General features: G+C 43.7%; 3 protein-coding genes across 5 annotated transcripts in view; all 3 read right to left on the bottom strand.

Moving 5' to 3' along the window:
* Nucleotides 1-27321: 27321 nt before the first annotated feature.
* Nucleotides 27322-37425, bottom strand: LOC111964951 (uncharacterized). The gene is made up of 9 exons (XM_023988882.3): nt 37224-37425; nt 37062-37098; nt 35695-36912; nt 35578-35619; nt 35335-35435; nt 29121-29182; nt 28753-28919; nt 28257-28484; nt 27322-27990 (listed from the first exon to the last, which is right to left on the bottom strand). Exons 1-9 carry the CDS (start codon nt 37308-37310, stop codon nt 27581-27583), a joined length of 2352 nt encoding a protein of 783 aa, XP_023844650.1. The 5' UTR covers nt 37311-37425; the 3' UTR covers nt 27322-27580.
* A 455-nt stretch (nt 37426-37880) lies between these two features.
* On the bottom strand, nt 37881-51883 carry LOC111959039 (N-acetyllactosaminide beta-1,3-N-acetylglucosaminyltransferase 2). Of its 3 annotated transcripts, none has more exons than XM_070435904.1 (3): nt 51826-51883; nt 41725-41863; nt 37881-40924 (listed from the first exon to the last, which is right to left on the bottom strand). In XM_070435904.1, exon 3 carries the CDS (start codon nt 40898-40900, stop codon nt 39695-39697), a length of 1206 nt encoding a protein of 401 aa, XP_070292005.1. In that variant the 5' UTR covers nt 40901-40924; nt 41725-41863; nt 51826-51883; the 3' UTR covers nt 37881-39694. The 3 variants fall into 3 exon arrangements, with proteins under 3 accessions (XP_070292005.1, XP_023836258.1, XP_023836337.1); XM_023980490.3 differs by lacking the exon at nt 51826-51883 and adding an exon at nt 51519-51819; XM_023980569.3 differs by lacking the exon at nt 51826-51883 and adding an exon at nt 42384-42715.
* A 5589-nt stretch (nt 51884-57472) lies between these two features.
* LOC111958957 (COMM domain-containing protein 1) overlaps nt 57473-68240 on the bottom strand; it is a 25047-nt gene continuing 14279 nt past the window's right edge. Inside the window, exon 3 of the mRNA XM_023980378.3 lies at nt 57473-57643. Within this exon, the coding sequence (XP_023836146.1) occupies nt 57536-57643 (108 nt within the window). The 3' untranslated portion in view covers nt 57473-57535. The remainder of the gene's footprint in view (nt 57644-68240) is intronic.

Raw genomic sequence — 68240 nt, 5'->3', positions numbered from 1 at the left:
AAAAAGAGAGGAGATAGGTCATCTGCAGCAGGTGAACATTAGAAAATACCTCGTGGTCTCAGAGGTAGCAGAGGAGAAGACCAAAGGCCAGGTGTCAATTTTGTTTTCAAACGTTTCTTCCCACGAAAACGACAAGAAAATGCTGTGCTCAAAACGTAGCGCAGCGCAAAAAGGAGTGGCGTGCCACACTTCAAAGGGTTTCTCACTACCGCCCTATCTCCCATTCCCCTCTCTCTGACATCGACGGTCGCTGTCAACTTTGACAAGTCACCATTCTGGCCATTAAGTTAGGGTGGAGTTGGGGCGTCTGTCCTGTGGTGAGCTGCGTCTGAGTGTGTGTGGGGGAGGGTTGTCGTCGGGAAAATCAAAACGGAGCCCCAATTAAACTAATTCTAACATGCCAGTGGACACGGGAGGAGGCTCACCTGGACTCATCCCTTCCTCCCTCCCTCCCCTTGCTTGCCACAGCTTTTGCCTCCCTGACCTCCCAGGCCTATTGCCCTACGTGCCTAAAGCCTTTTGGGAATCTTGGCGCTCCGGATGTGCTAACAGCTCTTCAGCACCGAGGGCAAAATTCCCACTCGGGGCCAAGTCTCCACGTGATTCCAGTCTCCATCTTTAATGAGACAATTTCGAAATCAAAGGCGCTACTGGGACCAAGCGGCGTGCGGAAACAGTTCTACTTTCGTTTTCCAGCTGCGAACAACCCGCCGGGACAAGACGGCGAGATCGTCCAACTACCTTCAAAAAAGTGACGAGAATCGAGATACGGGTCCATCCGTCACTTAACCAACGGTCCCTAATTACCTATTTCTCAGAGCATGGGGTCCCTGACATGATGCGGGGTCTAGGCCTTTGGTGTCCGTATAGATTAATTGAGCCCACCTACGAGGACGCGGCTGCAGAAAAGTACAAAACAATTACGTTATTGCGCCAAGCTATCAAAAGGCTGCTCGGAGAAACAACTAGAGCCATATATGGATGAGAGAGGGATGGGGGGGGGGGGGGGGGGGAATGAGAAATTTGTGTATTCACATCAAAAGGGCAAGGCGGGAGTCCGGTTGAGGACAATGGCCACAATTTATCCAACATGGCACATGACAAGCACATGCAGGCAACCCCCTCACTGCTTGAATACACAAGAGGGCCAGGGCTGCTCTGGAGAGAGGGGCCTTTGACCAGTATTGTTCTTTTGTGCCTGGCTGTCTCAACATCATTGGACCATACCGAACATACAGTACTCTTTTTATGGAGTAACTTGCAGTTTGAACTACAGGATAGTAGACTACATGCCTACTATGGCTAACCACAATGATTGCCCAAAAATGTGATTGAATTGAGATACTGTCCTGTGTGTGGCTCATTGCAGTTTTTCAGAGTCAATTGTAGAGAGCACTTTTTCCTAATGGTAATCTTTGAAATATTGCAGAAACCTGGTTACACGTCACCCGCAATGTTGTTATTTTCTGATCTAAGGCCCTGACATTTCACCTCCTTGCACAAATATCAATCACACATTCATTTACAGTAATAAACACTGAGTATCGCCCTGCAGGCCGTGCTTAGTCCTAAAGAGCTAACACTTCAATGGAATAATGTGGCGTATGAGAACATATGGGTCCTCATAATGAGGGGGTCATATGTTCAAACCAGCGATTTCCACGGATAATGTCAACACGCTATTAATGGCATGTTGCTTTGAAGCCTTATCAAGGCTTGGATTAGAGGATGGTTGTATATTGAGATAGCGCGTCTAAGCCTGGTGAAAGAGAGAGCAGACGCGCGAGAGAAAAGCTGAGGGTGATTCGTGACGCTCTCCCCTCGGGAGCCTAGGCATTCTGCAGTGTAATCCTTTGTTATGCATACAAGAACGTCTACTGTGGCTCTGGCTTCTAAAAACGAAAACGTGTAGCCTCACGCACATGCACCGTAAAATCACACGCACGTAACGCACATACCATGCTATAGGCTTGCCACACACACACACAACACACACACACACACACACCACACACCACACAACAACACAACACACACACACCACACACACATCACACACAGACACAACACACCACACACACACACACACACCCACACACACACATCACACACAAAACACCGACATCAAGCAATAAGATACTAGTGCACATTAATAATAGATGCGGGAGGCAGAGAGGTAATTGACCAAAAAAATGTATCTTGATCATAAATAGGCACGAATGCTCTCATCTCCCTCTGTCACTGATATGAGAAGCTTACATAAACAGCTTAGGGATATCAAAGCATCCATTTTAAAAGCTGTCTTGGCTACCATGCCCCCTGTTGGTCACCCAACAGGTCATTATGTTAGAGGTGACAAAATGTCAAGAGAGAAATGAATGCGAGGCGGTCCAGCTATCGCCTGTACAGTGACGACTCATAATTTCTGAAGATGGGGCATGCGAGGGAAAGTGACTTGGGGGCTAGGGAGACATAATGAGAGAAAGGTCCAATAGAACAGGTATCGTCTCGGGGTCAGTTTCCCGAGCCAGTATTGAGTCTATCCTGGATTAATCTAGACATTATTCCTCAACGTCTGTTTTCTACTAATAGAAGGTACTGATATGGCGCGCATACAGTGGCTAAGTGGACAGGTCGCCTTTCGAGGAAAATGAAACCACGAAGAGGACGTTCAATCTGTAGTTAAATTAGCTCAATAGATGATCCAAGTAAATCTATCATACCTTGGACATCGGGAATCAACCAATGCAATGCTCGAAGGAAGCGAGCCCACGAGGAACCCTAAACTCACCAGTTTAAGGGGGTGCCGGAAGTTTCAAGCAGAAAATGGTATGACAGGTATACTGTTTCCTCTTCCTTTGGAAATCCACCCCTTACTATGTTGCTGGGAAGGGGTTTGAAGGACGACCCTGAAGGTTACATCCTTGACAGACAAACATATGACCTAAAGTTTAAGTTCACCTTAATGCTTGGTGGTAAGATTCGAACATATTCGATCGCACGCTTTTTTAAAGCTCAGATATGTAGGATTATTCTCTTTAAACATTTGTACACACACACATCGATACAATGCTTGCCATCTCCTAATTCATTGCAGTACATCGGTGGTACATCGTTCATTAAATGGAAACCATATTTGAATTGTAAATGTATTCTATCTACAATTATTTCATTTGTTGTATTTAATTACTTAATACTTTCCACACGTAACCTGGAGAAGAGAACCTCATCATGTAGTGTTTATGGATCACTGGGCCGTTTGGCCTTATTAATCTGCTATTGAATTCTTGGGAAATTCATTATTTTTTAATTGAAGGAGCGCTTCCACAATCCAATTTTTAAGAGCGTCAGCACTCCTCGGCCCACAACGTGATTGTTATGTTTAAGGCCTACATTTTTCCCAACGACACAGTGTGCATAGCAGCAACTCAACTCAGGTTTGATGCACATTATGATATCTTAAATTAAACAATAGTGCTGAAATAGCTTTATATGCTGTGCACCAATTTACCACATACAGCAAATGAAGTAATCAAAAGCCTCAAAGACAATACCTTTGGTATAATGTAATGGACAAACACAGGCAAAACGTTTCTTTAAGGAGCCTTATGTAAAGCGGGCAAAAGTCATCGCCCTGCAAATGTCATGTAAGTATGACAGCTTAAAGGAGGTATAGGCCTGAAACCAAACCATTATGGAGCAATCAATCAAAACCCGTATAGCTGTCCTTCTACATTCACTCACAAGACAAAAACTGATTCAAGGCAAGTTTAAGTTCGGGTCTCTGGTCTTCTGCACCAGAGAGAGAAATGAGATATCGAGAAAGAGCATTGGTTTAATTTAATTAAAATGTGATATGATGAGGCACGTTCAATCCTGAGGAGGATAAAGCGTCTTTGGGTTAAAGGTGCTGGTGTGGTATGTTCCTCTGGATGATCTCCTGGCCTGAGGAGCCTGGATTGAATCCTTTGGTGGTGGGTTGTCAGAAGAGGCCTGCCTCCCTGGGCTTAAGGGCCACAAACCTGTGTGTGCGTCGGGGCAGATAAAAGCCCAGATTAAGCTAAAGTTACTCCGTCTCTCTCTCCGCAAATGTTCATTAAAAACCTCAACAGCAACATGCCGGGACAAAGCGCCTTTTGGGCCGTCCTAATAACGGCCATTAGCTTTGAGACATAAACATGAAGGATTGATTTCTCGGAAGGGGGAAAAAGATGGAGGGTCCAATGGGACTGCCCTCCTCAAGCGTCCTTTTCATCGAGAGATTAAACAATACAATTTGTTTTCCCTTTTTCGCCATTTTGTACACTCCTCCTCTTTTGCAGATTCCAAAAAACAAGCCGTAACAGTAATCCCTGCAGATGAAACTAAAGGAACCCACCAAAAAGGAAACGATTACCCAAGGCTTTGTTAAAGCGTTCCTATACGATGTGCGGTGGGTATTGGGGTGATTTTCTAAAGCACTTAACCAGGAACCTGTGTAAGCAAGCAAGCAAGCAAGCACACCACACACACAGAGAGAGACGACACTAAACACACACAGACCAGAAAGCTGCTCTTTCTTCTGTATCTACTTCTTACACTAACTTCTGTTTACTGAAAACAGACGTTAGAAAATATGAAGACCGCAGAAATAAAACCCACGACACTGAAGTCAAGAAGTGGATCAGCAACGGGGGGACTTAAGCCGAAAACTTGTGTTGAATGACAAGAAGTGCCAACGTCAATCCTGACCTGCCCTGCTTCTCTCCATTCTGCACAAGGAGAACAAAACCCACTGTGTTGAAGGGCTCTTTCATTCCCTAAGCCTGGAATTTCTCTTTGTTAGAGTAGCAGCGTGGTTTTAGCTGAGTATAGGTCGAGGAAAGGAGGATTTATCTCATATATTTTCTTCATTCTTTCTTCCCACCCTTCGTCCGGAGTGGTTTGTCGGAACATCGTTTTTCCTGTATCAGTCTGCGCTCCAGAGAGGTGGTTTAGAGGTGAAAATGAAGCTCAATTATTCCTCCAACTAAAAACCCACAATCTGTAGCCTATACAGTGGAAACGCACAACACAAAGAACTAAAAACCACACACCACATTTCTGTAGTAGCAGTGGAAGAATTTCTTTCCCACGATTAATGCTACCTCTGTTTGGACCAGGGGCATCCCTCAAAACTTCCAAGATCACTTACCACAAGAACAAAAGGGGAAGAAGAAAACTGTTAACAGTCAAGCTTCAAACCTGAGGATTACTCTCCTAATGTGCACAGATGGCAGCAGCCGAACCTTTTCGACTCCACCGGGGAGGCCTGGCTTCTGACATCGTTTAAGGCAACGATGGACATCTGCAAATGAAAATAACAACCAGAAACAGGCGCCCACTTTTCTACTACCGGATAGGACCCCAAAAGGTTTCTGTTGCGATTGAGATCCAGGACTCGATCCAAAAACCAGTTTTGACAAAGCTTTTAGTATACTGCAATCACAGCACAGTACAAAGCGATGTGTGAAACCGACACAAAAGCAACCCAATGAGAGCAGGTGGTGATTTGAGGACATGGAGGGGAAGAATCACATATTCAAGGGATCAGTTATCATCGTTTGTCTGATATCAAAGATCAATATCCGCCAAATGCTTAATGCTAAGAAGAAATAAGATTCCGTTCAGACTGATTCAGAAGGGCAGGGGGCGTCAAACACATTCCCATTCATTCCTTGGCTCTAGCTCAGCTGTGAAGAAAGGTAAGGCTTAAGCACAATGCTAAACGATCCTGAGTGTGTGATGGGCAGATCTTTTACTAACGCAATACACACCCATGTTCGTGACATCTTGTAAACCTATGGATCGATAGGAGTGGCGGCAAATAAATCAGATAAGGATATTAGGTTGCGATGCTATCGCCGCAAATTGAACGGATTAATGATTGGGGCAATAATTCAATGTATATCTTCAATAAGGGATTAGCAGGAATTTTGAAAATATACTCTTTTTTTTTTTTGCATCTCAAGAAGACATGTTCTCTGACTGTTTTCTTTTCTCCTATCATTCCACTTAGAGCCAGGTCTGTCTTTTTTTGCACAACATTTAAATACACACACACACACACACACACACACACACACACACACACACACACACACACACACACACACACTCAGCCCTCGTAAGCGTTGCCTTCAGGCGGCGGAGGCATCAACACTCTAGCCACGTTCAGAGGAGGTTGCATCTGCCGCTCCCCTCGCCCGACGTTGGGAAGGCTTCTTCTGCCTTAATCCTCTTTGACTTTATTCATGGAAAGGTCATCTCTGATTCTCCAAATGGAGGAGGCGATGGCTGCAGCCGCTCTCCAGACATGCCAGAGAAACCATGGTTGCGCCTGGGAGAGAGAGCGGGATGACAGGGGGACACTGCTGGTTGTGCTTTTTGGATGGGTTTGTGGTTTAAGGTTGTGCCATAAAGTGGCCAGGAATTCAAAGGGGCCAATTTTGGAACGAAACAGTGTGGTATCATTAGCGATTCAGAAAGGGCCATCTTGCTGGAATGGCATTGTCAAAATGGCTGACTATACAGTATGGTATAGGGGCAAAGCCAAGCATAACCAAGGAGAGAGAGACAGAAGCAGAGTAAAAGTGCAAAAGAGGAGGGTGAAAAAGAAAAGGTCACTTCTAACCAGAGACAAAGTACTAATTAAGAGGAACCAGTCCAGTGCGTTCACATGGAGACCATTAAAAAGCCCTCATCTGTCATAAGGGACCTTGTGTCAGGACTTCAGAAGCGCAGTCAATTGTATGGAAACACCACCATCGTTCCACTTGAAGAGTTTCGACCAAGCTCTCTACTGTAGGACGTAGAGAGAGAGAGATTAGCTTCAAGGCCAATAAGACCCAAGTGCCAAAAGAATGCTGACTGTTTCAGATGACGCAAGAATATTTGTTTTGCTGAAATGTTACAGGTCTTTAAAGCAATGGCGAGCGAAAACAGGTTCAGGATTGTTGGTGTATTGTTTTCTAGTGCAGCTACAGCATGATAACACTCACAGAGGCGTCCATTTCCTACAATGATATCCAATGACATCTCTTTGTCAAAGAAACGGTTCCCATTTCCAACAAAACAACATTTTCCTTCTCTTTTTTCTTCAAAGCACGCCGCTCTGTTAATCGGCAGTTGGTGTAATTTGTCCTCGCCAAGATCTTTCCATAAACACGTGGCGTTCCCTGTTTGCCCGTTTTATTTGCTTGCATTGTTGTGTTTTTGTTCTCTCCAACTCCTCGTCCCTGCCTGCTTGATTGTTTGCGGTTTAATCGCAGCTTATTCCTGGGCCTTGTTTCCTTTCCTTGTGTTTTCATTTCATCCTCCCCGTCTCTGAGGGCTTGTTTTCTGTTCGTGCCATGGCTCTTTTCATGTGTCCCTCGCCGGCAGAAATCAACGCTTAGATACACAGCAGGGAAGAACAAAACAAATAGACAAACACAGCCACAGAACAGATGCAAAGTGACTCTGAAAATGTCTTCCGTCTCTGATATGACATTGGAACGAACCAGAGGAGGGAGAAGCGAGCCGATGGTACGGTTGTGTCTCATGAATATGGTACAGTACAAAGAGTACGGTTCTGAATGACAGTCTACGTTGCATATACATGCATACTGTACATGTATAGGTACATAGACAGATGGTAGGCTCACTCGTAGGGTTGCAGTAGTACATCTTCATAGTAGTATACCTCCATTACTCTATTCTATCAGTTACCAGGTTACCACCTGAACTAAACAATACTACTGTGGTCGTTCCAGGCCCCGATGCGCAGAAGGGACTCCTGGGGGGCTGCACTGCCTGACGCGGACACAGACAGACACGCGGTGGTGTGCATGCCAGACTGTGCCATGTACCTCGCCGCGCTGAACGCCAAAGCGTAGATAACGGACGGAGTCTCGCTGTGGAATTAGGAAAGCCATCCTGATTATAAATCAGAGGAGGCGTGAGAGAGGGGGAGGGGAGGCCAGGTGTGTCAGAGGGAGCTGGTGTTATCACATATTACAGAGTCCAGGCCTAGTGAGGAATAGTGATGGTGGTGATAAAAAAAAGGTATTCCGGTATTCGGCCGTTGCGAAAGCACTTGACATTTCCGTTGACATTTGAGCCCCTTTGAGTCTGCTTGAAATTGCGTTGTTTCATCCCGGCGTAATGCTACACTTTAGAGAACCCATCTTATCTCTGAGATTATACAGCGGTATTATGCAGCGCTAATAGTGCATGTAGATACTTCACAAATGAGACAAAAAAAATGCATCACATCACATATAAGGAGGATTTGGCCCGCCACTAAAGGAATACTTCCGAATATGCAAATACCCCTCGGAAGAATAAGGGCTTAACAGATTTGACTCACTCAAACAATGACATGCGCGCCTCTTTCCCAGGATGCAACTGTCCGTCAGAGAGCGAGATTAGGGCTCTGGGTTGTGACAATGTGTTAAATGAAAGAGGACAACGAGACACCTCTTTCATTACCGGGATATGACTATAAATGTTTCTCCTATTGTTGTATCCAAAGAATGATTAAAGTCCTGCATTGGGAGGAGAGAGAAGAGGGTGTAGCAGGAAAAGGCTGTGCACTGCCCCCTATAGACTATTCTAACTTGCTGCAGCGTCACACATACAGTACTGGTAGGTCTACAGTATGTCATTGGTTCAATCTGGCAAGGAGTCTAAAAGCTGGTCCTCAAGTACCCCTGAGAACTGATTAGGCTATGTTGTTGTTTTTTGGTCTAATTTATCTCCTCATTCATTTCAAGGGAAACTGACCTCAAACAAACTACTGTATCAAGAGATATCAAGTCATAGCTTGAAAATGGTTCTGCAATATTTTGGAAATGGAATGGAAGATCTAGCCAATTCAGTGACCGGGGTTGGGAATAAGATTCAATTTCCACTTATCACTATGAGCCCCAGAGTTGCAGTAGTTACTGAGAACACTATGCCTGTATGTCTACAGTTACATGGTATGTTCAGTAGCAGGTGAGCCATGGGGCACAAAGGCTGAAACACCAACAGATGTCCCTGTATTGATCCACAGCTGGTCCAAGTGCCAGGGAGAGGGGGGGGGCATCACTGTTAAAGGGGATAGAGTTAGTGGTGGTGAGGGGTGCAATGGTTAGAGACCCCCCCCCCTCCAAAACTCTTCTGTCACATCCTTCTCGTCAATGCCCTGGAGCCATTTTGTGAAATGTTACCAGTAAATATCCAGCCTGGATTAGTGAAGACACAAAATACCACAGCCATCTGCCCTACTTACAGCAATTCAAAAGCTTTTGATAGCCGCAGTTGATCAGCTGTGTATACACAGCACATCACAGCTTAGGAAAAATGAAGACTGTTTTGTTGATGCCTTTCGAGCTCAGCCAAGGTAAGGTACTGTAAGTCTATAGAGAGCTGGAACAGGAAGTCACCCCTGGTTGTGTATGGTGGAGCTTGTCTCTAGGGGGGATGGGTGGTCAGACCAGTTCCTCATATCTAGATTCAATCACAGTTGTAAAAGCGGTCCATCCGNGTTGTGTATGGTGGAGCTTGTCTCTAGGGGGGATGGGTGGTCAGACCAGTTCCTCATATCTAGATTCAATCACAGTTGTAAAAGCGGTCCATCCGTAGCCAGAGTCACTGTGCTGTGTAGAGTATTGGACTGACTCTAGCCTTATCAGCTCGGCCAGTCCACCCTCCACCGGCCTGACCAGTTACCACTGGCTCACAGCCCAATCACACTTCAGAGGACTTGGCTAATAGAAAAATAAATTGCAGAGGCCAATTCCAATACATTGTGCCATGAGTAGAAAGGGGGAAAAAACTCCCTCCTGCCTCTGATATAATAGCAACACAACAGTCATATCAGGTTAATACAAATCTAATGGACTATCAGTGGACTCATCCTGTTTAGGAGATGCAAGGTCAGCGGTTTTCTCCAACGGCGGCTCTCCCTCGGGACAAGCAATATGGCCGTTTCCCTATGAACATGCAGGCGTACTCTGGAACACACACATAGCCCTCCTGTCATATTAGTCCCTGTCCAGCTCTGCCCCGCAACAGAGGGGGGAGTAAGGCCCTCTACTCAGCAGTATGCTCACTGAGGTCAGAGAGAGAAGGAAAGAGAGATGTATTACAATCAATAGGCCCACGTTGTAAATTAGACAGGCTATGGAGCAGCAGCAAAGGTGGGATCGATACTTGTGCTCAAAGTTAATACAACTGCCAAATCCCCAAATAACTGTTCCTGTGGGGCAGGTTCTGCTTTGACAGGATGGCTGAACATTGCCTTACTATGGTATGTTTATGTTCAATGATAATCCATGATGAAACAGCAATGTGGGCATTAGAGGGCAGACATGTTGACCACCCAGGCTGAGGCTTGCAGCTGCAGTGTGAGCAGAGGTTCATTAACTAGTCTCTTGACACACCGGACGGGTAAAGTCACTCCATCATTGTGGCGGTGCTCCCTTGTGGACCTAACGGAGCAGATCACTGGCTCCACCACAAACAGAGAGCTACAGAAGTCCACTGTCACTGTGGCCCAGAGCACAAAGACAGGCGTCAGACCCCCACGGAGACGGAGGGAGGCACGTTGTGTTCCATCTAACTGACTCACTGGGAGAGAGTCATCCAGACTGGAAAAGACAACGTCACAGAGGACTACTGTATCTGACTCAAAAGTAAAACAAAACCTTCACAGATGAGTACTGTATCTGACTCAAAAGTAAAACAAAACCTTCACAGAGGAGTACAGTATCTGACTCAAACATTATGACTGGTTGTGTTCATGGCACATACAGACTGGCCCCTGCCTGGGACCTCCAAATCACTAAGACCTCACCTGAATGGAATATCACTAGCTAGGAGGTATAATACCAAGTCTTCAACTTAAAATGGAAAGTTCAGTCTAATTATAAAGATACATAAATCCCACTTTATTTCTTTATAAATTGAATACAAATACAGATGTGAAACAATACCAAGTATGCAACCTGGTGAGGGGCAAAAAAAGGTGAGAACAATTTTGACCCGAAAACTCACGTACTGTGTAGCGGCATACACAAAAATGTGCTTTAAAAATATGAAATAATAAATAACTACTATGCCAACTGTATGCTCTGTCTGGCTGTTAAGGATTAATATTCTGCATTCGACCAGTGTCATTAGCCTAGGCCTACAGATCCCTGCATTACATTGCTGCATCTGTTGACCAGAATCTTATTCCCATTCAATCTGTCTAGTAGTAGGCCTATATGGTACTAAAACATCTGAATGTGTAATGCCAATGACAAAACACTACACTACCACACAACAAACATACTATTACAGTTTGTCTTGATTACTAACACAATGAAAATGCTAGGCACATTTTTGCAGAGTAAACACAACCTCTAGTGGTGTGGGGGCTGTGCTTTGGCAAAGTGGGTGGGGTTATATCCTGCCTGTTTGGCCCTGTCCGGGGGTATCATCGGATGGGGCCACAGTGTCTCCTGACCCCGTCCTGGCTGAGCCTACAGTATTTATGCTGCAGTAGTTTATGTGTCAGAGGGCTAGGGTCAGTCGTTATATCTGGAGTATTTCTCCTGTCTCATCCGGTGGCCTGTGTGAATTTAAGTATGCTCTCTCTAATTCTCTCTTTCTCTCTTTCTTTCTCTCTCTCGGAGGACCTGAGGCCTAGGACCATGCCTCAGGACTACCTGGCATGATAACTCCTTGCTGTCCCAGTGTCATGACGTCGCCTGCTTGGGTATTGCAAACCCCATCCCCTGCCTTTTCCTTTCCTCCTTCAACCCATGCTGTGATCACAGAGAGACGTCGTAAATTCCTGAGAATCTCCTCATGGCCAAACAGTATTAAGAGAGAGGGTAAACTTTCAGGACAAAGGAATTTTCTCCCACCTCACAGAACTTGAGGTACGAACATATTTCATGTTCCTGCAAAAGTATAAAAGATCGGTGGAGAGTCCAGCTATTAACATGCCCATTGGCCACCACGTGGGAAACTCATGAGAGACTGTGGGACTACATTACCATACCGCTGTTTATATAATAACCTCAGATATGAGGTTTACATCTGTTTGTTTGTATAAAATGAATGAGTGAGTATGATACTGTTTGTATAATTGTGTAATATGATTTTGGACTGTTTAATTAAGAAAAATACAAATCCCTTTTTGATTTGAACTAAACCCGAGGACCCGCCCCTGAGCCAGTTGGGTCAGACATCCAAGGACAGCCCCTTCCTGCTATCTGAATAAAAGCCAACTATGAGAAATTACCATTAGACCATGTTTTCTCTCCTGGGGGAACGAAGGTTAAGGTAACATTGCTGAATCTTTAACCATACCACGTGGTTAAACTCTTATACGAATAAGAACAAGTTTTGATATTGACTACTAGTCTGCAGCTAGGAATTCGGTATCATTGAACGCGAAGAAAGACAACCGCCGAAACATCCATTCTATAACGAATGTCACTCTGAACTATCCACAATAACCGAGACAGAAGGAACTCCAACAGAAACRAACTTCACTCCAACAGAAACTAACTTCTCTCCAACGATCAAGACGACACACACCGAGCGTAACTATATATATATTGATTGCAATTGTTCCCGAATGAGTGAYCGTTCATGTGTAAGGATTAGCATGTCAATTGTTATAATTATGGACTCTGTAGTGAATTCTTAGTCGAACGCAATTTTCCCTTTGTCTAACAAGCCGATATGCCGGTTCAGCCCACTAGGGCATATTTCTCCCATCATTTCATGTAACTATTTTTAGGTTTATGTTTATTTGTTTATGCATTTCTGTGAATTAATTAGTTAGTAATAAATAAATGATTTAAGACAATTGATGTATGGATGACTCATAGTGAAGACTGGGTTCGTGCAGATAATCAACAATTTACGACGTTTGGAATGAGACTAACGTGAGGTAAAGTAAATAAATCATTAATRAGAAGACTATTGATCASATATGAAAATATCTGAAAGGTTATATTGGGAAATGATAACTTTGTAATCTAATAACTTTCCCTGGTGCSCTCYAATTCATAGTTAATTAGTTACGTTATTACTCAAGTGATCGCGTAATCCCTAATTACAGGGATCTTTGATAAAAACTATAAGTCTTCAATTTAACGATAGCAAAGACACGACATATATGGTGCCCCGTGTGAGGAATCTAAGATAGAATTAGACTCTGCTGTGTAATTCTATATACCAATTGTGAAAACAGAAATTGTACAAACAGACTACTTTCTATAAAAATTGTGTGTATTCCTATTTGAAGAGGCTACATATCGCCTCCGGTAGCGGTCTTTTAGCGTCAGAGCAGTGAGTGATACATTCCAGATTTAGTCCGTTAGGCCAAACGGTACTATTTCTGTCGGTCAATATTAACTTCTAGAGCCAATAAGGTTAGAAATTAGAAGATATTCGTTCGGTGACCGAGCCCGAGTAATTTGTCGGACCACCACACTAAACCAGTGTGGACTGACTACAGGCATAGTTGTATTTATGTACCGTGTCGCTCCGGTCAACATAACGCTAGCAAAGTATGCCGAAGGGTTTAATGTGAGACGTCACTAGTAAACCTACTCTCTCCATGGTGAGAGGAACCCTTTTGTGCGTGATATTTCTGAACAACATAGGGGAAGCTAGCACGAGGTGGGAAATCCACGAGATGCAAGCTAACATAGAGGGAATTTTTTTTTCACTTTCTGTGTGCTGTTTAAATTCCTCCGCCTCGCGCGACGGAAGTCCCGCCCTTTGTACTTCCGTTTGATTTCAGCATTTCGCATCCTGGTGGTAAAGAACCGCAAGTACATCCCTTAAAAGAGGTGGCGAAATCCAAACGTGGATCACGTTTAAATAATCCAGCAATCTCAATTGCTTGGGTCTCATTCAATTTATTTATTTAAATTGTCGGACACACCTTTCTAGGTTCTTCCAATTAAATGAGACAACTTTAAGCTTTGTAATAGTAACCTAGATGAACCAACTTCCCAGGTAAATTTAAAGTTTAATTCCCAGATAGCCTATACAGGTTTGATTATTCATAAAATTTGATAAATCAGTCAAATTTGCTTCTGCAAAGAATAATCAATCAGTCCCGCCTCCAGCGGGAATCCCATATGGCTTTGGCCTGAGGGGAAAGTGTACCATAGTTGTAAATGTACCTAACATTACCTTTATGATAATCCAGCAATCTCAATTGCTTGGGTATTATTGTCTCATTCAATTTATTTATTTAAATTGTCGCACATACCTTTCTAGGTTCTTCCAATTAAATGAGACATCTTAAACTTTGCAATTGTAACCTAGATGAACCAAGGTGGAGAGAACCGGGAAACTAATGACAAATGCAGAAAATTGAAAAATTCTGCTAGCTATGGAGCTGCGCTTGAAAACTGAACAATTAAATAAAATTGCAAAAACGTATGACGATGAACAAGCACAAGCTCTTCGTTTTCTACAGGAACAAAATCAAATGCTACTGGAACAACTCGATTTATACAAAACTAAATACGATGATGTCCACGCCAAACTAGATAAATCTGAAGAGTTATCTACAAACAGGAGCGCTCAACTTGATAACATGCATGCAGTTATGTTGAACGTTACTCAAAATAACACGGTTCTACTCAAAACGCTGCAGACCAAAGACGATCAGTTAATGAACATAATGACAAAGTTGGATGACAAATCAGCAGAACTCATTGAAGTCGCTGACCAAATGAATGATGAGAGAACTCAGGTGATGAAGATGGAAATATTGATTTCTAAGCAAGCAGCGGAAATCTCATCACTGAATCTCTCGCTCCGTACTCGAGACCTCTATTTGCAAACCATGACAGATAAGTTTGAGACCGAAAGGAGCAAGTGTGACACTCACGTGTCCAAAATCAGTACTCTAAGCGCTCAAGTGGACTCTGCAATGCAGCAGAAAACCACCCTTAGGTACCATCTGGATGAAATCCAGAATGGTCACGCTCTACAGCGCGACTACCAATCCAAGCAACCGGAGCCCTGTACTCACAGGAGTAAAGACGATAGGTTTCAGACCATGCCTCCCTCATGTGTCCCTCAGTCTTCTCCTCTTGGCCATTCGGCACTGAGTAATATTGCACCTCTTGGCCAACAACAACAAGGCTTGGCTTCTTCTCTTGGCCTTTCGGCCCCAATCTCTCCACAGGATGAAGCCAACCCTCTCCGCCCGCTTGGCGCGGAATACCTTGACAAACTCGTCAAGTATTTCCCCACCTTTGACCCCGTTCCAGGTCAGCCAAACGATACTGAGACGTTCCTAACTGACATAGAGGACGCGTTGGATGGCTACCCGAACGCTACAGGTTCTGACAGGGTTTACCTGTTGAAGCGAACGTCAAATAGACACGTGACAAGGTTCATTCGTCTACAACAGCAACACGTGCTAAATGACTACGCTAAACTTGCCACAGCTTTGAAAGTAGAATTCAGTGGTTCTGCGACTCGCAAACACAATAGCTCACTGGCTAACACCGTCAAACAAGCTCGGAACGAACACCCACAAGCTTACTATCATAGGCTTCGTTCAGCTTACTTTGGCCTACTCACTGAAACAGGCATGGAAGACCTGTTACCTTTTAAACAAATGTTCCTGTCGAACATGTAACCTACCTTCATTACCTACTTGGGCCCTGCCGCCCACGTTGGCTTGCCTATCTTACAACTCAGAGAGCTTGCAAGCACAGCTTTTGAGGCATCAAAAGTTCACAACGCTATGAGCCCTGACCACTCGGTTTTGAAGTTTGACCAGGAGCACTCACTCCAGCTAGAGGGTGCATTATCAGGTATTGGAGCGTTGAGAGATGACGCACAACAACAGTTTCTACCACGAAACCATGATTCCAATAACCTCCGCGGTCGAAATAACTGTAAAGTACGTCGCAATCAACATGACTACCGCTACAATCGACCTGTTCGCTACGTTCCTGCACCCAACCCACAAAAAGTGTCAGAGCACAAGGGTAACAAAGGGTTAAAGGACAATCAAAACGTAGACCAATGTTCTCCAGAAGTTCCACTACGGGAAGAACTAAAGTGAGAACAATTTGAGAAAAGGGTAAAAGATAAGTCACAAGGACTAGACGGGGAATTACCGGACACCAGGTCCGCAGGAATTAACACCCATAGCAAGGACGTTAAAGTTCAAATTTCTCCCGCTCTCATTCAAGACCCTATCCAGGGCCCGCTTGATCAAGAAACAAGCCCCCGGGCTTTGTCTATAGACTCTGATACAAAGGTTGCGAAGAAAAAGGTCAAACGCTTCGTTAAAGCCAAGCCCACTCAAAATCTGAAAAGTCGATCTGCTTCCACCTTGAACAGAATTGACACTTCACGTTGTTGCGAACAATCACTCCACTTTGTGGGGAAAATATGTCCACTAACAACGAATCTAAACGCCTACCTGAAACAGTCCTGGAGACTGCTTAACTTGTCATGCCTAATTGATTCGGTGCGACAATATCACTCATCTCTCAAACATTGTTTGATGATCTAAAAAGGGCTTTGAAGCCAACTAAACGTTGGTTAAAGTGGAACGATGCGACACTACACTTCGAGGGTCACTCAGACTACCTCGGCTCTCACATTGAGAGTCATGCTGAAACTACACTTCAAGGACGTATCGCTCATTCACCCTGTGTATGGTACCAGCCTCGAAACTGTACCCCTGCTACTTGGAGCAGAATTGATGGATCGGTTACTCCCATTGATGGATTGGAAAACCAACAGGTATGGTCCACAGGCCACAGTGCCTTCTCCACTGACCACACTGTCTTCCCCTAACGCTAGCTGCAACGCAGTCAGTCACGAGGGATATCTGTCAAAAGCACCCCTTGGGAAAAAGAGGTTTAAAAACATCTTGGGCAGAATCCGATCCAAGGAGATATTACGATACCTCGACACATTCCATCAGCCAACCTGATTGACCATTATTTTCATGATTTCGAGCCGCTGTCTCTGTTATAAGCAACTTCCCTCCTCCGTGCAGTCGTGCAATACGGTAGTTGAGAAGAACTCCTCTTGCCCTTCAGACATTTCCGCAAGCACTGCGGCCGTCTCAGCAAGAAAAACATCGATGCGCAGAGTATACTCTGCTTCCGATGATACACCTTCCGCTTTGTTGGGGACTGTCAACCCTTACAATGACACTAATGGCGTCAGTCCAGCAACTGACCCGATGATTATCACTGGTGAAACACTTTGCGATATCACAGACCGATATCCTCGTCTCAGTTCGCAGGTACTGAAGAGGTTGCCACCGCAGACGCGGTGGTGACTGACATGCCTCGACAGCCACTGAGTGTTTTGAAGCACAAACACCAGGAGATTTGGTTGAAAGGTTACAGCCATTCTCATAACGCGGCCGCTGACAACTCGTACATAGGGTCCGATCTTTTCTTGCGCCCGCTGGTGGGGGGGTCCCGAGACACAAAGGGGGGAATAGTAGCCCAGACCCATGATGAGCCTCATCGAGGCCGGTGGGGGGGTCAAGACTACGGACAACACCGTACGAGGCCGCCAGAGCATAAATCAAATCTAGTTGTAAACTCCCCTATGAGAACATTGAGGAGCAGACAGGCCCTAGACGGGGATTATCTTAGAACACATCTAAAATAGTACTGAGGTGTACCACATTGGTCGTAAAGGAAGTCCAGTGGACTTGTCCACCTCCAAAACAAATGGCAACAATAATCATTCCTTGCCATGTGTAGTTCAACTACATACAACTAGTAAAATGCTCCAATCATGTGTTCCGGTAGTATAATATTTCAGAATAATCGGTAGATAACTGGTCCCTTTGAGCACAGCACCAATACCAGCAACAGTCAGTCTAGCTACAATCAGTAAGAAGGTTAGAGACCTAACCAATCAAATTACCTTGACAATAGCGACATAGGAGTCACTCAGAGTGCAACACAGGAAGGAATCTCCAGTGCACTCTTCCAATGGTTAACACACATGCCACTAATAAATAGAATCCTTCATTCAGGAGGTAAATTATTATTAGATTAAATTATTATTAGAATCATTAACCATGATCACACCACGTACGACTGGTCCAATACTTATAGTACTTCAGTCGTGAGGTTAGCTCCTCCGTGGACAACATAGCTATGAAGTAGACTTCATACCTATCACCACTACAATAGTGGAAGACACAGTGACTTAGAAAAAACTACTACAGACTCCCTCGACAACAATTCTGACTGACCTCCAGGCATTGACCTGAAAATTACCTGACTACGTCAGACTCATTCTGAACAAGTTGTAATCTGCCAGGATATTGGTTTTCTTCCCTTGACATGCTCGCTTGTTTAGCATAAACGCACATGCACAACGGAACATCCAATTAGGATTTATGCTAGGATCACTTAAGGTCCAAGCAAAATACCAGCCTTAGTAAAGTTGAACATTTACTTCTAGGCCTTTGTCTCTACAGCACTCTACAGCACCAGTTTTCTTCCCAGAAGTCCATAGGTCATCCCTGTAGACTGCCCAAAACTAGTGCCTTACAGCTGTAAAGTTTCATATAGTTATCAACTTAGGATAGTGCCTAAGCAACACACCAAGTAGGAAAACCCTAGATATGGCATTAGAGACAATGCCAGGATAGTCATTTTGCCAGAACATTGGACGTATATAGAATACAGTCCAATTAGTGATTTTTGTGTGAGAACTATATTTTGTATCTTTTTTTGTTTATGCTTTCATTCCTTTTCGGTTCAGTTCCTTTGACATTTAGGAAGTGATAGAGCCTAAACAACTTCCCCATACAGCATTCACTTAGTGCCACAACGCCGCTCATTGGGGAATGAATGTAATTATATATATATTTCATGAGTGTGTGTGCGTTGTTAACATCTGCCTAAGTTACTGCTCAGATCTTCCAGTCTGGACGACAACCAGACGACGGGTCTGGAACGGCGACCCCAAATCCGGACACCCACAGCCCATCCTTGTGGCGGCATGCCCATTGTCAGAGAGCCTACCAAGGTAACCACCCAAGGGGGGACCGCAACTGCGATCACCAACCAGGACATCCCTGGCCCTCCCTGGGGTACTTTGCAGCTTCCAGGGAACCTACCAAGGTACATCAAAAGAAGGGACCGAACGGCGATCACCAACCGGACATCAACTGCATCCTTGTGGTGGACTGCTCCGCTTTCAGAGAAGCCTACCAAGTTCAACCACCAGAGGGGACTGCAACGATGATCTACAAACAGGACACCACGTGTTCATGATTTTATGTTGATTTGTAACTTGCAGGACAAACAGAATCCAAACCACCAGGGGGGTATGTCATGACGTCGCCTGCTTGGGTATTGCAAACCCATCCCCCTCTCCCTGCCTTTCCCTTTCCTCCTTCAACCCATGCTGTGATCACAGAGAGACGTCGTAAATTCCTGAGAATCTCCTCATGGCCAAACAGTATTAAGAGAGAGGGTAAACTTTCAGGACAAAGGAATTTTCTCCCACCTCACAGAACTTGAGGTACGAACATATTTCATGTTCCTGCAAAAGTATAAAAGATCGGTGGAGAGTCCAGCTATTAACATGCCCATTGGCCACCACGTGGGAAACTCATGAGAGACTGTGGGACTACATTACCATACCGCTGTTTATAATAATAACCTCAGATATGAGGTTTACATCTGTTTGTTGTATAATGAATGAGTGAGTATGATACTGTTTGTATAATTGTGTAATATGATTTTGGCTGTTTAATTAAGAAAAATACAAATCCCTTTTTGATTTGAACTAAACCCGAGGACCCGCCCCTGAGCCAGTTGGGTCAGACATCCAAGGACAGCCCCTTCCTGCTATCTGAATAAAAGCCAACTATGAGAAATTACCATTAGACCATGTTTTCTCTCCATGGGGAGAACGAAGGTTAAGGTAACATTGCTGAATCTTTAACCATACCACGTGGTTAAACTCTTATACGAATAAGAACAAGTTTTGATATTGACTACTAGTCTGCAGCTAGGAATTCGGTATCATTGAACGCGAAGAAAGACAACCGCCGAAACATCCATTCTATAACGAATGTCACTCTGAACTATCCACATAACCGAGACAGAAGGAACTCCAACAGAAACCAACTTCACTCCAACAGAAACTAACTTCTCTCCAACGATCAAGACGACACACACCGAGCGTAACTATATATATATTGATTGCAATTGTTCCCGAATGAGTGAGCCGTTCATGTGTAAGGATTAGCATGTCAATTGTTATAATTATGGACTCTGTAGTGAATTCTTAGTCGAACGCAATTTTCCCTTTGTCTAACAAGCCGATATGCCGGTTCAGCCCACTAGGGCATATTTCTCCCATCATTTCATGTAACTATTTTTAGGTTTATGTTTATTTGTTTATGCATTTCTGTGAATTAATTAGTTAGTAATAAATAAATGATTTAAGACAATTGATGTATGGATGACTCATAGTGAAGACTGGGTTCGTGCAGATAATCAACAATTTACGACGTTTGGAATGAGACTAACGTGAGGTAAAGTAAATAAATCATTAATCAGAAGACTATTGATCAGATATGAAAATATCTGAAAGGTTATATTGGGAAATTATAACTTTGTAATCTAATAACTTTCCCTGGTGCGCTCAAATTCATAGTTAATTAGTTACGTTATTACTCAAGTGATCGCGTAATCCCTAATTACAGGGATCTTTGATAAAAACTATAAGTCTTCAATTTAACGATAGCAAAGACACGACACCAGTCCACCTGGCCGTGCTGCTGCTCCAGTTTCAACTGTTCTGCCTGCAGCTATGGAACCCTGACCTGTTCACCGGACGTGCTACCTGTCCCAGACCTGCTGTTTTCAACTGTCTAGAGACAGCAGGAGCGGTAGAGATACTCTCAGTGATCGGCTATGAAAAGCCAACTGACATTTACTCCTGAGGTGCTGACTTGTTGCCTCATGACACTCACCTGGACTCCATCATCTCCTTGATTTTCTTCCCTATATCTGTCACTCCCCGTGGTTCTTTCCTCAGGTGTTATTGACTCTGTTTTCATGTTGGTGCGTTGTTTGTGTTTCGTGTTCATTGTTTCTTTTATTTATTAAAACTCTCACTCCCTGAACTTGCTTCCCGACTCTCAGCCCACTCGTTACACTCATTACAAAATCATGGGCATTAATATGGAGTTGGTCCCCCCCCCCCCTTTGCTACTATAACAGCCTCCAATCTTCTGGGAAGGCTTTCTACTAGATGTTGGAACATTGATGCGGGGACTTGCTTTCATTCAGCCACAAGAGCATTAGTGAGGTCGGGCACTGATGTTGGGTGATTAGGCCTGGCTCGCAGTCGGCATTCCAATTCATTCCAAAGGTATTCTATGGGGTTGAGGTCAGGGCTCTGTGCAGGCCAGTCTAGTTCTTCCACCCCGATCTTGACAAACCATTTCTGTATGGACCTCACTTTGTGCACAAGGGCATTGTCATGCTGAAACAGGAAAGGGCCTTCCCCAAACTGTTGCCACAAAGTTGGAAGCACAGAATTGTCTAGAATGTGGACCAAGCACACCCCCATTCTCATCGACAGGACTGCAGTGGAGCAGGTTGAGAGCTTCAAGTTACTTGGTGTCCACATCACCAACAAACTAACATGGTCCAAGCACACCAAGACAGTTGTGAAGAGGGCACGACAAAACCTATTCCCCCTCAGGAGACTGAAAAGATTTGCCATGGGTCCTCAGATCCTCAAAAGATTCTACAGCTGCACCATCGAGAGCATCCTGACTGGTTGCGTCACTGCCTGTATGGCAACTGCTCGGCCTCCGACCGCAAGGCACTACAGAGGGTAGTGCAAACGGGGCCAAGCTTCCTGCCATCCAGGACCTCTATACCAGGCGGTGTCAGAGGAAGACCCTAAAAATTGTCAAAGACACCAGACCATTATACCTCCTCCACCAGATGGTGAAGCGTAATTCATCTCTCCAGAGAACGCGTTTCTGCTGCTCCAGAGTCCAATGGCGACGAGCTTCACACCACTCCAGCCGATGGCTTGGCATTGCACATGGTGATCTTAGGCTTGTGTGCGGCTTCTCGTCCATGGAAACCCATTTCATGAAGCTGCTTCCAGAGGCAGATTGGAACTCCGTAGTGAGTGTTGCAACTGAGAACAGACAAGTTTTACGCGCCATGTGCTTCAGCTCTCTGTCGGTCCAGTTTTGTGAGATTGTGAGGCCTACCACTTTGCGGCTGAGCCTTTGTTGCTCCTAGACTTTTCCACTTCATAATAACAGCACTTACAGTTGACCGGGCAGCTCTAGTGGGGCAGCTCTAGCAGGGCAAAAATTTGACGAACTGACTTGTTGGCAAGGTGGCATCCTATGATGGTGCCACGTTGAAAGTCACTGAGCTGTTCAGTGCAGGCCATTCTACTGCCAATGTTTGTCTATGGAGGTTGAATGGCTGTGTGCATGATTTTATACAACTGTCAGCAACGGGTGTGGCTGAAATAGTCTAATCCACTCATTTGAACGGTTGCCCACATACTTTTAGCCATGTAGTATAGTTCAGCTCTCAGTTCAAATGGAAAAAGGTTAAATAAAGCCTTTTGTTCCTGGATATTTATGCTCTTGAGTGACATGTTTATGAATTGGTCATCTTTGGTAAAATCATTCTAGGAAAAAAGAATACAGCCCATGCAGTGATATGTTTACTTGCCTTTTATGGTGCATACTATAATTCTAGTATCAACACATGGCACAGACATATAAAAGAGGTATAACCATGTTAGGATATATTGCTAATTAGTATTTATAGTAATTGATTGAAATTACTTTTCATTAGATAACAAGTTGTATGTTTTAATGGAGGTAATTGATTTTGTGTCACGTATTTAATGTTTTGTCTTAATACACTTAGCAAATTAAAGGTGTCATTTTGACCTACAGTTTGGGGCTGCGTGTTAATTGTTTAGAAAATAGTGAATTCCGTTTGAACAAATGTGCTCAAGCAATCGAGAAAAACTGTAAATAACACACAACAAGGTAACAGCACATCGAGATGCTTGTGGCATAAGCTAGCAGAGCTAGCTTGAAGTATCAGGCAGAGAGATCTAGCTGGTGGCATTGGCTACTACCATTAGGTCATCCTTTATGCTCGTAAACATTAGCTTTAGTGTGTTGGAGGCATGGCCACTGTATTGCAAGAGGCTTGGATGCAACCCACATATGAACTCGGCAAAAAAGGAAACGTACTCTCACTGTCAACTGCGTTTATTTTCAGCAAACTTAGCATGTGTAAATATTTGTATGAACATAACAAGATTCAACAAACTGAGACATAAACTGAACAAGTTCCACAGACATGTGACTAACAGAAATTGAATAATGTGTCCCTGAACAAAGGGGGGGGGTCAAAATCAAAAGTAACAGTCAGTATCTGGTGTGGCCACCAGCTGCATTAAGTACTGCAGTGCATCTCCTCCTCATGGACAGCACCAGATTTGCCAGTTCTTGCTGTGAGATGTTACCCCACTCTTCCACCAAGGCACCCGCAAGTTCCCGGGCATTTCTGGGGGGAATGGCCCTCGCCCTCACCCTCTGATCCAACAGGTCCCAGATGTGCTCAATGGGATTGAGATCCAGGCTCTTCCCTGGCCATGGCAGAACACTGACATTCCTGTTTTGCAGGAAATCACGCACAGAATGAGCAGTATGGCTGGATGGTCATGTCAGGATGAGCCTGCAGGAAGAGCACCACATGAGGGAGGAGGTTGTCTTCCTTGTAACGCACAGCTTTGAGATTGCCTGCAATGACAATAAGCTCAGTCCGATGATGCTGTGACACACCACCCCAGACCATGACGGACCCTCCACCTCCAAATCGATCCCGCTCCAGAGTACAGGCCTCGGTGTAACGTTCATTCCTTCGTCCATGACAAGGCCCCTGCTCACCCCTGGTGAGACAAAACCGCGACTCGTCAGTGAAGAGCACCTTTTGCCAGTCCTGTCTGGTCCAGCGACGGTGGGTTTGTGCCCATAGGCGACGTTGTTGCCGGTGATGCCTGGTGAGGACCTGCCTTACAACAATCCTACAATCCCTCAGTCCAGCCTCTCTCAGCCTATTGCGGACAGTCTGAGCACTGATGGAGGGATTGTGCGTTCCTGGTGTAACTCGGGCAGTTGTTGTTGCCATCCTGTACCTGTCCCGCAGGTGTGATGTTCGGATTTACCAATCCTGTGCAAGTGTTGTTACACGTGGTCTGCTATTGCAAGGACGATCAGCTGTCTGTCCTGTCTCCCTGTAGCGCTGTCTCAGGCGTCTCACAATACGGCACATGCAATTTATTGCCTTGGCCACATCTGCAGTCCTCATGCCTCCTTGCAGCATGCCTAAGGCACGTTCACGCAGATGAGCAGGGACCCTAGGAATCTTTCTTTTGGTGTTTTTCAGAGTCAGTATAAAGGCCTCTTTAGTGTTCTAAGTGTTCATAACTGTGACCTTAATTGCCTACCGTCTGTAAGCTGTTAGTGTCTTAACGACCGTTCCACAGGTGCATGTTCATGAATTGTTTATGGTTCATTGAACAAGCATGGGAAACAGTGTTTAAACCCTTTACAATGAAGATCTGTGAAGTTACTTGGATTTTTACAAATTATCTTTGAAAGACAGGGTCCTGAAAAAGGGGCGTTTCTTTTTCTGCTGAGTTTAGGTAGTTACATGGCTCCCAGTTCGGGTCTCCACATTGCTACGCTTAAGTGTAATGGCCCTGACCTTCAGCCGTACAGATACCAGTGAGCATCGGACAGAAACATAGCACCGTAACGTCGGCCCAAATCGTAACCAGTACAATATACAGGCGTGTGCATGTAGCATATACCCCTACTATATACCGTAGTCTAGGCCCGTAAAACATACCACTGCAGATGTCATCACTGTCATCGTCATACAAACCCTTCTGTTTGTGCCCCCTGAGGGTCGAGCTCGTGGGTGAATACGTGTAATATCTGAGACCTCTTAATACCATTTTGTGGAACGCCTCAGAGCAGCCAGATCCACCCAAAGCCAAGCAACAGAAAATACATACTTGAGCATAACCACCACACAGAGACGAGATTGCCACTCCCCCATTCTTAACAGAACAGTCTCACACCCACTGTTACAATGCATCTGAGCAGAGGAAGGTGGGGGGATGGAGAGGATTATGGCCAGATGACGCTGCCTGGCAGGCAGGTGAGCTCAGCGTGATTCGGTGGACGGCAGGAGGGGACCAGGCCAGGCCAACCACAGGGAAGGGTGCCCTCCTCGACCCCCGGCTCCGCCAGAGGGCCCACTGTGAGCGGCCGGAGGCGTCACCTCTTCCCACTGCCCTGTGGATCGCTGCCCAGAGCCCGCTGTCCTTGCCAATTCTACCTAGCAGACATGAGAGGCATTCAGAGCAGCAACAAAGAAGTCCCAGGTTCAGGGGCCCTGGCATCTGATTCACAGGGGGGGGGGGGGGGGGGGGGGGGGGGGGGGGGACCAGGGTGGGGTGAGAGAGGGAGGCAGCAGTGGAAGAGCAGATGCTGAGAGCACATCTGGAGAAGTGATCTGTCTGTCCCCCACCTACCAGACCACCACAGACAACATTAAAACACACAGACACACACAATATGGTGGATCAAAGCCTCAGATGAGGACCCCATATCCATTATCAAGCTTGAAATCCATTCCAACCAAAATGTTATCATATATAGCCTATTAGTTTACATTTAGTCTAGCTGTTATGCTGTACATAACTGTCAATGTGTCATAGGCCTAAAGAAAGAGACAGAGATTCTGATAGAACGGCTCGAGTCAGTTTGTTCAAATTGTACTGCCTCAGGGCTGGAGGACTACTGTGGCGGTAAGTCTAGTCTACACATCACAGTGACAGTCTCATTTCATGTCCAGCCCTTGAACACGGACATGAAGGAACGGGACCGGGAATTTTATAAAGGGACATTTACTCCTGAAAAGAACACAGGGTTTGAGCACAAAAGGGCTGAAGAGCAAGTGCCCTGCAATAAAATAAAGTAAGGTCAGCAGACTTCCCATGTGACAGCACACTGCCTTGGATTAGGTGGTGTAAGCCTATTAATGTGGTTTGGACTAGGTGGACCACCCTGTCTCCCCACCCTGCCTGGCCAGCCAAAGATTAGCCTGTTAAACGCACTTCCCGCCTGCATAAAATGCAAACTCTGCTCCTCATCCAATAGCAACAATTCAGATAGGAACCTGTCTGCCCACCCGTAACTTGTTACCTTCTCTACCATTCAAATACACATGGGATTTGTTTCCCTTCAAAAGAGCAGTTCTCTCTTATCATCCATATTGTATTCATTTGTTTGTTTACCTTTATTAGGGCAATGCCATGAGTAAAGGAGAATGTCAAACTTCTCAGCCAGGCATGTGGCAATGTTTTACACTCCAATTACAATCAAAGCACTTTTGAGAGAAAGGTGGACATGTTTTATTGTGGACATTGGTGAATCATGCAAGGAATTTTAGTAGGCCTAGCTACACAATTTGAAATAGTCCTGTCATTCCTGAAATATTAATAATTTGGCTCGGATAACTGGTTAGGCCGCTGAGCAGAGCAGGTAGCCTAATGAAATTCAGTCAGCGACCTTTATCATTATGCAATTTCCTTGCATAGCATTCTGGCAGTGGAACAAATGAAAGAGTAAGGTTTGACACCGTGCCATTTCACCGACAAAACACAATCTACCACCAAGTTTTTTTTCTACAGAGACTGGGGATTAACATTTCTGAGCTCGGGCCACAGATTAGGTGCGCGGGGGTCTAGAATTTCATCATCTTTCAGAGGCACAATGGCTCATTCTTACCGTTTCCTCATCTATTCTCCGACGGTGGGGGTCATTGGTGCGTGCCTCTGCTCCTGTATTTGTTTTACGTTTTCAGTATACCCTTGGTTTTTTAAACATATTTAAGAACCACAGAGCAAAACAAACTTAGTATTTACCCAGTCGAAAACGAAGCTTTTCAGAGACACTTCCTAGCACGCGCTGCCACCTTGTGGGAAAAGCACAACATCGCGTAATAGCGCTGTGACATCGGTATTTTTATTTAAGGTCCGTTTTCTGTGGCCTTTTCCCCTCAAGTAAATCCATTGTATTTTGAGGCATAATGCCAAAACAGCAGATATGCCTGCATATAAAACAAAGAAGCCTACTTTGTTATAGAAATTGTACTTTCCCATTTCAATATTTTTTAAAAATATTTTTTTTAATATATATTCAATGTAGAGCCAAGTTAACATTTATTTAATTGAAGTTACTCTGTTAAATATACTATATACAATGATCCAAAGAATATATCAAGTAGCACATCAAAACTACACACAAAGACAATGTAATACAAAAAGTAATAACAGTCAAGATATTTCATCAAAATAAAGAAAAGGCAAAGATAAACAGAAAAATAATGAACTTAGGAAACAGTGAAGTCAACCTGCCCAGAACGGGGTCTCAATGCTCTCATTGCACATTCAGGACAACCACAGAGCAATCTTCTCTTCAAAGCTGGACACCCTCCCCTGGCTCCATGTACCCATCAAGAGGCAGCAGGGGGCTGAAGCGCAGCAGGGGCAGGTCCACCGAGGGGCAGCAGTCCTTGGGGTGAGCCCAGCCTTCCTTAGGGCGAGCCCAGCCCTCCTTAGGGCGCCGTATGGGTGGGAGCGGAGGGGGCAGCTCCGAGTTGGTGCGGATGGAAGTGTTGTCGTTGCCGTCGTTTTTGTAGTCAGGAGGGGGGATGGGGGGGACGCTCCCGTGGCTGCTGCTCCGACAGTGGACCAGGAAGGCCCCCCGGTGGTGGCGGTGATACAGCACGCCCACGGTACCGAGGAGCAGCAGGATGAGGAAGCTGAGCAGGAAGCACACCACGTAGATGCCTTTGACCATCCCGCTGGACCACACTGAAGTACAGCCTAAGGTCAAAGGTTAGGCAAGGATTAGATGTACACAATTTACCTAGTGCAGTCACCTTCATAACCATGCACCTTTGTCTAACATTCTGTTAGGGTTAAACATTCTGTTACCTAACGAACCCATTTTCAGGGGTTAAATCGGGAATATTAGGGTGGTGGTCTAACTTATCAACTTCAGTGCCACTGATTTTTAACTAACCAATGTCATACTGTATGTTTTCCTTGTACTTCAGAGAACAATAATTCTACCAAAATCTATGGAGTACCAGTGTTACGCTGCTGCTGCTCAGGACTATGCTGATCCACCGTAATCGTCGACTCGTTGTGCCGGTCCGTATCAGCGGCCTTGGTGTCCACGCAAATGGTTCCACCTGAGCCCAGCCTAGACATATCCTTGAACCCGGAGTGGCATCGGCATGAGTAGGAACCAAAGCGGTTCACACACTCAGCGTTGATGTCACACAGCACCAGCTGAGTCACACACTCATTCACATCTGAGAGACAAAGGGTGCATAAGTAACGTTGATTAATGGAGTTATTAAATATGAAAACAAATCACTTCAAATCAAATGATTTAAAGTCAAACAAATACATTTCTCACCTCATTGAGCCCCAAGACACCTAGTTGCAAGCTATACTATATCTATACAACACAATATCTTAAACATCTGCAGTAACCTTTAGTGCCATTTGTAAAGATCAGAGTACAGTGCAAAATAAGCTACAGATTTATATTTGTTTGTAGGAAACTTTGAGACCTACCAGCGGTGGATACAGAGACGATGACACCCTGTGTTGAGCTGTCCCTGGGGCTAACCACCATCTCCAACAGCTCCTGCAGGGCCGGGTGCAGGGTCCTGTGAATCTTCACCCCTTCTGGCCCACCCCCAATATGCAGCCAGAGGATATAAAGCACTCCTGCACTCAACCTGTTGATACAACAAAGCAAAAAAACTGTTAAAAAAGGCATTCAATCCATCAGTTGTATTTCAGCAAAATTCAGCAAAAGTTTTTCGTATTTTTATCAATCAACTGCCAACAACCCATTTTTATGCAGTAAAAATACAAGTATTTGTTTGCAGTCAAGAAAGGCATTTGGAGCTCTTGGTTACAAAATGTAGTAAACCAACCTTTTTATTCTTTTGGAGGATAGGGTTTTGGGTTTGTGGACAATTTCCAACTGCTCATTAACCTGAAAAACAAATTAATAATTGCACCAGTCCAGTCACAGTAAATATTGACCAAAAGCCATATACAGTCTTTACACATTTTGATTTGTTAAAGCCTTAGCTTAAAATGGATTCAATTTAGACTTTTTTGTCATCACTGGCCTACACACAATAACCCATAATGTCAAAGTGGAATGGGTTTGTTTTTCACAAAGAACAGCACCTACAAATAAAATAAAAAGTAATATCCCTTTGAGCATGGAGAAGTGACTAAATTACACTTTGGATGGTGTAACAATACACAGTCACTAGAAAGACACAGGAGTCCTTCCTAACTCAGTGGCCGGAGAGGAAGTTAACCATTCAGGGATTTCACCATGAGGCCAATGTGACGTTAAAACCGTTAGACTTTAATGGCTGTAATAGGAGAAAACAGGATGGATCAACATTGTATACTGACCAAAAAATATAAAAACGCAACAATTTCAAAGATTTTACTGAGTTAATTCATATGGAAATCAGTCAGATGAAATAAATTCATTAGGCCCTTCTACATGGACTGGGAATACAGATATGCATCTGTTGGTCACAGATACCTTAAAAAGGTAGGGGAGTGGATTAGAAAACCAGTCAGTATCTGGTGTGACCATTTGCCTCGTGCAGCGAGACATCTCATTCGCGTAGAGTTGATCAGGCTGTTGATTGTGACCTGTGGAATGTGTCCCGCTCTTCCAATGGCTGTGCAAAGTCGCTAGGGGAACTGGAACACGCTGTCGTACACGTCGATCCAGAGCATCCCAAACATGCTCAACGGGTGACACGTCTGGTGAGTATGCAGGCCATGGAAGACCTGGGCAATTTTCAGCTTCCAGGAATTCTGTACAGATACTTGTGACATGGGGCTGTGCATTATGCTGAAACGTGATGGCCGCAGATGAATGGCACGACAATGGGCATCAAGATCTCGTCACGGTATCTCTGCGCATTCAAATTGTCATCGATAAAAAGCAGTTGCGTTTGTTGTCCGTAGCAAACCACTCCCCGACACCATACACTCTCTGCCATCTGCCCAGTACAGTTCAAAACTGGGATTCACCTGTGAAGAGCACACTTCTTCAGCATGTCAATGGACATTGAAGGTGAGCATTTACCTACTGAAGCCACTTATGACGCCAAATTGCAGTCAGGTCAAGACTCTGGTGAGGAAACGAGCATGCTGCTGAGCTTCCCCCACAACAAATATTGGTTGTGCAAACCCAGTTTCATTCACTGTCCAGATGACTGGTCTCAGAAAATCCCGCAGGTGAAGAAGCCGGATGTGGAGGTCCTGGACTGGCATGGTTACACGTGGTCTGCGGTTGTGAGGCCTGTTGGGGTTAAGCCAAATTCTCTAAAATGACATTGTATGGTAAAAGAAATTAACATTCAATTCTCAGGCAACAGCTCTGGTAGACACTCTCCTTCAAAACTTGAGACCTCTGTGGTATTGTGTGACAACTGCACATTTTAGAGTGGCCTTTTATTGTCCCCAGCACAAGGTGCAACTGTGTAATGATCATGCTGTTTAAATCAGCTTCTTGATAATCCATCCACCTGACAGGTGTGGTGTATCTTGGCAAAGGAAAAATGCTCACCAACAGGGATGTAAACAAATTTGTGCACAACATTTGAGAGAAATAAGCTTTTTGTGCATATGGAACTCTTCAGCTTTATTTCAGCTCATGAAACCAACACTTTACATGTTGCGTTTATATTTTTGTTCAGTATAGTTACTACACAATACTAACAGAGTGAAAAGGAAGCCTGCACAGAATAAAACAATACTTCCTATTTGCAACAAGGCACTAAAGTAATAGTGCAAAAAAGCATTCAACTTTTTGTCCTGAATTCAAAGTTGTGTGTTTGGGGCAAATTCCATACAACACAGTACCACTCCATATTTTCAAGCATAGTGGTGGCTGCATAATGTTATAGGAATTATTGTGATCGTTAAGGGGAGTTTTTCCAGGATAAAAATCCTAGTTCAGTCTTTCCCACCAGACACTGGGAGAAGAATTCACCTTCCAGCAGGACAATAACCCAAAAAGGGCAAATCTACATGAGTTGTTTACCAAAAAGACAGTGAATGTTCCTGAGTGGCTGCATTAGTTGACTAAAATTTGAACTTTCCTACTTGAAAATCTATGGCAAGACCTGAAAATAATGTTGTGTTTTTAAATGGTGTGGAAAGCTCTTAGAGACTTACCCAGAAAGACTGAGCTGTAATTGCAGCCAAAGGTGCTTCTACAAAGTCTCCAGTCATGTGTGGGAATACTCATGTACAGTTAAAGTTGGAAGTTTACATACACTTAGGTTGGAGTCATTCAAACTAGTTTTTCAACCACTTCACAAATTTCTTGTTAACAAACTAGTTTTGGCAAGTCGGTTAAGACATCTACTTTGTGCATGACGCAAGTACATTTTCTAACAATTGTTTACAGACAGATTATTTCACTGTATCACAATTCCAGTTGGTCAGAAGTTTACATACACTAGGTTGACTGTGCCTTTAAACAGCTTGGAAAATTCCAGAAAATTATGTCATGCTGTAGAAGCTTCTGATAGGCTAATTGACATAATTTGAGTCAATTGGAGGTGTACCTGTGGATGTATTTCAAGGCCTACCTTCAAACTCAGTGCCTCTTTGCTTGACATCATGGGAAAATCTAAAGAAAATGCAAGTATAAACACCATGGAACCACACAGCCGTCATACCGCTCAGGAAGGAGAAGCATTCTGTCTCCTAGAGATGAACGTACCTTGGTGCGAAATGTGAAAATCAATCCCAGAACAGCAAAGGACCTTGTGAAAATGCTGGAGGAAACAGGTACAAAAGTATCTCTAACCACAGTAAAACGAGTCCTATATCGACAACCTGAAAGGCCTCTCAGCAAGGAAGAAGCCACTGCTATAAAACCACCACAAAAATGCCAGACTACGGTTTGCAACTGCACACTGGGACAAAGATCGTACTTTTTGGAGAAATATCCTCTGGTCTAACGAAACAAAAATATAACTGTTTGGCAATAATGACCATCGTTATGTTTGGAGGAAAAAGGGGGATACTTGCAAGCCGAAGAACACCATCCCAACCATGAAGCACGTGGGTGGCAGCATCATGTTGTGGGGGTGCTTTGCTGCAGGAGGGACTGGTGCACTTCACAAAATAGATGGCATCATGAGGTAGGAAAATTGTGTGGATATATTGAAGCAACATCTCAAGACATCAGTCAGGAAGTTAAAGCTTGGTTGCAAATGGGTTTTCCAAATGGACAATGACCACAAGCATACTTCCAAAGTCAAAGTATTGGAGTGGCCATCACAAAGCCCTGACCTCAATCCTATAGAAAATGTGTGGGCAGAACTGAAAAAGCGTGTGCGAGCAAGGCGGCCTACAAACCTGACTCAGTTACACCAGCTCTGTCAGGAGGAATGGGCCAAAATTCAGAAGCTTGTGGAAGGCTACCCGAAACGTTTGACCCAAGTTAAACAATTTAAAGGCAATGCTACCAAATACTAATTGAGTATATGTAAACTTCTGACCCACTGGGAACATGATGAAAAGAATAAAACATTCTATTATTCAGACTTTTCCGATTCTTAAAATAAAGTGGTGATCCTAACTGACCTAAGACATGGAATTGTTAACTAGGATTAAATGTCAGGATTGTGAAAAACTGAGTTTAAATGTATTTAGCTAAGGTGTATGTAAACTTATGACTTCAACTGTAAATTAGATATTTTCACTTTGTCATTACGGGGTAGTGTGTAGATGGGTGAGGGAAAAATGTATATTTAATCAATTTTGAATTCAGGCTGTAACAAAATGGTGAATAGGTCAAGGGGTATGAATACCTTCTGAAGGCACTGTAAGATGACATTCATTTATGAAGAAAGTTAGAGAACCACAGCCGGTCATAAATCCCATAAAGCCTAGAGGTCAAACAGGGAAATGTTTCCAAATGTTTCCCCATCATTAATTTCCCCCACAGGGGCCTTTAGGCTTACCCTGGCGTGGCGTTTTGATAACCGTGTAAATCTCTCTAGGACAAGGTGACTTAGGACAGTGCCTTCGGAAAGTATTCAGACCCCTTGACATTTTGTTACAATCCAGCCTTATTCTAAAATTGAATAAATAAAAATTCTCAGCAATCTACACAATAACAAAGAGAACAGATTTATGAACATTTGCAAATTTATAAAAAAAATAACAAATACCTTATTTACATAAGTATTCAGACCCTTTGCTATGAGACTCGAAATTAAGCACAGGTGCATTCTGTTTTACATTGATCATCCTTGAGTTGTTTATACAACTTAAATTGGAGCCCACCTGTGATAAATTCAATTGATTGGACATGATTTGGAAAAGCACACACACACACCTGACTATATAATGTCCTACAGTTTACAGTGCATGTCAGAGCAAAAAAACAAGCCATGAGGTCTAAGGAATTGTCCGTAGAGCTCTGAGACAGGATAGTGTCGAGGCACTGATCTGGGGAAGGGTACCAAAACATGTCTGCAGCAATGAAGGTCCCCAAGAACACACTGGACTCCATCATTCTAAAATGGAAGAAGTTTGGAACCACCAAGACCCTTTCTAGAGCTAGCCGCCCGGCCAAACTGAGCAATCGGGGGGGCCTTGGTCAGGGAGGTGACCAAGAACCTGATGGTCACTCAGAAAGCTCCTCTGTGGCAATGGAAAAACCATCCAGAAGGACAACCATAATCTGCAGCCCTCCACCAAGCAGGCCTAAATGATAGAGTGGCCAGACAGAAGCCACTCCTCATTAAAAGGCACATCACAGCCCGCTTGGAGCTTGCCAAAAGGCACCTAAAGGACTCTCAAACCATGAGAAACAAGATTCTCTGGTCTGATGAAACCAAGATTCAACCTTGTGGCCTGAATGCCAAGCATCACGTCTGGAGGAAACCTGGCACCATCCCTACAGTGAAGCATGGTGGTGGCAGCATCATGCTGTGGGGGTGTTTTTCAGCGGCAGTGACTAGGAGACTAGTCAGGATCGAGGCAAAGATGAACGGTGCAAAGTACAGAGAGATCCTTGATGAAAACCTGCTCCAGAACGCTCAGGACCTGACTGGGGGGAAGGTTCACCTTCCAACAGGACATTAACCCTAAGCACATAGCCAAGGCAACGCAGGAGTGGCTTCGGGATAAGTCTTCATGTCCTTGAGTGGCCCAGCCAGAGCCCGGACTTGAACCAGATCAAACATCTCTGGAGAGACCTGGAAAGAGCTGAGCAGCAACACTCCCCATACAACCTGACAAAGCTTGAGAGCATGGGAGAAACTCCCCAAATACAGGTGTGCCAAGCTTGTAGCGTCATACCCAAGAAGACTCAAGGCTGTAATTGCTGCCAAAGGTGCTTCAACAAAGTACTGAGTAAAGGGTCTGAATACTTATGTAAATGTGATGTTTAACAAATTACAAAATAGCAAACATTTCTAAAAACATGTTTTTTCTTTGTCATTATGGGGTAGTGTGTAGATTGATGAGAATTTTAGAATAAGGCTGTAACCTAACATGTGGAAAAAGTCAAGGGGTCTGAACACTTTCCAAAGGCACTGTATTCGCCTGTATTTACCCCCCCAAAAAACTGAAATACTAATTGGCTACTAATGTGGCCATCATAAAGAACAAATGCCATGATCTGGATGAGACTGTCGAATCGAGGCAAAGGTAAGAATCTCTGTATTACCTCTCATGTTGGCTACATTTCTTTAAAATAGACAGTTTTGGGAACCGTCTTGTGCAAGTTTTAAATTGATACAATACCTGTTAGCAAAGGTGTCAGCTAGAGATGACGTGCAGGAGCTTACAGGGATTTGTAGTTTTGCATGATGTCTACTTTGATGCTTATTAGAATTTTTTAATCTGAGTGTAAATAGAGCCGAATATCTCACCTTGTCTAAGAGAGATTTACATGGATATCAAAATGTCACGCCAAGGTAAGACAAAACGACAGTCCTTATTTTAAGTGTTTCTAAAATCTCCTATGGGAAAAATTCATGGTGGAAAAACAATTGGACCCATTTCCTTGTTTGACTGCTAGGTTTTATGGGTATTATGACACCTCCACTGTCGGGCTCTATTGTACATGAGATAACTCACCAGAGACTTCACAGAGATCAACAGTGATCTCACAAGATGGTCCCAATTCTCCTCTGGCGTCACAAGGAAGTTGACTTCAACAGCCACTTCAAATAGGTAGTCTGAGAAATACAAAAAGGTAGGCATCTACTTTAATAATCATACATAGCTCTATAACTATTGTACAAAGGCTAGTGACTTAACTTTTGTTATAGCCTTGGAATTATATTAAAAATACCTTTTTGAAAAGAAAAAAGAAATCACCTTCTGGTAAGTGTGATACTTCGGTGTGATTTCTGGCTTTCTCTGCAAAGTAAACATGCAAGACAGTTTTCATAAACCAGACAACAAAGTATGCAAATTAAATTGCTGACTACCTACCATAATCTCTGCTGTCGAAAAACGGTTCAACCATGTTTGGGAGATGGTTGAAGGGATCCTGGGTATCAGTGGGTGTATGAGTGTCACTGGATGCTGTAGACCCACCCAGAGTCATTTTCAGCAATTCCTCATTGCCAGACTCCTCACCTTGGTCATCCACCTCTGTTGTGTGTGACACAATGTTAAACTCTGTAGGAGGAATGGAATCTGTAGTTTGAGCATCCACGTTCCTTCGCATAGCAGACGGAGTGCGTGGCGAGGATTTGGGATTCAAAACAGGGGGCTGGTGTGTGGAGGCGTCACTTCCAAGGTGTGCTGTGTGGGTCTGAGTGGCATCCCTCCCTGACGTCCCATGACGAGTGACCACCATGCGGGGAGTGGGAGTCAAGGGCAGATGGGACTCACGGTCCACCACATCTCCACTCAAGTTACCCACTTTCCAGTCTTCCTTTGTCAGGTGGCTCTCGTCTGCTTCAGTCCCCTCTGAGATTCCTCTGTCCCAATCTTCCTCCTCTCTCTGAACAGGAGAAGACTTGAAGAGCCCCTCTCTGACCATTTGCTCCTCTGCTTCCCATGGTGGAAGCTCATTGAACACAGAGGAGGAAGTGAGTTGGTCAAAATAGTCAAACACCACCTCCGGGTTGGTCTGAGCTGGCGGGGTGGGGCTCTCCAGTAAAATGGCCTCCATAGGTTCACCCCTCTTCATGGGAAGAAACTTGGTGAAACTTCCCAGAGAGGGAAAGGGTTCCAGTTCTATCAGTTTTGGTTCAGTCATCAGCTTCCAGTCTTCTTCGGTGGTATCACCATAAGCATTGTACGTGACTGGCGGTACGAACGCCTCGTATCGCCCATAGAAGCCCCTGTGGGGTGGACTGGGTTTTCCTCTGATCAGCTGAACCACGTGGAGGATGTTGGAGAGGGATATGTACTTGGCCTCACGCCAACACTTCTCCAGGATCCTGTGACCCCCCGCGACCCCCAGGGGCTCGTCCAGGTGGATCTGGTCCAGCTTCCCGCTGCATGCGTCTGACTGGGTGAAGTCCTCTAGGTGGAGGAGCACACGTTTACCAGGGTCTACCTGGATGGTCCAGTTGCACCAGAGAGGTGGGTTGGAGCACAGGTAGTCTGGGGAGAAGAACTCGCCGCTCTTGCCGCGCATCACCTGGTGGCAGCTTCGCAGCGCGAAGAAGGCGTTGCCCACATTACCATGACTGTCATCTGAGAAGTTGTGGACAGAGTGTAGAGGACAATCCAGTAATGTCCAAATGTCAGTCATAGGCATAACACCCCCAACACACACACACTTGAGAATTAAACAAAGACCATAGTACAGGGCCCAAAGGCTACATAATAAATATTTGTCTTACCGGGAGGGTTGTAAGCGTCATTCCTAAAGTTATTTATCTAAGGACGTAATAAAAACGTTGAGGTAGCATTAAACCAAGAATGTTAGTCAACAACTTGAAATCTACCTACAATCTCCAGCGAAATGTAGGGAAAATGCTTATAGAAGTCAGTCATCTACTTACCCAGGACAGGTCGCAGTTTGCGGTAAATAAACCATTGGCAAGTAGTAGTGAACGTACAAATATGAACTTTGAATGATTTCGTGACATTTTTGTGTCACGTTGTGTTTACTTTTTCCACTATTTAGCAAGCAGGTCGGCTTCCTACACTGTCCCAGCTATTGTCAATTATTTCCTGCGATGTTTCTTTTCGTTTCCGCTAAAAGTGGACGTAAACAGGTGAAATATATTGCCATTTAGCTAATTAGCACGCCTTGATATTCGGATGCTTCTGGTCTATATGGGGTGTATCCACTAGGTGTCACTGCTACACTGTTGTAGGTAAGATAACTTGACTTCTGCAGCTGTACATCTCAGAAGCAACAAGTATTATGTTGTACTTTTATCTTACCAAGTACTTTATAAATACAAATCTATTTTACAAGAACGACAATTCCATCAATTATTAATGATCTAATGGTAAAGATGTTTATTCTAAACGTTTGATGTTTTGTATACAGTAGTGAACAGATACTTATTTTGGGACACTTTAAGTAGCCTAATGCTGCTGATTGATGATAAAGGTAGAGCAATAGTTTAGCAAAGCTTATCAAGGTATGGCATCTTTAGTGAGTGCTTTATGATTCAGATCAACTTTGAAGCACAAGAGTGATTCCAAGGTTTGATGTTTGAATAGTTTTTTTAATTCACTGTCATAAAAAATGAAAATACTCCAGGTATCCATCACATAAGACACTTTCTGAAAACATAAAAACAAAACAAACATAGGTCAGAAAATGGAGTTGGAAGTACAGACTCAGTTAATTCCATTATAGGCTTGTGGGTCACAGGAGGTTGGTGGCACCTTAATTGGGGAGGACGGGCTCCTGGTAATGGCTGGAGTGGAATCAGTGGAATGGTATCAAACACATGGTTTGATGCCACCCCATTTGCTCCATTCCAGCAATTATTATTGAGCTGTCCTCCCCTCAGCAGCCTCCTCTGTTGTGAGTATACAGAAAGAGCATGAATTTAAAGCTGAGATCTACACAAAGGTGCCACTGGTCGCCCCAGGCACATTTGTTATAGTTTTTGTTTTGTTTATGAAATGGAGAAGAGGAGCTCAATAAGTGTGGTAAAACATTTTTACATACGCCGAGTGTACAAAACATTAAGGATGCATACTCTTTCCATGACACAGACTGACCAGGAGAAAGCTATGATCCCGTTAAATCCACTTCAATCAGTATAGATGGGGAGGGGACGAGACAGGTTAATGAAGGATTTTTAAGCCTTGAGACATGGATTGTTTGTGTCCCATTCAGAGGGCGAATGGGCAAAACAAAAGATTGAAGTGCCTTTGAACTGGGTATGGTAGTAAGTGCCAGGCACACCCGTTTGTGTCTAGAACTGCAACGCTGCTGGGTTTTTCACGCTCAACAGTTTCCTATGTGTATCAAGAATGTTCCACCACCCAAAGGACATCCAGCCAACTTGACACAACTGTGGGAAGCATTGGAGTCAACATGGGCCAGCATCCCTGTGGAACACTTTAAACACCTCGTAGAGTCCATCCCCCGGCGAATTGAAGCTGTTCTGAGGGCAAAAGGTGGTCCAACTCAATATTAGGAAGGTGTCCTTAATGTTTGGTACACTCAGTATACTCTGCTGTCCTATCGTGTGTGTAATGATGTTCAAAAAAACAATGTTTGTTGTTTTAAGTAAATTCTTTGTTGTTATAATATCGCACAAACGGGCGTGGTAGATTCACCGCTACGGTTTCCAGCTTTTAAGAGTTATAATAAACCAGCAATCTTTCAAATAACATAAATAGTTTGTTTCTAGAATCAAGTGCAAAGGAACGTCAGATCCATTGATGGTGTAACCATCTGGAAAAACAGGTTAAGCAGTAGAGAACTTTCTTGTGATATGGATCCCCCCCCCCCCCCAAATCGTAGGTGATTTTCACATGACTGTTATTGTGACAAATTATATTTCTTGCAAATGAAGGACCTCGCATGCAATAGTGCCTGTATAGTACATACAGTAGTAGTACATTTATATTAATGATACTACATTTGCCGAACACTGTCTTGGAAAGTGTACATGAATGGTTGTTCATGTAAAAAATACTTTGGAATGCTTGGGATATATCAGCTGATTCTATTGAAGCTGGAACACACTGACTTGTGACGTGCTTGTCGGACCTAGGAAACTCAAAAATGTTCGACTTGTTAACTGGTTGAACGCGGCATGTGTATAACTACAACTAGTTAGCAAGTCAGACTAGCACGTGAACGCAACATTGCTACCGAACCTCGAGGATTTCCCTTAGAACACATCAAACAAATTTCTCAAAGACCCATTGGATGCATGCCAAATGGCACCCCTATTCCCTATATAGTACACTACTTTAGACCAGGGTGCATAGGTCTCTGGTCAAAAATAGTGCCCTGTGTAGGGAATAGGGTGGAATATGGGATGATGTAGATGTCTCACTGACAGTCCAATTCCGGATCGCTGAGCCAGGCCCAGATTTTGATCATCTCCTGCGGTGTCCTGCTGTGCACGAGCATTAAGCTCTTATACGCGCACGGGTTGCCCCTGTATTTCTCGTCAATGTCAAACGTCCTGAAGCCCTTGTGCTTCTCCGGGACCAAGCCCAGCTTCTGGAGACACATTCCTGTGTAGACATCATCAATAGGATACAGTGCCACCTGCTGGGAGATGTTGTGCAACTGCAGTGCCAGTTCCCCAGAGTACAGGAACCCTCCTCCCCCGGCGTAAGGCGGGTATGGCCCCATAAATACACTCTCTGGGATGAAGTACTTGAGCTTCTTGTCCCGGTGCGGGCCGGCGTTGGTGATTACGTCCCCTATGAACAGATCCCTGGCCCTGATCTCTGGAAGATTGTGGAGGAAGTCTAAGATCCTCCAGGTGTTGACGAAGACGTCGTCATCCCCCTTGAAGACAAAGCGGGCGTCGGGGCAACGCTGGCTGAACCAGTCCAGGAATAGCACCTCTTTGAGGGTGAGGTTGAAGAAGGAGTCTCGGTAGTCCCACTGGAGGAGGTCCCCGTAAAGTCTGGCCTCATGACTGAGCATCCCAAACAGGTTGGGGAAGTGGTCGACTGCCGAGGCATTGCCAAGGAGGAAGACCGTGGCTACAGTCCGATTGGCCAGAACGCCCACCCGCCCCCACGACTCCCGGATGGCCTGCCGCCGGTCGAAGTGAGGCGCCAGGGACTTGACAGCCAACAGGAGGTAGGGTTTGCTCTCGCACACGCGTGGTTGGTCCATGATCATCGGATACGAGCGGCAGCGCATGTGCAGCAGGAAGTCCTGGAAGCGGGGTGGCAGGGAGTTGTAGTCCTTCACCTGGGTGGTGACGCTGTAGTCCGGTTTGCAGGGGTCCGGGGACCTGGTGTCGTTGAGCCAATCAGGTAGCTCCAGGAGGGAGTCATTGGTCAAACCCGGCATGAGGATGGGGTTGTAGATGTAGTCCAGCCTCTGCTGCTCCTTATTCCAAAAGATCTCGCTGGTCATCTGCTTCCTCCAGAACCTCTTGGAGGGAATGCGCAGCTTCCGCTGGTCCCCCTTGTCCTGGCCCAGGTTCCGAGACACGCCCACGAGGATGAAGACGAAGACGTTGAGCATCATCATCACACACAGCACCCTGGTTTTCTTCCGGCAGCCGTGCATCTTGGCTCTCTGCAGTCTCCGGACCTGGACAGGAAGTGATAGAGACAAACAGGAAGTAAGAGACCAAACCCAGAAGTTACAGACTTACAACGTACAGAGTATGAAGCGACCATAACGAGATCGGCAGACTTACAACAAACCTAGACGGCATGGGCCCATTCAGAAACATAGTGAAAGGTAGTTGTGGGCCACAGCTGGTGGCCTACGGTTTTGAGGCAGTAGACTTAAGGAGAAATGTTTGAAGGTAAAGCAGGTTAGAGGGCCTTCTTGTTCAGTGTGTTGTTTGTGTCCGAGCCGGACCCAGCAGCAGCCGCATACCAGCCCGCTTTTCATCCCCTAATCCTCGAGGAATGAGTTGTGCACACTTTTCTTTATCCCTTCTTTATTTCCTTCTCTTCCTCCCTCTCTTTTTACAATGCCCAGACTAGCATCATCATGCTCAACTCTCCTCATGACACCAATTACAGGTGTCAGTGTGTCAGTGTAATCTCAGGCTAAACTGGCCTCCCCACACAAAAGGGCACTGGCATGTAAGGAATCTCTATGGTTGTGCAATGTTAACCGAGTGTAAAATTTGCTACATGGGGTCAAACTGTTCTAAGAAAACAAACAGAGCCTCGGATAGAAGCAGCAAATGCTGTGATTAATCATAAAAAGTACAACAATGGTAATTACTTCATTTAACACGTCTCCTTATATATTTCCAATTTGAAAGTGAGAGTGAACATACAGCTTTGTGTTTCAAGCACCATGATCCAACCCACTGAGACATTGTAACCACTGTTAGTTCCTCCCGCTGTATCACATGATATCTAGCATATTACCTGTGAGTAGCAGGAAATTACTGGTCAGGCTGTTCCTGTGGTCCCGACCCAGACCTTCTTAGCCCATGTGGGTCTCCTGCATGGGAGAAGGGCCCAGAAAGGGGAACTGGAACAGGACTGGTGTTCCTGCAGCAGCCACCTGGATACAAACAACAAAAAACACACAAGCCCACAACATGTCAACAACACTGCTGTTTTTCCTCAGGAAAGGCAAGCTTTTTCTCAAGGGGTTATTATAGGACAGTAGACATGCTTATACACTCCCTACTTTAGCTAAGCCCTACACACAAGTAACTACAAATCCCAACAAAGAACCTGGTTACAACCAAGGTGGTGTTGTAGTTCCTAGAGGTATTGTTGTCGTCAACAACTATCTGGGTGTCACTATTTCTGTTTGCTGTCGATCGTCTACTCGAACCGTCACTGTAGATCATCTACTGAAAGCAATGGAATCCTGTACCTTTGACCTCAAGAGGTTCTTACTTGTGAAAGTAGACGGAGGAATCTTTAGCCTTTTAGGAAATGACGGTTTGCTGATCGGCATGGCACCTCTTTAACAAAACTAGACAGAGAGGTAGGCTACGGTAATTCAAAACATTGCTCTGCTGTGTGCGTGTGTGTGTGTCTGCGTGTGTGTTCAGCAGCAGCATGATACTCACAAGCTGTCAAATCTAAGCAGAGAAGTTGAGCCTTGAATGCCGAGCCACGAACATGACTCCCCCACTCACTTGCAGTAGCAGACTAGTGTGCGTCCCAAACGCCAGCCTATTCCATATATAATGTACTACTTTGACCAGAGCTCTATGGGGCCTGGTCAAAAGTTGTGGACCATATAGGGAACAGGGTGCCATTTGGAATGCAGCTTAGCAGTACAGAGTGCGGCAAGTTCCACTTTTCCTCTGCGCAATCCAACTACGCAAACACTCACATCGGTAGTATATGCAAGCCATGGATAGAGTTTGTCACTGTTGAACACGGTTGGTGAGAGTAGCAGGCCTATACTGTAGATGTGGGAACACTGACATTTCATTCACTGACTGACTGCAGCCATTTTATATTTGATATATATATATATATATATATTTTATATGTGTAACTGTCATTAAGTAGTGATATTGGACTCAATGAAGTAAACTGATGAAGTCAATCCTATTTAACATAAATAATAAACGATCCCATCATAGTCTACTAAATAGTTACATAGTCTATCATAGTTTACTTCATATGGTCAGTCATTAAGCTTTAAGTAATAGTTGAGGGAGACACATGGCGGAGAGGCCACACAGACAGACACATAAAGTTCTGTATTTGAGTGGGGCCATAATTAAACATCAGACAAACGTGTTCGCTGAAGCACAGGTGGCTCAACAAGTGTGGTATCAATAGGACTTAAGCGCACTGAGAAGAAAGTGAGAAGTGATAACTTGAAGACATTAGTGTAGAAATACATACACCCCCCTAAGTATTTATTTGGACAGTGAAGTAAACATTTTCTTTGGACTACAGTGGGGCAAAAAGTATTTAGTCAGCCACCAATTGTGCAAGTTCTCCCACTTAAAAAGATGAGAGAGGCTGTAATTTTCATCATAGGTACACTTCAACTATGACAGACAAAATGAGAAAAAAATCCAGAAACACATTGTAGGATTTTTTATGAATTTATTTGCAAATTATGGTGGAAAATAAGTATTTGGTCAATAACAAAAGTTTATCTCAATACTTTGTTATATACCCTTTTGGCAATGACAGAGGTCAAACGTTTTCTGTAAGTCTTCACAAGGTTTTCACACACTGTTGCTGGTATTTTGGCCCATTCTCCATGCAGATCCCTCTAGAGCAGTGATGTTTTGGGGCTGTTGCTGGGAACACGACTTTCAACTCCCTCCAAAGATTTTCTATGGGTTGAGATCTGGAGACTGGCTAGGCCACTCCAGGACCTGAAATGCTTCTACGAAGCCACTCCTTCGTTGCCCGGCGTGTGTGTTGGGATCATTGTCATGTGAAAGACCAGCCACGTTTCATCTTCAATGCCCTTGCTGATGGAAGGAGGTTTTCACTCAAAATCTCACGATACATGGCCCATTCATTCTTTCTTTACACGGATCAGTCGTCCTGGTCCTTTGCAGAAAAACAGCCCCAAAGCATGATGTTTCCACCCCCATGCTTCACAGTAGTATGGTGTTCTTTGGATGCAACTCAGCATTCTTTGTCCTCCAAAAACGACGAGTTGAGTTTTTACCAAAAAGTTCTTATTTGGTTTCATCTGACCATATGACATTCTCCCAATCTTCTTCTGGATCATCCAAATGCTCTCTAGCAAACTTCAGACGGCCTGGACATGTACTGGCTTAAGCAGGGGGACACGTCTGGCACTGCAGGATTGAGTCCCTGGCGCGTAGTGTGTACTGATGGTAGGCTTTGTTACTTTGGTCCCACTCTCTGCAGGTCATTCACTAGGTCCCCCGTGTGGTTCTGGGATTTTTGCTCACCATTCTTGTGATCATTTTGACCCCATGGGGTGAGATCTTGCGTGGAGCCCCAGATCGAGGGAGATTATCAGTGGTCTTGTATGTCTTCCATTTCCTAATAATTGCTCCCACAGTTGATTTCTTCAAACCAAGCTGCTTACCTATTGCAGATTCAGTCTTCCCAGCCTGGTGCAGGTCTACAATTTGTTTTCTGGTGTCCTTTGAAGCCTTTGGTCTTGGCCATAGTGGAGTTTGGAGTGTGACTGTTTGAGGTTGTGGACAGGTGTCTTTTATACTGATAACAAGTTCAAACAGGTGCCATTAATGGCACCTGTGGAGGACAGAGGAGCCTCTTAAAGAAGAAGTTACAGGTCTGTGAGAGCCAGAAATCTTGCTTGTTTGTAGGTGACCAAATACTTATTTTCCACCATAATTTGCTAATAAATTCATAAAAAATCCTACAATGTGATTTTCTGGATTTCTGTTCTTCATTTTGTCTGTCATAGTTGAAGTGTACCTATGATGAAAATTACAGGCCTCTCTCATCTTTTTAAGTGGGAGAACTTGCACAATTGGTATAGAAATAATTGGTATAGAAATAGAAATAAATGGTAAATAATGTATCGTGTCATTTTGGAGTCACTTTAATTCTAAATAAGAATAGAATATGTTTCTGAACACTTCTACATTAATGTAGATGCTACCATGATGACGGATTATCGCGTATCGTGAATAATGATGAGAGAGAAAGTTACAGAAGCACAAAGGTCATGCCCCCAAAACATGCTAACCTCTTACCATCAACAAGTTTGTAGAGTCACATGCTTGATGTAGTGTGGTAGTAGTATTTATGTAGTTATTTCCTGCTATGAATAGGGGAGCAAATACTAAACATTTGACTAAATCCAATACACTATAAGTGAATTTGTCCAAATACTTCTGATACATTCCCAATGGGGGGCCTGATACATAAAGTGCTTTAATTTCTAAACGGTAAAACAGATAAAAGGTGATGTTCTGTACTGTCGCCTCATTTAGAACATTTGATTTCAAATCCAAAATGCTGGAGTATAGAGCCACATTTTAAGTTCAGCACTTTAAGTTTAGCTTCACTATCCAAATAAATACGTTGGGGGAGTTTACATGTGAATTATATACATTTCAAAGGTTACTATGGACCTCTAGTGATGTAAGCCAATGATGTAAAAGTGACAACAAGTGAATGGGGAAAGGGGCATGCTAACTGTTAACTCGAGGGACATTAGGCATGACAGGGGAGAAATATACATAGCAACCAAAGAAATATACATGTGTTTTCATGGTTATTATGGAGCGCTAGCCTGGTTGAAGACACCCACAAGGAGTCTCTTTTGTGGGCTCTGGGGTGTTATAAATGGAGATAATGGAGAATAGAGTGCCTCTCAATGTTCCCTCAGTGAATACAAAGGAAAACATTGATTTACTAATAGGCATAGGCCTACATATGGAGCAACAGGTTTGAGATGGATGGAGTGTACAGTTGGAGTGTACAGTGTGTGTGTGTGGCCTCCTCAGCACATGTCCACACGTCTCCCTCTGAACCATTACTTACCCTGTCAGTGAAGAATACGCAACAGACAAAGGATTTTGACAGTATCCCTTCATAACCATTTGGTTGCTATGGTGAATTTCCCCTTGGGATCCATTAGGCCCCAAAACCTGTTTAAGTCAGTGGTTCTGCCTAGTGTTCCATATCTCCAGAAATGACTGCCTCTCTCTCCCCGTCCTCCTAATGCTATTAGATGAGCAACCGCTAGGAATCAGGTACTCAATGAAAACACAGACTGAGCCCCTATTATGTAGACTATACTGGTCACACACTGAGTGTACAAAACATTAGGAACACCTTCCTAATATTGAGTTGCACCCCCTTTTGCCCTCAGAACAGCTCGACAAGGTGTTGAAAGCATTCCACAGGGACGCTTGCCCATGTTGACTCCAATGCTTCCCACAGTTGTGTCAAGTTGGCTAGATGTCCTTAGGTGGTGGACCATTCTTGATACACACAGGAAACTGTTGAGTGTGAAACCCCCAGGAGTGTTCCAGTTCTCGACACAAACGGGTGCGCCTGACACCCACTACCATACCCTCTTCAAAGGCACTTAAATCTTTTGTCTTGCCCATTCACCCCCTGAATGGTACACATACACAATCCATGTCTCAATTGTCTCAAGGCTTAAAAATCCTTCTTTGACCTGTTTTTCCCCTTCATCTCCAGTGCATTTGATACATTACAGCCTTGTTCTAAAATTGATTACATTTTTTTTTGCAATCTACACACAATACCCCATAATGACAAAGAAAAAACAGGTTTTTATACGTTTTTGCAAATTCATTCAAAATAAAAAACGGAAATAACACATTTACATAAGTATTCAGACCCTTTACTCAGTACTTTGTTGAAGCACCTTTGGCGGCGATTACAGCCTTGAGTCTTCTTGGGTATGACGCTACAAGCTGGGCACACCTGTATTTGGGAAGTTTCTCCCATTCTTCTCTGCACATCCTCTTAAGCTCTATCAGGTCGAATGGGGAGCATCGCTGCACAGCTATTTTCAGGTCTCTCCAGAGATATTTTATCTGGTTCAAGTCTGGGCTCTGGCTGGGCCACTCAAGGACATCCAGAGACTTATCCCGAAGCCACTGCTGCATTGTCTGGGATGTGTGCTTAGGGTCGTCGTCCTGTTGGAAGGTGAAACTTCGCCCCACTCTTACGTCCTGAGCACTCTGGAGCAGGTTTTCATCAAGGATCTCTCTGTACTTTGCTCCATTCAGCTTCCCTCGATCCCGACTAGTCTCCCAGTCCCTGCCGCTGAAAAACATCCCCACAACATGATCCTGCCACCACCATGCTTCACCCTAGGGATGGTGCGAGGTTTCCTCCAGACGTGACGCTTGGCATTCAGGCCAAAGAGTTCAATCTTGGTTTCATCACACCAGATAATCTTCTTTCTCATGGTCTGAGAGTCTTTAGGTGCCTTTTGGTCAACTCCAAGCGGGTTGTTTTGTGCCTTTTACTGAGGAGTGGCTCCCGTCTGGCCACTCTACCATAAAGGCCTGATTGGTGGAGTGCTGCAAAGATGGTTGTTCTTCTGGAAGGTTCTCCCATCTCCACAGAGGAACTTTGGAGCTCTGTCTGAGTGACCAGTCACCTCCCTGACCAAGGCCCTTCTCCCCCGATTGCTCAGTTTGGCCGGCTGGTTAGCTCTAGGAAGGGTCTTGGTGGTTCCAAACGTATTCCATTTTAGAATGATGGAGTCCAGTGTGTTCTTGGGGACCTTCAATTTTTCAGTACCCCTCCCCAGATCTGTGCCTCGACACAATCCTGTCTCGGAGCTCTACGGACAATTCCTTCAACCTCATGGCTTGGTTTTTGCTCTGCACTGTCAACTGTGGGACGTTATATACACAGGTATGTGCCTTTCCAAATCATGTCCAATCAATTGAATTTACCACAGGTGGACTCCAATCAAGTTGTATGCACCTGAGCTCAATTTCGAGCCTCATAGCAAAGGGTCTGAATACATATGTAAATAAGTCATTTCTGTTTTTTATTTTCGCTTTGTCATTATGGGGTATTGTTTGTAGATTGATGAGGAAACATCTTTATTGAATCAATTTTCAAATAAGGCTGTAACGTAACAAAACGTGGGAAAAGTACTTTATAGATACTTTCCGAATGCACTGTACACTGACTGAAGTGGATTTAAAAAGTGACATCAATAAGTGACCATATCTTTCTTCCACCTGGATTCACCTGGTCAGTCTACGTCATGGAAAGAGCAGGTGTTCGCAATGTTATGTACACTTTAAAGGCTTAGATGTCTTAATTGAAATGTATATGTACTGTACGTGCCTCATGTTATTGTTTTAACAGCTCTCTAATTGGCTTTTACAGTTTCAATAGCGTATGTGGTTAGATTTGGGTCGTACCACCACAAAAAGGAAGTGGATTTCGACACCATCCAGGGGAATAGTCAAAAGCCACCCTCGGACCCCCACACCCCACACCAATCCCACCGCAACAACGACTATATAGTATCTGTTCTATGTGTCTGACAATTATTATGGTGATGTTTCTTTCCCTGTACTGATAAATTAGTCATTGAAGTTGTTTATGTCCCATCCTACATCCTGATATTACCAGGTTCTGACCACTAGATGGTGCTGTTCTTGCTATTAGGTGAACAAAGTTTGAAGAACCCCCCCCCCCCCCCCCGCAATGTTAAAGGGATAATTCGCACTGAGCTAAAGGCTAGAGCTGCCACTTTCAAGGAGCGGGACTCTAACCCGGAAGCTTATAAGAAATCCCGCTTTGCCCTCCGACGAACCATCAAAAAGGCTAAGCGTCAATACAAGACTAAGATCGAATCGTACTACACCAGCTCCGACACTCGTCGGATGTGGCAGCACTTGCAAACCATTACAGACTACAAAGGGAAGCACAGCCGAGAGCTTCCCAGTGACACGAGCCCCCCAGACGAGCTAAACTACTTCTATGCTTGCTTCGAGGAAAATAACACTGAAACATGCATAAGAGCACCAGCTGTTCCAGAAGACTGTGTGATCACGCTCTCCATAGCCGATGTAAGTAAGACCTTTAAATAGGTCAACATTCACAAGGCCGCAGGGCCAGACGGATTACCAGGACGTGTACTGCAAGCATGCGCTGACCAACTGGCAAGTGTCTTCACTGATATTTTCAACCTCTCCGAGTCTGTAATACCAACATGTTTCAAGCAGACCACCATAGTGCCTGTGCTCAAGAACACTAAGGTAACCTGCCTAAATGACTACCGACCCGTAGCACTCACGTCTATAGCCATGAAGTGCTTTGAAAGGCTGGTCATGGCTCACATCAACACCATTATCCCAGAAACCCTAGACCCACTCCAATTTGTATACCGCCCCAACAGATCCACAGATGATGCAATCTCTATTGCACTCCACACTGCCCTTTCCCACCTGGACAAAAGGAACACCTATGTGAGAATGCTATTCATTGACTACAGCTCAGCATTCAACACCATAGTGCCCTCAAAGCTCATCAATAATCTAAGGACCGTGGGACTAAACACCTCCCACTGCAACTGGATCCTGGACTTCCTGACAGGCCACCCCCAGGTGGTAAGGGTAGGTAACAACACATCCGCCACACTGATCCTCAACACAGGGGCCCCTCAGGGGTGCATTCTCAGTCCTCTCCTGTACTCCCTGTTCACTCATGACTGCACGGCCAGGCACGACTCCAACACCATCATTAAGTTTGCAGATGACACAACAGTGGTAGGCCTGATCACCGACAACAACGAGACAGCCTATAGGGGCGGCAGGTAGCCTAGTGGTTAGAGCGTTGGGCCAGTAACCGAAAGGTTGCTAGATCGAATCCCGAGCTGACAATGTTAAAAATATGTCATTCTGCCCCTGAACAAGGCAGTTAACCTACTGTTCCTAGGCCGTCATTGTAAATAATAATTTGTTCTTGCCCCCGCAAGTCTTATCTGACTTGCCTAGTTAAATAAAGGTTAGATAAAATAAAAAATAGGGAGGAGTGTGGTGCCAGGACAACAACCTCTCCCTCAACGTGATCAAGACAATGTAGATGATTGTGGACTACAGGAAAAAGAGGACCGAGCACGCCCCCATTCTCATCAACAGGGCTGCAGTGGAGCAGGTTGAGAGCTTCAAGTTCCTTGGTGTCCACATCACCAACAAACTAACATGGTCCAAGCACACCAAGACAGTCGTGAAGAGGGCACGACAAAACCTATTCCCCCTCAGGAGACTGAAAAGATTTGGCATGGGTCCTCAGATCCTCAACATGTTCTACAGCTGCACCATCGAGAGCATCCTGACTGGTTGCATCACTGCCTGGTATGGCAACTGCTCAGCCTCTGACGGCAAGGCACTACAGAGGGTAGTGTGAATGGTCCAGTACATCACTGGGGCCAAGCTTCCTGCCATCCAGGACCTCTATACCAGGCGGTGTCAGAGGAAGGCCCTAAAAATTGTCAAAGACTCCAGCCACCCTAGTACGCAGTACACGTCCTGTTCTCTCTGCTACCGCACGGCAAGGTTCAAGAGGCTTCTAAACAGCTTCTACCCCCAAGCCATAAGACTCCTGAACACCTAATCAAATGGCTACCCAGACTATTTGCATTTCCCCCCCTCTTTTACATCGCTGCTACTCTCTGTTGTTATCATCTATGCATAGTCACTTTAATAACTCTACCTACATGTACATATACGTACATATACCTACATGTACCTCAACTAACCAGTGCCCCTGCACATTGACTCTGTACCGGTACTCCCCTGTATACAGTCTCGCTATTGTTTTTTCACTGCTGCTCTTTAATTACTTGTTACTTTTATTTCTTATTCTTATCCATATTTTTTTTAACTGCATTGTTGGTTAGGGGCTCGTAAGTAAGCATTTCACTGTAAGGTCTACACCTGTTGTATTCGGCGCATGTGACTAATANCATATTTTTTTTAACTGCATTGTTGGTTAGGGGCTCGTAAGTAAGCATTTCACTGTAAGGTCTACACCTGTTGTATTCGGCGCATGTGACTAATAAAACTTACAAAAGTTTTTTTTTAAACCAATTTACAAAAGGACATTGATTTCCTTACCCAGTAAACAGTCTGTTGACAAGGTATGACAGCAACCAATGCTTTGTTTTTGTTGACCACTGTTTCAAATACTAACTGTTTTCAAATGTAAGCTATTATAATTTCGAATATTATATGAATCCCATGAATTAAAAGGGCCCATTTGGGTTCAATTAATTAGCTTAATTTCTCAGAGATCAAACTATATTTCAAGAAAATAATGTTGCAGGAATCTTATCTGTTTCTAACTACAGAAACAATTTGAGATAGTGGATGTCGTGGCTTGATGAAATGACATGGAACGACCCATTATGAAGTTATTATCAACAGTTACTATGTTCATTACAGGTGATTAACTAAGTCACTGTCATATTTTCCTCTAGAAACAGTGTTTTATTCATGGTTAAAGTAATGATGATTCATTATTATATAATCTAACATTGATCAAATACTAGTATTTATTGGAGCAAAAGTGATGGAAGCAAAATTAATAACGTTCATATGTTTCTCTATCTGGCATACGTAGCTATGGTGGCGTTGCAATGTTAGAATATAATATAATTTCTGCTATAGCCGCAGGACTCAAACGCAATGAATGGTCTTCTAAGTTATAATGTGCTAACCAAAATGGTAAACAGCATGTATTCTCTAAACCTGGTTGCTATACTTTACCTGAATAGCAAAGTTTCCATTCAAAGGAGTCCACCACATCTTGGCGCAAAGCCTATAGTGTAGCCTACAAAACGAGTCTATATGAATATGATCCTTTTTCCGCAAATAGTTACAAGAAGCGTAACTTTAGAGTGAGGCGCCTATGCTCACTATAAGCAATCCATGTTAGTTTAATAATATTTCATAGATCATAGTAGAAGTCCTGTGCAAGGTGAAAGTCAATGCCTTGCCAAAAAGAGAGAGAAAGAATACGCCTTAGTAACGCTCTGTGTCTGTGTTCCTCTCTGATCTTGACTTCTACTCACACCTTCCGCATTTTCAGGAAGAGGAACATTTCAGCCGGCGTTCAGATCATTGGGAGAAAAAATAATATTCGTATTTTTTTCTGGGTAACGTTTGAGGGGCACGACTCCTCCTTGAATTATGTGATGTAGGCCTTTGATATTAACTTAGGGGATATACTTTACTGAATATTTTGGGAGACCATGTGATTAGACATCTCATATTATAAAACCAAGGTAGAGAACTTTCATTTTCCTCCCTATACAAGTGTACAGAGACAGAATTAAATGAGCGAATTCAGCTGAATGCATGGGATACCTGGCTTCACATATGTTTTCACTTAATGTTGTTTGTAATTGAGGTTTACTGACAATGACATCTTCATATCACCCTCCCCCAGTCAACTCAGTTATTACAGTGTTTCTGTCGAAGGTTGGCATTTATTGTCACGAATCTTGCCCTGGAGGCAGCTCTGCAGAGTGGTTACTATAGCTGTCACAGCCACAAAATCATACAATTGGATTTTTAACCTAACCTTAACCACACCGATAACCCTAATGCAGTGTTATTCAAACTTTTTCAGCGAGGACACCATTTTTTCCACCAGAATTTCTAGGGATTACATTTTTTACAATAATTTCTCTTGACCCCACCCCAATTTTCACATCAACAAATAACCTTCAATTCATTAAATTTTCAACACTTATCAAAATGAAAAGAAACCAATAAATACATTTCCTCAACATTTTATTTTTCTAATTATCTTTCTCAAAAACGTGTGTATGTTGTGCCATACAATAATCTGCACTCTTAATTTTTTTCTCCATTTAAAAAAAAGATATTGCAAAAAATATTAATTGGCGAACCCACTTATCCAATTTGTACTTTGCAGCTGGCAGAATTCGTTCAGTTCTGCCTCCAGAGCAAGATTCATGACAATAAACGTCAACCTTCGTTTCTGTCTTGCCTTTACAGAACCAAAAGCTCTACTGTGATTACCATCTATTTTATGAGCTTGCGGTCCCAAGTTCATATGTGGACTCCATAATTATGTGTGTTGTTTGTATCTTGATATGGGTAGATAGAGAGTATATACACTGTGTACAAAACATTAAGAACACATTAAGAAGGTATCGAAAGTGTTCCACAGGGATGCTGGCCCATGTTGACTCCAATGCTTTCCACAGTTGTGTAAAGCTGGCTGGATATCCTTTGGGTGTTGGATCATTCTTGATACATATAGGAAACTTGAGCATGAAAACCCCAGCAGCATTGCAGTTCTTGACACACTCAAACCGGTGTGCCTGGTACCTACTACCATAACCTGTTCAAAGGCACATAAATATTTTGTTTTGCCCAGTCACCCTATGAGTGGCACACATACAAATCAATCAAATCAAATCAAATCAAATTTATTTATATAGCCCTTCTTACATCAGCTGATATCTCAAAGTGCTGTACAGAAACCCAGCCTAAAACCCCAAACAGCAAGCAATGCAGGTGTAGAAGCACGGTGGCTAGGAAAAACTCCCTAGAAAGGCCAAAATCTAGGAAGAAACCTAGAGAGGAACCAGGCTATGAGGGGTGGCCAGTCCTCTTCTGGCTGTGCCGGGTGGAGATTATAACAGAACATGGCCAAGATGTTAAAATGTTCATAAATGACCAGCATGGTCAAATAATAATAATCACAGTAGTTGTCGAGGGTGCAGCAAGTCAGCACCTCAGGAGTAAATGTCAGTTGGCTTTTCATAGCCGATCATCTGTCTCTTATACACATCTAGATGTGTATAAGAGACAGCATTAAGAGTATCTCTACCGCTCCTGCTGTCTCTAGAGAGTTGAAAACAGCAGGTCTGGGACAGGTAGCACGTCCGGTGAACAGGTCAGGGTTCCATAGCCGCAAGCAGAACAGTTGAAACTGGAGCAGATACACAATCCATGTCTCAAGGCTTAAACATCCTTCTTTAAATCCGTCATCTTCACCGATTGAAGTGACATCAATAAAGGATCATAGCTTTAACCTGGATTCACCTGGTCAGTCGGTCATGGAAAGAGCAGGTGTTCTTAATGTTTTGTATACTGTAAGCGATAGGCTTTCATATACACAATTCAATGCTCTATACAGTAAGACATAGTTTTCAAATGAATGACTAAACAAAACTGGCTGCAGACTTCAATGAAGTATAGTAGGATGTAATATTGGATGAAATGTTTTAGAAAGTAAATCCTCTTATGTATAGGTTTTGGCCGGTGATTCAGGACTACAGGTGTTTCCGGTACACTATCTCTGCCTCACACATCTGAACTTTGTCTTTACAGTAATCTTATAGTAAGTCCTCTTAACATAACTTTTTCAGCAGTGTCCCTCTGGCAGTTTCACCCTTCAGGGAAGAGGGAAGTTGAGGTGGTGTGAGCTTTTTCTTTACTTGAGAATGGCAAAAGCCCTGTGTTCTCCAATGAACCTAACACCATTTAGACTCTCTGAAAGGAAGTGACACCGCAATTAAATTCATTTCAAGCCTCTCACAGTTCCTGATTTCCCAGTTCAATAGTCAACTCCGGTTTCTGTACACACACACACACACACACACACACACACACACACACACACACACAGTCTTGCTCATTTACATATTAACTAGATTAAACTTTGAGTGTCACCGCCCCACCTGTATTTGGCAGGACTGTAGTACAGTTGTCATGCTCGTTCATAACTGGTATTGTGTGGTATTAAGCACTCAAATGAAGAGTGACAACCGTATTTAGCAATAGTACAGGGCCTTGTGTATTCGTGCAAAATTATCTCTATCAGGAGATCATGTCAAATTGAAAAAGCATCCTCATCTTGTCCACTCCTGGGCCTGTCCAAGGAAATCATTAGTGCTTAGGTGCCAGCTGCATCGAGATGTTTGGGTTATCCATGTTGTTCAGGTGCCAAAAAGATGCATAAGATTTAACGCTGTCACATTTTGCATACTAATCGGAGTTGGACAGACCGGAAGCCGTATGAGATTGGTGAGCTCTGAGTAACCACAACAACCACCGTTACCATGGTGTCCTCCACTATCTGCTAATGCAGTGGACCCCATCTAACATACACTAACACGATGAAAAGACGAGGAACGCGCATGGGAGGTAGAACCCTTGCTGCTTGCCTCTAAATACAAGGCAGACTCAAAACACAAAAGAATGACTACAGGCTGGTAAAATTGGGTTAGCTGGAAAGTCAATTTCTTTAAATCGCCTGTCGTAAACATGGACCGATGCCATAATTACTAGAACTCAGTCTGACTCATTTATAACTGCTAATTGAATGTGTTTGAGTCCCAAATGGCACCCTATTCCCTACACAGTGCACTACGTTTGACCAGAGCCCTATGGGCCTAGTCAAATGTAGTGCACTATATTTTAAATAGGATGTCATTTGGGAGGCACCCAGGGATTTAAGCGGGGAGTCTGAAGTCATGGTTTCGTCAGCAAGCACTTTCAAGCCTAAACCATCACACGCCCCTGCACTAGTCCTTAGTCAAAGCCCACTCATTATTAAAGTGTTACAAAACAAATCCATTTTGAACTCTGGTGAACGTCCAAATAAAACCAACGTTGAGTTCTAGATTGTTACAGTATGACCTGTAGCTGTCTGTTGTCTAATCCACATCCAGTTTAATGCAATTGTCAAATGGAACCTCCAGGTCACATGTAAGGCTGACACCTCCAGACTGAGGCGTTTGGCTAGGGTGCTGGGTTTCTCTTCGGGTTACGGAGTTGACGATGACTGGATTTCAAATCCGACTTTGGTTACTTAGTTGACGACGAGAGGGTGTGAATGTACACCAGAAGACTAGTGGGTTATAGGGACTACAGATCAGCTCAGCTCACGGCAGATGAGTAAACCACAAAATCTTCCCGACCTGTTGGTCTCATCACCGTCCCTTGTGACCACAATCATCATGTCAACACAACCGCATTAAAGTTGCTCCAAGATAAGGCCTGAAATCGTCCTATCACTTTACAAGGAGGGTGTGTCCTTATGTACGTGGGTGTATCTGTCCTCTCAGACCCAGTCAGCTCCCTGTCAATGGTGCTGTCACGCAAAGGGTGTGTATGAATCAACTTCCCCCACTTCATCAAAGCCTCGAGTGTCATTCTCTTCCCTGCCAGGAAGCCAGCCACCCCTCCTCACTTCAGAGGCAAAAGTGCCAGTCCGTGCAAGTCGACTTGGTTGTCAAACAGTAATGCTATAGCTACCGTACAGATTTTGAACAGGAAGAATCGAGGAGGAAAAGATACTGAGGAGACCTATGGTTCTTGGAATGCGGACGACACAGAAAGAAGTGTGGGGGTCCTTTAACTTTGGTTTATTCATTACAAAGACAACATGAAAAGCAGGCTTTGATACATTTTGTTACAGTTTAATAAAACATTTTAACACCTGATCCAAAGTGTGGGTTGATATCCCATTCTGCAAATGGGGGTAACAAGATGACATGGACCTTTCATTAGAGCTGGGCGATATGGACAAATCACGATAAATTGACTGAATTATCACGATAATGACAAACTGAACAATGAATTGATAACATGAATGTGCACCAGTTACTTCTTTTGTATTACCCTTAAAAACTACTACTTTGAATGTTGTAGCTATCAATTATCCAGTTAGAAATAGCGTATATTAGCAGACTTACTGATTTTTTAAAACTACGCATTCCTCTAGTAAAGGCTACTTATCGTTATTATCAATATCAGTAAAATGTTGGAGATAAATATCGTTTCGGTCAGTATCAACCATTTTTAGTTTATCGTCCCAGAGCTAACCTTTATTGTACAAATTCATCTTTATGACATCACTATGGATGAATAAATGTTCGTTTTCTCTTTTATGATCACTGACAGTTCAAAGGACCAGATACTCTCCATCATTTTGCTTTTCAACAATCAAAAGTCTTTCCAATCAATACAAAATAAGTGAGACAAGAAAATAAGGATATTTAAGACATTGGGCCAATTGAGACAGCATGTGGGCCTGTCCAGGAGGGTGCAACCATACAACATAATCAGATCATTATTTTGCATGTACAACAGATAGGCTTGTCTATCATGTAGAATAGCAAATCTTGTCAGTTCTATTTCTACTTGCAATATTGTGAATGTCTCACCTCACTGAACAGCCTACACCCCTGGTCTGTGCCCAGTACAGAAAGTTCAGGCCAGGTCAGGCAGCCGGAATGTTGAGGGGCTAGAAATAGTGTGGAAAGAAGCAGCTCCTTTGGGAACAACGATATCGTACAAGTTGTCTGCCCAACATTAAGCAAGGGGATGTTAGGTTTACTAGCCTTAAACTGAAAATATCAATGTGTCACTGTCTGGAATGGCAACAGGTATGTACAAAATGGACATTGGACTAATTGTAAATCAAGCATAACAGTACTGTATGTTCTGTACGTGAAAATAAGTCTTCCAGCCACAAAACAGCAAGTTTTCTCTAGCAGTGATAGAACAATATCCCCTTTGTTAGACTCAACAGATAGGATTTACTGTAAGAAATGAGCTAGCCAGTGTGTACAGTAAATAAGGTATAAAGATACATCTATAATGCATAGTTTTCCTGTCTGCTACATGGCAGGCTAATGTTTTCTGTCCAAGTCAAAGAATGAAAAGAAATGACAGGAAACCACTTATTGTTTTTACAGAACAGGGACGTTTCTCTCCTATTTCACACAGAAATTTAGACCCTAGCTGCGGTGTACGATGGCGTCGACGCTCTCCTGGATGTCTGCCATCTTCTTCAACACCTGGTTCACCTTCGCCTCGTCAAACTCCAGACACACAAAGTCTGAGTCCTGGAAGGAAAACGAGAACGGAGAAGAGGGAAAGGAAGGAGGGAAATAAGGCAAAGGGAAAATAGGGAGAGTATATTAAGACCAAGACAACAGGCAGTAGAGCCTACTTCATGGATGATGGGTTGAGGGATGTAGCTCAACTGACGTGACATCAGAAACATTGTGATAACAGGAACCTTTACCCACATCAAGTCCTACTTTAAGGTCCAAGCTCTTAGCCACATAAAGCGGGAGCAAAGGTCAGATTAGGAAACTCCTATAAAACATCCACTGTATGACATCATAGAGCTGTAAGAACGAGACTTTGTTATGCAGTGGTGCTAAAGATGGGACCTGAGATCTAAGCCAGTTTGACATCCGTTGAGCCTTTTAAAAGCATATTTCAACACTGTGCTACAGGAAGAGGTGTGTTTGAAAATGGGTTCAGAAAGTTAACAGAAAAGAGGAGCCTAGAACCAGGATGTGGTCCAGACACATTCAGTTAGGACCAAACACTTGTTCTTTCGCTTTCCAACAGACAACAAATTAAAAAGGACTAATGGAAATAAAAACTGTTAATTATTATTTATTTTTTTATAAAAGGTTTATAAAGGATGCTTATTCAAGAAAGTAATTTTTTATGTGTTACCAAGAAACTAATACAGTGGACAACAATTTCAGAAGACTGTTGTAAGTGGTGCGTGCGGTAGATGACCTAGAGGTACAGCTAGTATTAATTACTGACACAAATAAAAAGGCAACAGTTGGCCTAAATATAGCGACACTTTGCCTGTAGCACAGTCATTTGAGTTTTCCCCATTTATAGCAGGGTCCCTAGAAACTCACTTTCATTCTCTCATGCCTCTGAGGCATTTCAAAAATAGCCTCCAATATCACTAGTGAGAATGTGACCTTTAACCAGCATGCCATCAAAAGAGAGATGACGACAGGAACAGGGGATGAAGGACAAATGAGGGAAAAGGAGGAGAAGACCTCAAAAAAAAAAAAAACAGCTGACTGTCCAAGGACATCCATACCCCTTGAAGAGCTACTTTTGAGTCCTAACATGTTTTGTGGCATCATGTTTAACTCATAATGGTCACAGATATGATTAGAATATGGAAGCTGATCCCAGAACAGTGAAGGAAAGCCAGGAGAGCAACTATAGCACCTGCCTTTAAAGGAAAAATCCACCCCAAAAACTACATTTTGGTATGTTTCACTAGCCCATGGTTGATATAGTCCCAAAATGGGTTGTATTTCAGCAATCAAGTTTTCAAAATTATAACATGCATCATAACGGCTGTATTTCAGTATTTTGAACGTTAAACATCTTGAAAAGCTGATTGCTGGCATGCAAAACATTTTTGGCATACTTGAGTCGGAGTATATTTTCAAATGAGTCGCAGCCTACACAGACCATGTGCAGATCGTGTCATTGGCCGATCTACTCAATTTCTATGATATGTAGCGTCTTCATTACATGCCACTGAAAAATGAATGAATGTCCCTGGGTAGCCACAATAGGACACAAGACCTTCCATCTGTCCATGTCTTTGTTAGTCCGTTTGTTCCCGAGAGTGGACATCACTACACAGGGCCCCATCACCTCTCAAAGAATGGTTGCCTGGTTACCGCTGCCTTATTTCTTTCCGCCGTCATTTGTTTGTTTGAAGCACAGGGTTTGAAGCGTGTCTGTTGCCCGGGACGATTCAGTGTTCATTTCGGTTGGCGAGAGAGAGGACCCTCTTGAAGCTGTCCGTCCACCTCGTATAACTCAGCTTAATGGAATGCCACGCGCATTGTTCAACTGTCATTCAACTCTATAAAACAAACATTGTTGCTTAGTGAGTAGTACTTGATAGATCAAGTTAAGATAGATACAGTTACTCTGTGTAATCTCCTTGCATAGACAAAGGACACAAAGCCCTGAACACCTATAATCATTTACTTTTATTAGGCTGCAAAACAGTTACTGTATAAGTGCTCCTCATTAGCCTTAATACAGACTCCCGAGTGGTGCAGTGGTCTAAGGCACTGCATCTCAGTGCTAGAGGCATCACTACAGTCCCTAGTTTGAATCCAGGCTGAATCAACCCATGGGGTGGCGCACAATTGGCCCAGCATCGTTCGGGTTTGGCCTGGGTAGGCCGTCATTGTAAATAAGGATTTGTTCTTAACTGACTTGCCTAGTTAAATAAAAGGTTGAATAAAATAAATACAAATATGGGCATTAATTGACTGTTTAGCCTACTAAATTGTCAACTAAGTACCATATGAGGCACACCTCAATCCTAATCTTCCTCTGCTGACACTGAGGGGCAGTGTTTTTACAGCTAATGCCGGTTTGCCTGAGGCTGATGCCGTGCAGGTGTTCGTTCACATGCATATACACACACACTCATTCAAATAAACACATTCAAGAACACACACACATACATGGAATAGTGCCAGGCATGCACACAAACATATACAGTTGGCATTACTGTTATGATTTTGTTTCCTTGATGTCCTTTGTTTTTGAGTTTTTTTTTTTTTTTTTGCATTGTTGTTTGCTGCTTTCTTCTGTCTTTTTCTTTTTCCTCTTTAGTTCATTTCTTTGGTTGTTGGTGCATTGGGGGTTCTTGGGGTGGGGAATGAAATTAATTGGGGGGGGGGTCTCGAATGGTTCAGGGACAGCTGTTGGTGAACTGTGGGGGGGATCTTGGAGGGTTCGCGTTCATGTTTTTTTTGGCCTGGTGTGAGATCGGTCAACGTGCCCTTGAGCAGGACATTGACCCTGGATGTGTGTGTCACTGAATGGGAGTCTGGTGGATGACTGGTGTGGTGTAGTTGTTGAGCGGCTTCACTGCAAGTATATTGTATGTTTCGGGATATTCAATAAAAAAAAGAAAACCTTACTCTACTTTCAGGTGAAAAAAGGTAGTAATTTCACCATAGTGACAGCAACTTAATTTATGAATAACTCCTTTCATACAACAGCACTGTAGAGACCTCAACTAAGTGGTGTCTTGTCTTCAAGGGCGTGCTGCTCTGCTAGCCTCATTCTCAGTACCAGGGGAGTGGCAGACTAAGAGATCTGAGGGAAATGGGAGCCCCAGCAGCAGGGGCGCCGTATGGGGAGGATGGGGGGGATAGTGGCGCCTGTGACTGAAAATTAGAACATAGGTTAATCTTTTTTTTTTAACATATCATTAATATAATATTTTTTTTACAATGTACTAATAAAACGGTTTATTTTTCTTTTCGGCAAAAAGTAAACATCCAGAGAGCCTCCGTATTTAATCAATGCAGGCAAACTTTTAGCAAGCTATTCATACTAAATCAGTTGTCCCAGCCCCTGCCTGGTGCCAGGCTCAACAGATGCAGCATCAGGCTCAACAGGCCTGTCAAACCCATCCCCCCCAAACCAGCCCAACTCCCAACTGAAGAAGGAGGTGAGCAGCATTGTGTTGAATGACAATGTCAGTTGGCATAATTGCAGGTAATGCTAGGCATTGAGGACAGGAATGTGATTCTCCAGTCAGGAAAAAGAGGAGATCCAGGCTCTAACATATATATTTATATATTTTATTTAACTAGGCAAGTCAGTTAAGAACAAATTCTTATTTGCAAGTCAGTTAAGAACACATTTTTATTTACAATGAGGGCAGAACGACAGATTTTTACCTTGTCAGCTCAGGGATTCGATCTAGCAACCTTTCGGTTACTGGCCCAACGCTCTAGGCTACCTGCCGTCCCTAAAGACGATGGGAGTTTCTCCTGTCTAAGGCAACAGTGATTGCTACGCAAATGGATGTTGCACCTCAATTTAGCAAGAAACACAGCCGCCAGAGGAAAAGGAAGAGATTCCATGATGAGACCTCTCAAGAAGAGACAGCTCAGGACAGTGCAGCAATGGTGTTTCAGAACACATCGTTTTTTTTTACTGCCATGGACGTCATCATAAGTGACTTAGACACTGGGTTCCACACCACTGCAAAAATTGTAGAATAATTTTCTGCTGTTCTGAAGGTTGGGCAGATTAGTGAGGATAAAGTCCCTTCTGTGTGCCAACCACTGATCATGAAGTATTCTAGAGATCTTACACCTGAGTTTCAAAATGAAGTAAAACACCTGAACGCTGTATATGCTGCCACTTTCCCCCCTAACTTGTCCCGTCTTGGTCTCTTGAATGCAATTTGTAAGATGCAGCTGCAAAGCATTTTTGGAGAAGTGTGCATTGCTTTATGTATATTTTGCACACTGCCTGTGACTGTTGCTGGTGGCAAGAGAGCTTTCAGTAAGCTATAACTGATTTTTATTTGAACTATTTGAGGTCCACTATGTCCCAGGACAGGCTTTGCAGTCTTGCCATGCTGTCCATTGAAAGTCTGTTAGCTAGAAAGCTGGACTTCAAAGACTTGATCAGTGACTTTGCTAGCAAGAAGGCTCGGCGCTGGGCTCTTGGTGAGTAAGGCTGAGCAAGGGCCAGTGATAACTGTTAAATGGCATGGCTATGGATATTGGATCACTACACACATAATGCCCACAGGCTGAGAACAAGATATCTCAAAGTAATGGCTGGATTGCCATAAAATTTGTCGTGCACAATCAAGACCCCAAGTGGAAGAAACCTATTGATTTGGTGACCATGACCTTTCCTCTAGCACCACCATCAGGCCTTTTCATTTCCATTTTGTTTTCCATTTCCACTTTTACAGCTGCTTATTTTCTAGTTGGTATGTATACTCAAAAATCTGCTGCTGATTTTATTATTTTGTTTGTTATATCATTCTATAGATAATGTTAATTTAATTGAAGAGGTTAATGTATATTTAAGTTATATTTATTTTAAGTCATTCATTAATGTTAAAATAATTTTCCATTCAATAATCGTACCATTAAAATTACATTTAGACTGTAAAAGATGGCCTTCAGCACATTTCTTATAGAGGGTATCAGTCTTGCATCAAATAGTGAATTCCACTGTATGCAGAATGTTGCATGCATGTCTGCACAGTGTTATATTTTCACAGCTCACTGTCGGTAAATATTGGACTACAAGAGAGTTGCAAGGCTGCAAAGGTAGAATTATTTAAATCTTTGAGTGGGTTGATTGGGTTCTGGAGGTGTGTGGTTACAGCAGGGTTGGTGTGGCCTGTGGTGGTGGGGCCCAATGTGATATATTTTCATGGGACCCAAAAGCCCTGCCCAGCAGTGCCATTGGCAATGAAGCAGGCCAGCCCCAACTGCCTCAGACACCGGAACGACTGCTGACACCAGTTGCACCGGCAACCGATCACCTGTACACGTTCTCAATGGGCTTGACCCCACAGTGACCCACATCCACACAGTGCCACATGCCCGTTCGGGCTGGACATGACAAAACACAGGTAACCAGGGGTGCATATTCATTAGTGCACAACGTAGCAAACGTTTTGCAACAAAAACAAGCATTTCTTATTGGAAAAATTCAGGTAGGTCCTGTTTGGTAACTAGTGAAGATATTACTGATACTGTATGTTGAATGATAAGTGTTTATCCTGTTTGGTTAAGTAAACTACCGTTCAAAAGTTTGGGGTCACTTAGAAATGTTCTTGTTTATGAAAGAAAAGCAAAAAAAAAAGTCCATTAAAATAACATCAAATTGATCAGAAATACAGTGTAGACATTTATTGTTGTAAATGACTATTGTAGCTGGAAATGGCAGATTTTTTAAATGGAATATCTACATAGGCGTACAGAGGCCCATTATCAGCAACCATCACTCCTGTGTTCGAATGGCACGTTGTGTTAGCTAATCCAAGTTTATAATTTTAAAAAAGGCTAATTGATCATTAGAAAACCCTTTTGCAATTATGTTAGCACAGCTGAAAATGGTTGTGCTGATTAAAGACACAAAACTGTCCTTCTTTAGACTAGTTGAGTATCTGGAGCATCAGCATTTGTGGGTTCGATTACAGGCTCAAAATGGCTAGAAACAATAACTTTCTTCTGAAACTTGTCAGTCTATTCTTGTTCTGAGAAATGAAGCCTAGTCCATGCGAGGCCCCGGTGCAAAACTGAGCAAGAGGACAAGTACATTAGAGTGTCTAGTTTGAAAAACAGACACATGACAAGTCCTCACCTGGCAGCTTCATTAAATAGTACCCGCAAAACACCAGTCTCAACGTCAACCGTGAAGAGGCGACTCCGGGATGCTGGCCTTCTAGGTAGAGTTCCTCTGTCCAGTGTCTGTTATTTTGCCCATCTTAATCTTTTCTTTTTATTGGCCAGTCAGATATGGCTTTTTCTTTGCAACTCCGCCTAGAAGGCCAGCATCCCGGAGTCGCCTCTTCACTGTTTTTTTTATTTCACCTTTATTTAACCAGGTAGGCAGTTGAGAACAAGTTCTCATTTACAACTGCGACCTGGCCAAGATAAAGCAAAGCAGTGCGACAAAAACAGATTTACAAACAAACGTACAGTCAATAACACAATAGAAAAATCTATGTACAGTGTGTGCAAATGTAGAATAGTAGGGGGGTAAGGAAATAAATAGAGGCAAAATAATTACAATTTAGCATTAACACTGGAGTGATAGATGTGCAGATGATGTGCAAGTAGAGATACTGGGGTGCAAAAAAGCAAGAGGATACATAACAATATGGGGATGAGGTAGTTGGGTGTGCTATTTACAGATTGGCTGTGTACAGGTACAGTGATCGGTAAGCTGCTCTGACAGCTGATGCTTGAAGTTAGTGAGGGAGATATAAGACTCCAGCTCTAGTGATTTTTGCAATTCATTCCAGTCATTGGCAGCAGAGAACTGGAAGGAAAGGCGGCCAAAGTAAGTGTTGGCTTTGGGGATGACCAGTGAAATATACCTGCTGGAGCGCATGCTACGGGTGGGTGTTGCTATGGTGACCAGTGAGCTGAGATAAGGCGGGGCTTTACATATCAAAGACTTATCGATGACCTGGAGCCAGTGGGTTTGGGGACGAATATGTAGTGAGGGCCAGCCAACGAGAGCATACAGATCGCAGTGGTGGGTAGTATATGGGGCTTTGGTGACAAAACGGATGGCACTGTGATAGACTACATCCAGTTTGCTGAGTAGAGTGTTGGGGGCTATTTTGTAAAATGACATCGCCGAAGTCAAGGATCGGTAGGATAGTCAGTTTTACGAGCGTATGTTTGGCAGCATGAGTGAAGGAGGCTTTGTTGCGAAATAGGAGGCCGATTCTAGATTCGATTTTGGATTGGAGATGCTTAATGTGAGTCTGGAAGGAGAGTTTACAGTCTAACCAGACACCTAGGTATTTGTAGTTGTCCACATATTCTAAGTCAGAACTGTCCAGAGTAGTGATGCTAGTCGGGCGGGCGGGGGAAACAAATCGGTTGAAGAGCATGCATTTAGTTTTACTAGCATTTAAAAGCAGTTGGAGGCCACAGAAGGAGTGTTGTAAGGTATTGAAGCGTGTTTGGAGGTTTGTTAACACAGTGTCCAAAGAAGGGCCAGATGTATACAGAATGGTGTCGTCTGCATAGAGGTGGATCAGAGAATCACCAGCAGCAAGAGCGACATCATTGATATATACAGAGAAAAGAGTCGGCCCGAGAATTGAACCCTGTGGCACCCCCATAGAGACTGCCAGAGGTCTGGACAACAGGCCATTCGATTTGAGACACTGAACTCAGAAGTAGTTGGTCAACCAGGCGAGGCAGTCATTTGAGAAATCAAGGCTATTGAGTCTGCCGATAAGAATGCGTGATTGACGGAGTCGAAAGCCTTGGCCAGGTCGATGAAGACGGCTGTACAGTACGGTCTTTTATCAATGGCGGTTATGATATCGTTTAGGACCTTGATCGTGGCTGAGGTGTGCCCATGATCAGCTCGGAAACCAGATTGCATAGTGGAGAAGGTACGGTGGGATTCGAAATGGTTGGTGATCTGTTTGTTAACTTGGCTTTCAAATATTTTAGAAAGGCAGGGCAGGGAGGCAATTACCTCCATGCCACCTAACAAGTCCCCAGGCCCAGATGGATTTCCCAGAGAGTTCTACAAAGCTTTTTGGCCCCAGCTTAGTCCTATTTTCATGCCAATGCTGGGGGATTTTTGCAAAAACGGAGTTCTCCCAGACTCAATGCACACAGCTCGCATTACAGTGTTGCTCAAAAAAGACAAGGACCCCCTATCCTGCTCCTCCTTCCGGCCCATAAGCTTGTTGGATTTCGACTACAAAATAATTACCAAATTGCTCGCCAAAAGACTAAACACTCTTCTTCCCAAAATAATAAAAGCGGACCAAACTGGATTTATTAGAGACAGATACTCTTCTGATAACATTCGCCGTCTTTTTGATATTATTGATCAAGTAAACGCACAGAAGACCCCTGTCCTGCTGGCTTCACTGGATGCTGAGAAGGCGTTCGACAGGATGGAGTGGAGCTTTCTGTTCTCAGTCTTAGAAAAGTTCAATATGGGCCCAAACTTTATTAAATGGATCAAATCACTATACTCTCATCCAAATGCCATGGTGACTACTAACGGACTGAACTCTGACAGATTCCCTTTGGGACGGGGCACAAGACAAGGGTGCTTGCTGTCCCCCCTGCTCTACTTGTTGGGGGCGGAGCCTCTGGCAGAGTTGATAAGGAGCAATCCAAGTATTATAGGTGTTCCTGCAGGCGGCCTGCAGCACAAGATTTCGCTTTACGCGGATGATGTCTTGCTCTACATATCCAACCCTGAGAAATCCCTTCCTCCCATTTTAGACACAATTTCTCAGTATGGCACGTTTTCAGGTTATAAGATTAATTTTAACAAATCCACTGTCTGCCCTTTCAATATTACACTGTTCTATGAAGACACTATGCCCATTCCAATGGAAGACACAGGGGTTTCAATACCTTGGGATATTCATAACACCAGATCTGAATAGGCTTTTCAAGGAGAATTATCTTCCACTCCTGGATCGAATCAAGAACAACCTCCAAACCTGGATCTCCCTCCCAATTAGCTTAGTAGGAAGAATTAATGTAATCCGTATGAACATCCTCCCTAGACTGAACTATTTATTTCAGATGCTCCCATGCTATCTCCCAGCTTCCTTTTTCAAAACAATTAACCAAAGCATCACCAAATTTATATGGGGCAATAAAAAACCTAGGATCAAGCTCTCCACTCTATCGAAACCTGAATCTAAGGGTGGTCTTGCCCTTCCCTCCCTTCAATTGTACTACTGGTCTGCCCACATGCTAACATGGATCACAAACAGACAAGAGTCAACGTGGATCCAGATAGAAGCCCAATCCTGTGGTTCATTGCCACTAAGCTCAACTATATTCATTAATATTTGTGATTTACAGCACCCTACTAGCGTGGAGGGACTGTAAGAAATACCTGGGCATCTCCTCCCAAATATGTACTCACTCGCCTATAGTAGGCAACCCAGACTTGCCAAAAGCCCTGAGGGCTGCCAACTTTAATCTTTGGCATACTCTAGGAATCAGGACCTTTTCAGACCTATTTCATCAGAAGACCACTACACTGAAATCCTTTCAAGAGCTCTGCAGTGAATTCAATGTGCCAAGATCCCATTTTATTTTTAAATATAAAAAAAAAAAAATATCTTCAAATTAGACATGTCATCTCCTCATTTACTTCCAAGAGGAGGTTTAGAACTCAGTTGAATGAAGTTGAAACCCTTCTTGTCACAGCACAATCCATTAAAGGCTAAATATCCTATATCTATAGACTCCTTTCTGAGAAAGGAGGCTCCTCCTTTACTCCTTTGAAAATAATCTGGGAAAAGGACCTTGGTCTGACTATCAGTGATGAGTTATGGGCGGAGGTTTGCGACAGGGTATACTGCTCCTCTACTAATGTAAAAATGAAAGAATCTAATTACAAATTTTTGTACACATTTTATTACACTCCCTTGAGACTCCATAAAATGAAAACAGACATTTCTCCTAACTGTAAAAGATGTACCTCTGAAAGTGGAACCTATATGCATGTATTTTGGAGCTGTAGAGAGATTGCGGCAATCTATACATACTGCTGCACAGAAAATACTAGATGTACAGTTTGATATGACCCCGTGTCTCTATCTTCTTAATGCCCAGCAGGACTTTGTTCTTGATCCTGACAGAGAAAATTTGCTCATGACCATTACATACTTTGCTAAGAAATGTATTCTTCTATTGTGGGCCTCTAGTACCTCTCCTACATTTAAAATGTGGATTGACCAGATTGTTGACTTTCTCCCTCTTGAAAAGCTCACTTATGACCTCCGCAAGAGACAGCCCAAGTTTGATAGACTCTGGTCTCCACTACTCAACTATATTTCAAATTGGACAGAGTGAATGGGGGGGGGGGATCAGGGAGATGAGCAGATGCGTGTTGTGTAAGGTGCTGTAAAATCTAAAAACGAATTATTGGCTCGTCATCTCAGCTAAGGCTGGAAATAGCTAATAAGAACCTTGATAGTGCTGCTGCAAGTTCTATATTTTAAATTTTGTTATAATTATTATTTGTGTGTATGTGTGTATGTGTGTATGTGTGTATGTGTGTATGTGTGTATGTGTGTATGTATGTATGTATGTATGTATGTATGTATGTATGTATGTATGTATGTATGTATGTATGTAT

Source organism: Salvelinus sp. IW2-2015, linkage group LG1, assembly GCF_002910315.2.
Source record: "Salvelinus sp. IW2-2015 linkage group LG1, ASM291031v2, whole genome shotgun sequence".
Lineage (NCBI taxonomy): Eukaryota > Metazoa > Chordata > Actinopteri > Salmoniformes > Salmonidae > Salvelinus > Salvelinus sp. IW2-2015.
This window is presented reverse-complemented; position numbering and strand designations above follow the sequence as displayed.

What these genes read in the sequence shown, in the direction of transcription:
- LOC111959039 (XM_070435904.1), bottom strand. Translation starts at nt 40,900, where the DNA reads ATGCACGGCTGCCGGAAGAAAACCAGGGTGCTGTGTGTGATGATGATG.
- LOC111964951 (XM_023988882.3), bottom strand. Translation starts at nt 37,310, where the DNA reads ATGTCACGAAATCATTCAAAGTTCATATTTGTACGTTCACTACTACTT. An exon ending in AGTATCACACTTACCAGAAG is followed by an intron (nt 35,436 to 35,577) that starts GTGATTTCTTTT and finishes TGTATTTCTCAG; the next exon opens with ACTACCTATTTGAAGTGGCT. An exon ending in TGATCTCTGTGAAGTCTCTG is followed by an intron (nt 29,183 to 35,334) that starts GTGAGTTATCTC and finishes TTTGTTTTTCAG; the next exon opens with GTTAATGAGCAGTTGGAAAT.